Here is a 60948-nt window from a genome sequence, read left to right on the forward strand (position 1 = left end):
ATAGCTAAAATGTGGGGACAGAAATGTGTGACGGAGTATAAGAAGTTTCCTGGAAAGGGAATTCAAAAATAATTACAGCAACAATAGTAAAAAAAAAATGTAATCTGGTCATTTCTCTGGATCATTAATTTTCTTTTGAGTTCTAAGTTCCCATAGACAGGTTAGGCAGGAAGAGATTGTAGAAATTTATGATATGTGTGTCTACCAAGAGAAGCATTTTTTGTTATTAAACATCTTTAAAGTTTATTTATTTATTTTAGAGAGAGAGAGAGAGAGCACAAGTGGGAGAGGAGCGGGGGAGGGGGGAGACACAGAATCTGAAGCAGGCTCCGGGCTCTGAGCTGTCAGCACAGAGCCTGACATGGGCTCAAATTCATGAACTGCGAGATCATGACCTAAGCCGAAGTCGAATGCTCAACTGACTGAGCCACCCAGGTTCTCCTAAGACCAGCATTTTAACTAAATTCTGATTCATGAAATAAATCAGACTGGTCTTTCTCATGAAGTCACCTGCCTCTGAAGATACTGGGTATGATCATTCGAAATATATCAGGGGCAATTCTGTTTTTGTTCTGTCTCTCTTGACTGCCGTCTTTTATTATTCTATTTGTGCAAATTTCATATTTACCCTGTAATTGTGATATTAGCAAATTCTAACTTCATTTTTCTTTTGTTTTCTTTTTTTTTTTTTTTTAGTAAATTCTAACTTTAAAAATAAAGGTTGAAATCAAGTATTTTCTACAAGACTATTTATGGATAATCACTAAGTTTCTCCTTATTTCCTCATTTTAACCTTCCTTATCCGGATTTTGTTTCTGACTTTTCTGAGTCAATTTTCTTGTTTTGTCCACAGGAACCAAGAAAACCAGAGTGCTGAAGTCACTTTCATTCTCTTGGGCTTTTCAGAATATCCAGAACTACAGATGCCCCTGTTCCTGGTATTCCTGACCATCTACACAGTCACTGTTTTGGGAAATCTGGGCATGATCATGATTATCCAGATCAATCCCAAACTCCACACCCCCATGTACTTTTTTCTCAGCCATTTATCTTTGGTTGATTTCTGTTACTCTACAGTAGTCACACCCAAACTATTAGAAAACTTGATTGTGGAAGACAGAACCATCTCCTTCACAGGCTGCATCATGCAATTCTTCTTTGCGTGCATATTCGTGGTGACAGAAACCTTCATGTTGGCCGTGATGGCATATGACCGATTTGTGGCAGTTTGTAACCCTCTTCTGTACATAGTTGTCATGTCTCAGAAACTTTGTTCCTTGTTGGTGTATGCATCATATTCCTGGGGTATAGTGTGTTCCCTGACTCTTACTTACTTTCTACTGAAATTATCCTTCAAAGGAAATAATATCATAAATAACTTTGTCTGTGAGCATGCCGCCATCATCTCTGTGTCCTGCTCTGATCCCTACATGAGCCAGAAGATTATTTTAATCTCTGCCACATTCAATGAAATAAGCAGCCTGGTGATCATTCTGCTCTCCTATGTTTCCATTTTTATCACTGTCATGAAGATGCCTTCCACTGGGGGGCGCCACAAGGCCTTCTCCACGTGTGCTTCCCACCTGACCGCTATCACAATCTTCCATGGGACCATTCTCTTCCTGTACTGTGTTCCCAATTCCAGAAGTTCATGGCTCATGGTCAAGGTGGCTTCTGTCTTTTACACTGTGGTCATCCCCATGCTGAACCCACTGATCTATAGCCTCAGGAACAAAGATGTGAAGGAGACAATCAAGAAGTTAATCAATACCAAATTATTGTGACACATAATGTAAAGTGGCTTGTCACGTAAAGACTTTTGAGTTAGTACACATGACCATTTGACCACCTACGTAAATCTTCGATTCCTTTTTAAGTCATTGAAGATTGAGTTTATAGAGTTACCCTGAAAACAAATGGTTTATCGTGGGGAAGGATACATCAAATGTAGTCTAGTCAATTAAGAGCTGATCAACACTCACACACTAATTTTAAAAGTAATATTTCTTCAATTTTACACAAGGAACATTGATACATTACAAATACAAAGAAGGCGTATCTCCGCCCCACTAAAGTTCAGAACACTGCTTAGTAAAATTGTATTTAATATAAATTTTATTTTCTCTTTTTGTATACAAAATATGAAAATAAAAATTAATAACTGTATAGTTCAGAAACAGCTTTTGCTAAATCTAAATTTATCATTCCTGCTCATCTTGCATTGTGAGTTAGCTATTGATGCATAAACACAATGACATAAGATTTTAGTCATATGTCATGTTAGGTAATTATTTATTGGTTGATTGATTGGATAGCCCTGCTAATATCAGCAAAATCATCTTGGTTAACTTGATATCATCTTGTCTAACTGGACAACTTACTTCCAGTTCATAGATCTGCATGGTGATTGGGTAGCTGTGCTCTGTGGATCTATGGTCCCCTTTGAACCACGGGGCTAGTTAGAGGATTTTCTTGCAGTGTTCATGGCTGAATCACAAAAAAGAACGCGATATAACAAAAGATGCTTTAAGTTCCCTTGTGTATCATGCCTATCAACATTCTATTAGCCAGTGCAAATCACATAGCTGAGCACAAAGTCGATGGTTGCCAAGGTATATCTAAGCTGCAAGACTGAAAAGTTTCATGCCAAAGAGCATACATACAGGGAGTCATGAAGAACTGGGTCCAATATTTCAATATTCCTGAAGTTTATGGTAAATCTTACTTCGTGGAAAATATCCTTCTCCTGTATTCCAGATAAATATAACTGTCTTAATTTGACAGAACTTTTAAATACATTGGTGCACCATTTGATTGGCTTAACTACGTGACTGTGTTGGTTATTGCTTGCAGATTGTGATTGATGACTCCCAGGAGAGGTAACGTCTTGGTAAATTTCCAAGTAGCATAGTTTCAATCCAACTGCACACTATATTACTGGCTTCACCCAAATCATGAGGTTTTTATTTCCAAATAAAATATTCCAATTTCCTTTATATAAAGCTTTGCTCTTTATAAACCTATTCATCTGATTGTTTAGCAATACGTAACAATATATGAGCAAATCATGATATATAATTATGGTCTCTTGTGATTTATTTAACTTTTAATTCTCTATTAACCAAGTATCAAAAGCATTCAACCAATTCCAGTAGAATACCTTTATAGGCTGTGTGTGTATGTTAATACAAATATTTTAAGGATAGAAAAAATGTATTTAGGGAGTGTGCGAAAACAGTATAGAATTAACTATATGTGGCATATGATATAGAGCTTTGGATTTAAGATGTTAACATTTAAAAAAATATCATAAATGTGAGGTAAAATGTTATTTTGAAACTAATTGGATTTGTGCTGTGCAGGACAAAAGTAAACTCTACAGAAAGATCTCCGAATAACTGCAAAATCTTTTTAAATAGGTTACTGGTTTATTCTGGAAAATGCTTTTGAATGGACACTTATTCACACAAATGTAATACAGAAGTTCTCCAAGAATTTCAAAATTATAATTTTAATCTGAATGTGCACATTTTAAGTGATAAGTGTATGATTCCTAATGTATATTATTTCATTGGGGGTTCTATAAAGTCATAATAATGAGCTATTTATTTCCATGTATGTTATACTCTTCTTTAACTTTTTGTTAGTAGTTTGGATAGAGGCAAATTTTTTGTTTGGTTTCTGAAGGCCGTGGCAAGACTCTTGGTAAAGATATTCACAAGATCATCTTGTACAACAAAAAATGTACAGAAGTAATAGCCACTTAATGGAGGAACTGTTATAAGTTGAATGTTGACCACGTTATGTACATATTAATTTTCATATTGTGTTTAGTAATAAATAAGAGTTCAGGAAATTTACTAATGTTGGACAGTTGGCTTATGATATGAATATTTCAGTGGCGATAGGTGATATTTTTATTGTGTATCTGGTATTTCCTACTTCATCATCTTAGAAATAGATGGAACCTGAAAGAGAAAAAGGAAAGCTACATGGACAATTAGAGGAAGGGATTGTGGCTCTCCTACATCAGTGCTCTGTTTTCTGGATATTACTGCTTAGTTACTTAGTTCATTCAAGTTGAGGATAGTCTTGAAGAAAAAAGTTGCATTCAAAGCACAAGGGATGTGAAAGCAGTCCTGAGTTTGTGCCTCTGATAGAAGCAAAATCCTGGAGTGATTTTCTGGTTGCATTTGGTGTTTATTTCCGTACTGCTATAATTGAAATTCCAGGAAAGCCTTACAAAAATAAAAAAATAAAGCCTTATCTCCAATGTAAATAGCACATTAGAGAAGATATAATTCCAACTTTACATACATTTATCCCAGCAGGCAAAGAAGGGAACACTTTCCAGTTCATTGTAGGCCAGCATCCCCAGATAAGGAAATTATAGAACAACATATCATAAATATGCATGGACAAATATTTAAAAGAACAAATAAAATTTAGTGGTATATAAAAAAAGCTAATACATCACATACAAGAGGGAGTTAATCCGGGAATGCAGGAATGATGTATAATTTGAGTCCATTATTATAATTTGTCCCATGGACAAAATAATGTAGCGAAACATATAGTTACCTCAACAGATGTAGAGAATGCTTGATGGAATTAAGCAACTATTCATGATAAAAATACTCAGTAAAGTAGGAATAGAAAGGACAGATTGTTAGAAGGAAGAACTCATTTACTTCTTTCTGGACAATAAGGCATCAATAGTGTGTAAGACTGGAGCACTAGAATTTTAGTTAGGATGAAAAAAAACTATTTTCCTTAGACATATTTGAGCTAATTACTGCAGACACTTGAGGCAGAGAGAAAACATAGGGTCAAAGTTCATTTCCTTTCGATAGCTGGCTTCCTTTATATTGAAACAAAATTTTCATAAAATTAACCATATTAGAGTCAAAAATTCAGTGCCATTAAAACATTCACTGTATTATTCAACCAACACCTCTACCCAGTTCCAAAATATTTTCACCATTTCAAAAGCAAACGTCATACCCATTAATCAGTTTTTCTCCATTCTGCCTCTCCACCCAGAACCCGATAGTGACCATTCTGCTCTCTGTCATAATGTATTTATCCATTCTTATATTTCATATCATGCATTTATCCATTCTATATATTTCATATTTCATGAGTGCCTAGCTTCTTTCATTTGTCATGTTTTCAAGGTTCATCCACGTTGTAACATACACCAGTACTTTATTCCTCTATATGGTTGAACAGTCATCCATCATATGTGCATATTACAGTTCGTACATCTGTTGAAGTACATTTATTGATAGATATTTGGATTGCTTGACCTTTTGGCGATTGTGAATAGTGCTATTATAAACATCTATGCGCAAGTATCTGTTTGGGTGCCTGTTATCAACTGTATTCAGCTACACCTATTCAGTTTTTGCCTAGAAGTGGAATTGCTGGGTACTTGGAATTACCCAAACTGTAAGGTTAAAAGGCCCCATACCCAAGACTACACTCGCTTTTGACACAAATTACAAGTTAGAGGAATCCCCAAAACCACCTTTAGGTTTATTAATTTGCTAAAAGTTTTCAAACAACTCACTGAAACTCTGTTTATCCAGTGATAAACCAAATAAACCAAAATAAGATCAATCATCTGAAGGAAGAAACACACAGAACAGAATCTAGAAGAGATCCCAAAGAGGAGCTTCCAGTGTCCTTGGACATGTTACCATTCCAGCTTCCACGTGCGACAATACACATGGATCATTGGCAATTAGGGAAGATCACACAAGCCTCAGTGTTCAGCTTTTATTACGGTTCTATTACATAGGGTTGATTTATTGACTGTCCACATGGTTGATCTCAGCCTCCAGGTTGACTGTAGACAAAAGACCACTATCGGCCAAGATTGACAAACGTGGTCAGTCCCAACTTAAGATCAGGTGTGGCACTGATCATAAAGAGACCCTCCTATCAGGTAAGAAATAGATCACCTCCAAGAAACTGAGACTAAAAGCCGGACTTGCATTTGTGCGAGACCAATTTTTTTTTTTTTTTTTTTTTTTTTTTTTTTTACTACACATTGAGTCTAATAGTCTATTTATGTGAGGAATAACCAAACTGATTTCCACAGTGCCTGAACCATTTTGGGCTTCCAAGAACAATGTACAAAACTCCAGTTACTCTATATCATCACCAATGTTTGCTACTGTACATTTTTTTTCCTTTTTAAATTGTAGCTCTCCAGGGGCGCCTGGGTGGCTCAGTCGGTTAAGCGTCCAACTTCAGCTCACGTCACGATCTCGCGGTCTGTGAGTTCGAGCCCCGCGTCGGGCTCTGTGCTGACAGCTCAGAGCCTGGAGCCTGTTTCAGATTCTGTGTCTCCCTCTCTCTCTGACCCTCCCCCATTCATGCTCTGTCTCTCTCTGTCTAAAAAATAAAAATAAATAAATAAACAAAAATAAATTATAGCTCTCCTAGTGAAGAAGTGGCATGTCATTGTGGTATTGATTTGAATTTTCTTAATCACTAAAGACGTTGAGGATCTTTTCATGTGCTTGTGGGCATTTTTAGATCTTGGGAGAAATGCCTATTTAAATCATTTGCACATTTTCTAACTGGAAAGCTTGACTCTTGGGTGTTTGTTGTAAGAGTTCTACATATGTTGTGGATTCTACTCCATTATCAGATATATGATTTGGAAATCTTTTCTCCTATTCTCTGATTTCAATAATAATGTGTGGTTGTTTTTTTTTTTTTTTTGATGCACACAAATTTTAAATTTTTATTAAGTCCAATTTATCTATTTTTTTCTTTTGTCATTTGTGCTTTTGGTCCCGTATTTAAGGATTCATTGCCAAATCCAAGGCTATAAAAATTACAGCTAAGTTTTCTTCTAAGCGTTCTATAGGTTTTGCCATTACTTTAGGTCTTTGTTCAATTTTGAGTTAACCACTGTATATGGTATAAAGTAGATGTCCAGGGATGCTGGGTGGCTCAGTCAGTTAAGTGTCCAAATTTGGCTCAGGTCACGATCTCACCGCTCGTGGGTTCAAGCCCCACATTGGCCCTGTGCTGACAGCTCAGAGCCTGGAGCCTGCTTCAGATTCTGTCTCTGTCTCTCTGCTCGTGCTCTGCCTGTCTGTCTCTGTCTCTCAAATATAAAATAAAACATTAAAAATATAAAATAAAACAAAGTCGATGTCCAACCTCGTTATTTTACACGTGAATATCCAGTTCTCCTTGCCATCATTTATGGAAAAAATTCCTTTCTCCATTGAATGTTCTTGGGATACTGTTGAAAATCAATGGTTCATGGATATATGGGTTTATTTCCGGATTCTTAATTCTATTCCTTGTATCTGTGGAGTAAGTTGTGAAATCGGGAATCATGAATCTCCCCCCATATGTTCTTTTCCAAGATTGTCTTAGCTTTTGGACTCCTTTTAATTCCATATGGATTTAAAAATCAGTTTCCATTTCCACAAAATTACCTTTGGAATTTTGATAGAGATTGAGTGCCCTGAAACTGTATATGACCTGTGATGCTATGGCCAACTTAACAACATTAAGTGTTCCACGCTATTGCAGGAGGGACAAAACTTCTCTGCTCATCTTAAATTTTCAGCTAGGCTTTTTTAGCAAAAAAGGTTAACAAGAGGGAAACAAAGTTTATTAACGCATGCAGTGCACATCACATGAGAGAAGTTTAAACATAAAATAACGCAGAGACAGCTTAGAACTGCAGCTTTGATAACATCTTCAACAAAGAACAATGAATGTGTAGAGAGTCGACAGGACAAAGGAAAACAGTTGTAGGCTTCCAAGGGTAGCAAACTGTGGGAAGGTCATGGAGAATATGTGCAGGAAAGGGAAGCCTCTTCCACTGTTGGTGGGAATACAAACTGGTGTAGTCACTCTAGAAAACAGTAGGGAAACTTCTCAAAAAGTTAAAAATAGAACTACCCTGTGGCCCAGCGATTGCACTACTAGCTTTTTACCCAAAGGATACAAAAATACTGATTTGAAGGGGCACATGCACCCCGATGTTTATTGCAACATTATCACCAATAGCCAAATCATGGAAACAGCCCAAATGCCCATTGACTGATGAATGGATAAAGAAGAAGTGGTATATATACATACAATGGAATATTACTCAGCCATAAAAAATAATGAAATCTTGCCATTTGCAAAGATGTGGATAGAGATGGAGAGTATTATGCTCAGCAAAATAAGTCAGTCAGAGAAAGACAAATACCATATGATTTCACTCAAATATGGAACTTAAGAAACAAAACAGATGAACAAGAGAAGGGGAGAAAAGAGAGAGGGAGGCAATCCAGAAGAGACTCTTAAAAATAGAGAATAAATTGACAGCTGATAGAGGAGAAGTGGGCAGGAGGTTGGGTTAAATGGGTAATGGGCATTAAGGAGGGCACTTGTGATGGGCACTGGGTGTTGTATCACAAGTGATGAATCACTAAATTCTACTCTGGAAACCAATATTACCCTATATGCTAACTAACTAGAATTTAAATAAAAACTTGAAACAAAAAAAAAAGGAAAGTAATGGAGTAAGATTGTTTGCAGATTTCTTTGGGCTGATAAGTGTCTGTCTCTAGTAAAAAGAAAATTTATATTCTGCTTTTTTGGCAGAAAAGGGGACGGTACAAAGAGCTTTCCCTGCATTTGTTGCTCTGCTTGCCTTCAGCTCAAAAAATTTTTTTTTAATATCAAAATGCATATTTTAGCAGGGCATATTCTGGATTCCTTCCCTATGAATGCACCGTAGCTTTTCATTTATTTAGATATTCTTTAATTTGTTTCAGCAATGTTTTGTAGTTACAGTATACACGTCTTTCACCTCCTTTTAAATTTATGTCTAGGTATTTGATTCTTTTGAGTGTCATTTAAGTGGAATGTTTTTCTTAACTTCCATTGAGGATTGCTCATTTCTGCTATCTAGAAACATCGCTGATTTTTGCATGTTTACTGTGTGCTGTGAAACTTTGCTGAAATTGTGTCGACTGAGATGATCATGTGGTTTTACTGCTTTGTTCTTAATGTGGTACATACGTTAGTTGGTTTTCCTATGTGGAACTACACTTGTATTTCTGGAAAAATATCACTAAGTCATGTGATATGACCCCTTTAGGATGCTGTTGGATTCAATTTGCTACCCTTTTGTTGAGGAGTCTACCAAACATTTTAAAAAGCGTTAACACCAATCCTTTTAAAACTCTTCCAAAAAGTAGAAGAAAATCTTCCAAAGTAATTTAGTCCAGCACTATTACCCCAATACTGAGGCTAGACAAAGACACTGCAAGAAAATTACAGATCAAGATCCCTGATGAACATAGATCTATATCGTTTTTTATGTGTGGATCCTCAGATGTATTGTTTCAGAGACTGCTGACTATCTTTTATCCTTGATTTTCTTATGCATTATATAAATTGGACTCGATAAAAATTGAGCTTCTGAAGGATGTATTTACAGAGTTTTTAACTGCCTCTTCTATACTTAGAAAAGAGACTCATAACCTCAGAAGCACCATGTTGAAGGTGAGCCAGGGGTTATAAGAAACCTGAGCCCCGAAATTACTATATGGAGCATAACTGCCTAATATTCAGGAATGCAATTTGAGTCTTCCATTAGTGAGAAAGAAATATGCTCTTACTGCATCTGGCTACTGGTATTTTTGATTTGTGTCTTTCATGCATGTTGGATAGAATTACCAAATTAATGAATATATCATCCTTTCCATAAATTGGTATTTTAGGAAACCTACAATCCAAAATTATTTCAGAGTCAACAGTAAATATAAATATCCGAGGACACCGTACCTGTATTTGACAGGCCAAAGCAGATTGTCTTCTATTAATAAAACCCATAGTGTGACTAGAAAAGGAAGTTTTCAGTGTATTGCTAACTAACTAATTAAAAATAGACAATGTAATTTATTATTTAGAAAGCTCTATATTACCATACACAGGGACATAAGTATACTTTCATAGGAAAATAGAAAATATAAATTCAACATGAATTACAATGACTATCTCTAGACTATTACCTATTTTTTTTTAATTTAAGAGACAGAGAGAGAGAGAGAGAGAGAGAGAATGCAAGTGGGGGAGAAGTCTAGAGGGAGAGAGAGAATCTTAAGCAGGCTCCATGCTCAGCATGGACACCAATATGGGGCTCGATCCCAAGACCTTGGGATGACTACCAGGGTGGAAATCAAGAGTCGGTGCTCAACTGACCGAGCCACCCAGGTGTCCTGCTAGACTACTGTCTTACAGGTTATTTTTTTCTCATGCATTTATTTTTTTTTAATCTGTTTAGTGTTTATTTATTTTTGAGACAGAGAGACAGAGACAGAGCATGAGTGGGAGAGGGGCAGAGAGAGAGGGAGACACAGAATCTGAAACAGGCTCCAGGCTCTGAGCTGTCAGCACAGGGTCTGATGCGGGGCTCAAACCCATGAACCATGAGATCATGACCTGAGCTGACATCAGATGCTCAACCGACTGAGCCACCCAGGAGCTCCTTTTTCTCACACATTTCTGTATTTTACATCAATGTAAAGATATATAGAATCTTGTTTATTTTCCTTAAGCTTAATGTTGATAATGCAAACACCTCAGGGCTTCAGGAAAATAATACACAACCAAGATATCACATGGGACGTGTTACAACTAATTACTTGAATTACAGTCTGCAAGGCAGTACCTCAGTGACATTCTCTAGTCTCTGCATCCCTAAGGTCTTACTGGCATATATTTGTGACACAGTTTGGTGCCAGGATTTAGTTTTCAGGTGTGATCTTATCTCTGTTATTTCTGAGTTGTCTTAATAAATTGGAAAAAAAACAAGTAACTATCTGAAACATTTAATGAAACATACTGTGGACTATTCTCGCTTTCAGCTCTGTTTCTATTAATTAAATACTTTGCAGGAACATTCCTGGAGTTCATTCATCCAAGTGAAGAATTCTTCCCTAAATGACTCACGCAAGCCTTTCTGCATTTAAGTGAGTTGATTTTGTTTTACTTTAGAAGGAAAATATGGAGTTCCAGTAATCTTTGCAGAAGACGAGCACGTGTGTAGGACAAAGTGCCCACAGACCGCTTAGTTCTGTGCGCAAAGGGTTTGTGGTATTGTATTCTAATTCCTTCTTTCTTTCAAATGTTATTCATCCTGTTTTCCTTATTTTGTAGTCACTCTGCAGCCAGCAAGGCAACAAACATTTGGCAAATCCAGAATAACAATAATAAAAAAAAATAAAATCTCCAAAGAAGAAAGTAATAATAACAACCTTATTTTAAATGATAAGCTACAGCATATGGCACTCGTCAGTTATAAACAGTAGAGTTTATAAAAAGGCAAGAAACAATGAGCAATGTCTCTAATAGTAGGTGGTAAAATAAAATATGACAATAGTGGGAATAAATTGGGAAAATAAACTATGGGCAAATGATCACCTATCATGTAACAGGTCTTCATAAGTCCGCCATGACTGAAGAAAAATGTGTCAGGTGGCAATGAGATTGAATTTCTAGATCCAAGAAGTTTTGGAAAAGCCAGCTGAACATTGTAAATTGCCTGCATTCACTTTTAAAATGTATTTGGAGTCTTAGAAGTCACTGGTTGTCAGGTTAAAGTAATCGTGGAAAATTATTCTCACAGTGTTGCACGGAATATTTCAAAGTGAAGGAATGCTCCTGGGGTATATGTCCATAATCTAGCTTTGCAGGGCTAAGACTTTTTAAGGGAGTGTCACAGTGGCTTTGCTGTGGGATCGGTCTTTGAGATATATCTTTCCTATAGGAACGAACACATGGGAAGCAGAGAAAGCAATAGTGTGTTAAGAAAACCTATAGCAGAATGGGGAAAATATAATTATGCATCTTAGATTAAATGCCCCAATGAAATTCTATAGCGTTTCTATTGTATGGATTCAGGAGGAAAGAATTTCTATATTGTATGTGCCCACCCATTGATAGATGTCCATACTTGGGCCTGATTTTTGTAACAATGTAAGGTTTTTGGAATCCTACCCATTACTCAAAATTTCATTAAATAAGAAAGCTGAATATCAAGTATGCATTGCACCATGTCTTGTAGCCTTGAATTCATTACCAAAGTATCTACATCCATTGTAGTGATTTAAATTTTATATTACAAATATTCTCATTTTACTGTTGAGAAAATGCCTCGTGGCAGCAAGTAATTTTCAAGAAATATCGTGTGTTGTTTGAGATGGGTCTTTGTCCTGACACTTGTCCTTAGAAGAGCTTTAAACTTAGTTCAAAACGACAGAATGCATTTTTCACTGCAGCATGAGATTTATGCACACTGTTCAGTATTTTGAGAGTTTTCACTGTGTACCACCTACCTAGTTTCCACAATTGACCACACTGGAGAAAGAAGAGATTTTTGTTCAATATCGTTTTAACTGTCTTCCCTAGAAATGCAGCACATATTTTGCTGTGAACCTATCCCGATGAATAATATAATATGACATGAGGGATAATATTAAAAAAATTTCAAGATTAGTTCAACATAAGTGTGTAAGTTTAGGATACTTCTACAGCACAGCTGTAGCTGTGTTGAGAATATTGGATTACCAGGAGTAACAAGGGCGTTGAAAGGGAGATGAGACAACCAAGAAAATCTTAAATTGACCATTTTGCATGAATGCTAACATTTAAACTTTTAAAAACCAGTTAGAAGTTGATTTTCTCACAGTTTAAGGGGAGAGGCAGGTAAGAAAGTAAAGAAAGTCATGTAATTCTTTGCTTCTACCGTTGACCCTTGAACAAGATGGAAGTGAGAGGCGCCAACCTCCATGCAGTCAAAAACCTACATATACCTCTTGACTTCCCAAAATTTAACTATTAATAGCCTAGTGTTGACTGGAAGCCTTCCTGATAACATACACAGTCGATTAGCACGTATTTTGTATGTTGCCTGGTTTATGCTTGTATATATGTATGTGTGTTTTGCATTAAATATTGTATTCTTTCCATAAGGTAAGATAGAGAAAAGAATTATTAAGACAAGTTGTAAGAAAGATAAAGTACTTTTACAGTACTATACTATATTTATTGGAAAAAAATAGCACATAAGTGGGCTTGCACAGTTCAAACCCTTGTTCAAAGGTCAACTGTATTTTTACTAAGCTCAAATTCATGCAAAGAGAGTGGCTTATGAAGTCAGCTGCCTATGATAATACTGATTTTATTATCTGAAATAGAGCAAAGTCTAGTCTGTGTTTTATGTTCCTGTTTTAACCTTGGTTTTGATGACTCTAGTCACACAAAGTTTTTACTCACTGTGTAATTGTTACATAAGTCAATACTCACTTTTTAAATGTAACAGTGGAAGGAAGTCTACTATTTTCAGCAACACTCGTAAGAGACCCATTGAGCCTCTAAACTTGTCTTTTCTTCTCTTATGTATTTCAGATTCTGGAACTTACTTTCTGGATAAACTTTTATATTTTGTCCACAGGAATCAAGAAAACCAGAGTAGTAGAGTCACCTTCATTCTGTTGGGCTTCTCAGAATATCCAGAACTCCAGATGCCACTTTTCCTGGTATTCCTGACCATCTACACAGTCACTGTTCTTGGGAATCTGGGTATGATCATGATCATCAAGATCAATCCCAAACTCCACACCCCCATGTACTTTTTTCTCAGCCATTTATCTTTGGTTGATTTCTGTTACTCTACAGTAGTCACACCCAAACTATTAGAAAACTTGGTTGTGGAAGACAGAACCATCTCCTTCACAGGCTGCATCATGCAATTTTTCTTTGCGTGCATATTCGTGGTGACAGAAACCTTCATGTTGGCCGTGATGGCATATGACCGATTTGTGGCAGTTTGTAACCCTCTTCTGTACACAGTTGTCATGTCTCAGAAGCTTTGTTCCTTGTTGGTGGGAGCATCATATTCTTGGAGTATAGCCTGCACCTTAACATACACATACTTTTTGTTGACTTTATCCTTTTGTGGAACTAACTTCATAAACAACTTTGTCTGTGAGCATGCTGCCATTGTCTCTGTGTCCTGCTCTGATCCTTACATTAGCCAGAGGGTCATTTTAGTCTCTGCCACATTCAACGAAATAAGCAGCCTGGTGATCATTCTTCCCTCCTATGTTTCCATTTTTATCACTGTCATGAAGATGCCTTCCACTGGGGGGCGCCACAAGGCCTTCTCCACGTGTGCTTCTCACCTGACCGCCGTTACAATTTTCCATGGGACCATACTGTTTCTGTATTGTGTTCCCAACTCCAAAAGTTCATGGCTCATGGTCAAAGTAGCTTCTGTCTTTTACACTGTGGTCATTCCCATGCTGAACCCACTGATCTACAGCCTCAGGAACAAAGATGTGAAAGAGGCAGTCAAGACGTTAATTAATGTTAAATTATTCTTTGATAAAATGTAAAGCCAGAAATATGAATTAGTCCTTTTTTTAGAGTACTGGTAAGACTTGTCCAATAGAAAATCAGTCCATAAGGGTATGATACACTTGTAATTGACAGTCCATAATCTGTTCACTCTAAAGTTTAGTGAAATAACTTTAAAATTACATATGATGTTAGGGATAAAAGATTAAACCAAGTGTTTGATTCATAAATTGAAATACAAAAGTGTCTGTGTCAGTATACATCATCATGTAATTGCTCAGACAAATTTCAGTTCAGTTTAAGTCATGGAAGTGTGGGATTTTTGAGATGGTCTGAAGAGTTATGGCTTATTACAAGGTAGTTTACTTCTTAATATAAAAACAGTACCTTAAAAGCTCTTCAACATAGGAGCTCCCGGGTGGCTCAGTCAGTGAAGCATCTGACTCTTGATTTCAGTTCAGGTCATGTTCTCATGGTTCCTGGGATGGAGGCCCATGTCAGGCTCTACGCTGACATCATGGAACCTGCTTGGGATTCTCTCTCTCTCCCTCTCTCTCTGCCCCTCCCTTGCTCATGCTGTCTCTCTCTCTCTCTCTTAAGTTAAATAAACATTTAAAAAGCTTTTCAACATAAAACTCTAAGGTTCTAAAAACAAAAATTATATTTAATTCCACAAGAATCATCTTGGTACTGGAAGATTCCCTGAAAAATAAAAATAAATAAAAGTATATCTCCCTTAAAAGGTCCAGAAAACAATGTAAATTATAACTGGCAGTATGAACAAATATAAAATATTTTCTATGTATGTCGTAGCACAAGAAACCAATATACATTTTGGAGATACATGCCCATCACTGTAGTTTTTCTCTTTGTGTCAATATAGTTGTACTTTTTTCATTTATTCAAAATTTTATTGTAATAGTACTAGGTACATTTTAGGTTGTAAGAAATAATTTACAGAGATCCCAAGTAGTTTTTACCGATTTTCCCCTATGATCATATAATACAACAATCAGGATATTAATAATGGCACAATGTACAGATCTTACTCAGGCATCAATTATTTATTGATGAAAAACAATCATAAATTCCAGAAGGATGCAACAATAGCAATCCTTTAGAACCAGTGAGTTGACGAAGGTACCTCGGCTGATAGCAGCTGGGTCACTTGAGCATCAATACTGAGCTAACCAGATCAGCTAACCTCAATCTACAGGCCTGTAGGTAGGTCATCTTTATTGGACTATTTGGTTAATGGTCTATGTTGTAAGTTGAGTCACAATAAAGTATGCATAAAGCAAAGGTATGTTATAAGTGCCTGTTTGGGTCTCACCTGTTAACATGTTAGGAGTTAAAGCAAATCACATGACTAAGCCCAAGGCCAAGGGGTGAGAAAGGTATCTACATCTTGTGGAACTGTTAAGTTATAAGTCAACAGGGTATATATAGGGAGAAGCAAAGAATCTGGCTCAAAATCTACTGAAGATTGACCAAAGCATTTGCCTCATTGAACGTATTCTTTGATAATGCCAGATAACTTTATGGCAGATAACAGATAACCCACGACTGTGGTAGGTTTCAGCCAAGTTTTCTAATAATCAACTGGTTATTGTATTGCTTTAAGCAAATGCCTGGGATTAAATATAATAACTCACGTTTTCTTTGTTGTCTTCATCATGACTAAAGTTTATAAGCAAAGACTAGAGAGACATTCACGTGTGGTTGCTCTAATTCAACCACTTAAACATTACTTGTTTCTCTCCACTATTTAGAGTCTTATTTTCATATGGAAATTAAATGCTCTTTACCATAATGCTTTACGTGGAATCAGGTATCTTGTGTCAATTAGGGATATATAACAAAATTATAATCACTCATTGTTTATCATAGCAATAACAAAGGATTTACTTTAATTTTTAATTGTTTGTCAACCAAGGGCCCTAAGTAAATGTTCCATCAGGTTCTTTCACTATGTGCATGCCTCTGCGTGTGTGTGATCTTTTAGGAACACAAAAATAAGTTAGGAAGCTTGAGCGTGTTATCATGGAATATATGGTATATTCAGTAAGGTTCTAAGGTTAAAAACTAGAATATATAATTTTTAAATATTGATTTTGAAGTTATGTAACTTGGGGTTTGGTAATTTAATTAGTTTTGTGTTTCTCAGTGGAAAACAAAATAAAAACAAGAAAAAGTGAAGAGCTGAAAAATCCTTTTAGAACATGATATTCTTTTATGTTGGTAAATGCTCTTACATATGCAGCTTATTTACACAAATGTAATGTAAAGTGATTTTCAAAAAGCCTCACGTTGTACGTTCAACCTGAAAGTAGACGTTCTAATAGTGAAGCTAAACACGTTAGATAATATATTAATTCACTAGTGGTTGTGTTACGTGATGGCTATGGGCTATTTTTTTTTTCTACCCATGGATTTATATGCTACTCTTCCTTTAAAATTTTAGATGTAGTAGGCATAAATGTGACTTTCTTTTTGTCCAAGGCCTGTGACGTAACAGGTCCATATTGAACACAATTTTCTTTCTTTCCTAATATGTGGCCTAGAAAATATTCCTAGAGGTACAGGAATAACATAGGTGGACTTAAAATATTAACACTATGACCTTTCTGGCTGAACTAAAGAATACAGCTGGCTTTATAGCCAAGATGATGATTAACTAACATATCCTAGCCCCCAGCTGAAGGCAAGCATGTTCAGCATGTAAGAAACAATAAGCCTTAATAGTTGAATGTAAAATATATATACGTGTGTGTGTGTGTGTGTGTGTGTATATATATATATACATATATATACATGTATATATATACATGCATATACATATGTATATACATATATACATAGTATATATACATATATAGTATAATATTAAGTGTTATATATATTATATATATGTATTTGTATATACATATATACATAGTATAATATTAAGTGTGTTTCTATATAAATTCATGTAGGAACAGATAAGCAAAATTAAGAGACTAAAAAAGCATATCATAGCAGCTATAAGTATGCTGGAGTCAATGGGATAGATAGGACTATAATTTTTCATGATTTTAATAAGTATAACCTCTATACAGAGGCACATTATTTTTTAAGATGTAAAGATCAGCATGTCAATGATTTAAAAGAAATTATAGTCTAAGCTGAGGAAGGAAGTTCCCTCTAATTATTTTGTTTGTAGCTCATTATAGCACACACTGTCAGGGTTCCCTGAGGTCTGTGCCCCCAAGGTTAGGCACTTAGAATAAAACAAACACCATCATGGAGTATAGTTTCCAGGTCTATCTACTCCTGAAGGACATCTCTATGTTCCCTCCAAAATTTCTTGACAATTGCAAAAGTGGCATTTCTTGGGATCTTTATTGAATAAAATTTTGCAAGAAACATCAACTCTGATCAAAGAACTGAAACATTTAAACAAAACTTTCAGTTTTGAGACAGAAAGTACAGGCAGCTTATTAATAGTAGCAAGGAAGTCAATAAAAATGCATCAGGAAAATCTGGCTTTTGGTAAGTTGATTCAACCTAAGATTATCTTTTCATTCTGATGTGAGGGACATTGGAACCCAGCATGTTGTTGGCCGGAGCCACCTACGTGAGCTGAGTAACAGCAATTTCGACTTGGTTTATGTGTATATTCAACTGGCTGCATTCTACTTGCGTTATTCCCAGAACCGTTGTTCTGAGCTGGAAAGTTCGTCTCCAATTGCTAAGCTAAACACATTGTGTGGTTTGACAAGAAATGTTAAATGCAAGTCTTCTCCTAAAGAAGTGATACTCTTCACGGAAAAAGCTAAGGCGCACATGCAAACATGCACATACACACACATGCCCATAAATGTAGCAAACGTGCCAGGCACTACACATACATTGTGGTAATAGACGTGGAAAGAACATAGAAGAGAAAAGGCATTTCTATTAACCAGCAGTTTTTTTGGAGGGGCTATGTGGTACTTCAGGAAATGGTGGCACAACGTACAACAACAAGGGTAGAGGTGCCATTTCAGAGGGATGAATGGTGGAAGATTAAGAGTTACAAATGCTTGTTTTTGTACAATAAGGATTTAAGGCCCCACTGTGAATGAAGCACTATGGTCATGGCAGACGATGTGGTCATATAGTGCCTGGAGATATTAAAGACATCTGGGCAGAAGTTTCGATTTGATTCACTTAGTATAAAATGCTCTCAAAAATGCTTACACCATTGCATTCCAGGCTAAGTGTGAGTCAACAAAAGTTAATCTCACAGACTGGACTCCAGTTGGAAATCTTATATACAGGTGAGAGGATAGTTGGTAATAGGAAAAATGAAGAGGGAGGGTGCACTTAGACTATTTCTCTCTTTTCAGCTTTCCCTGATTGCCTTTCCCACAGTCACACATACGACACGGCAGAAGAGACAGAAAGAACCAGGCAGGGTTAGGAAAGCAAAGGAAAATGAAGATTCTGCGTTGCTGGATTAGAAATGGATACGACTGTGAATCCAAGACTCAGTGAAACATCTCAAATTAAAAAGAGTCCAGGAGATACAATTCTTTTTAAAATAGCTTTCCGAATATGCACCGCAAGAACGTTTAAAAACTTGGAACTCGTACTATTTTCATAGAGATTAATGGCAGTAGAAAATTAACATGGAAGGAAGCCGATATCTGTGGAGATCTTAACCAAGTGTAGGATTTGTTGGATATTTTAAGGTCATACGTCATTTAATATGTTCGTGCTCAACATTAAATGAGCTAGCGTGGTGTTACCATCCACATTTTGTAGATGAGAGTATTGAGGCTCATATGATTAAAGAATTTGTTAAAGTTGCTTATGTAATATACAACATAGGCTGAAACTGAACTAACATCTGTTTCCTAAATTCACGTTCTCTATAAAATAACATGATGTAAGGCTGTCTTTTCTCCACCCACTCAAATTAGCCCCTTCTCTGAATGGGGCTAATTTTCAAAAAAAGTTGATAGTAGAATTTTATAAGAAAAGTTTCTGATATGAAAAGGTAAGTGAGATATTTTATTTTCCTTTTTCTGCACTGTGAACAAAGATATAGCTTCTTTATTCAATCCCAATCATACTCCCAGTACCAAGCTGAGTTAGTTAAAAACAATACCCTACTTAGTTTGACAAGCTTATCACCACAACATTACCTTAACAATTATTGCCTTTATGCATTTTTTTTGTACCTGTAGAATTGGTGAACTAATAAATCTACAATGGGAGCATGTTCCTCACAAGGGGTGTGGAATGGGCAAGGAAGTCTCACATTCTTTATGAGTAACCTGGAACTCTTAACTCTTGAACTCCTTAAGACTTCCTGGCATTCTTTCCTGACCTTGAACTCCTCTAGGTCGTTAAGGCATCCTGGAATTCTCTCACTTAAAGTTTACGTGGGACACGTATTGAACACAACATGTGCACTCTTGAGAAGTGGCAGAGAAAGCATATTTACCAACAATTTAACAAATAGCTCAAGTAGTAATGAGAATGGAGTGGTCACTGGTGATTAGTGATATGAATGGAACCTGAAGACCTTCTGGGTGGACAGAGTGGCTCGAGTAAAGGCAAGAAGTAGTGAGATTAGCAGCAATTCAGTTAGACTAAAAGGCCACGCCAGGGGTGAAGAGAGAAGTAAGGAGTCAACAGTGCATGAAATTTAGTAATAAATGCACAATCCTCAAATTTGTACAAATGTTTCAAGTACACGTCTGAGATTTGTTGCTTACTGGTAAATCCTGGACAAAGCTTGGCAGGGCAGTAAATTGACCTAACACAGTTCAAATATTTGAGTACAAATACCCAGGCACTATCTATGTATCTATCTATCTATCATCTATCTATCTATATCTATATCTATCTATATCTATACCTATCTATCTATATATCTATATCTATATCTATTTATATCTATATCTATATCTATCTATATCTATATCTATATATTTAAAAACTTGGAACTCATACATATATATACATATATATACACATACACATATGTATACATATATAGCAAGTGCAGATTGCAGAGTCCATTGCCTTTTGGCACTCCATGATATCTCTGAAAAGGTTAGTTTAGTTCTTAGTGTCAATATCAGCTCAAAGGGGTCCATGCTATACCTAGAATATTGACTAGGTTGTCTGAAATATTTAGAAACCCATGTGAGGAAGAAAATGGAAAAACAAAGCACAAACAATAAACCAACACTAACATTGTTTACCTAGAGAAGAAAAGAGCAAGAGATCTACCTTAATGTCTTCAAACATTTGAAAGTCTCTTTATAGAGAGGATTAGCTTCAAATCCTGTGAACTCCAGAGAGAGAGAAAGATCCATTTGGACTCTGAAAGCACTAGAAAATACGATAGGAGAATACTACTTAGGATAAACATAGAATTGAGTATGATGGTTACTGCTTTGATAGTTTCGCTGACGAGTTTGAAGAGAGATCATTAGGTGTGAGGACAGGAGCTTTAATATAAGGAAAGGGCAGTGGAAGTGTTACTAAAAAGTCTGAACACAAGACATATGAAAATACTCAGAAATTCTTTGTCTTTTAACTGTACTAAGTCTTGTCTTATCTTGGTTTAGAGTCCTCACAAAGATCACTTATTCTTTAGTAGGTAGAATATGACTAACAATTTAGGGAGTCTTTCACTTGAACTAGACCAAGCTCTACAACTAAACCATGATGTATTGGGTTTATCTAGCCTTCTGGCAATAATAGCAGATTGTATCTCAGAATTCTTCACTTGCATGAATGTGACCCAATAAAAGCAATCTAAGTTCCTGAATTTAGAGAGGATTTTTGTTTAAATCAATACACGTAACTACATATATGAAGTTCACAACAGGTAGACCCAATCTTCTATGTGATGGAGAATGTGACTGCATAGCTAATGCTCTGTTCCTGGATTAGTGGTAGATTTAATGATATGCTGTTGTGTGTTATAGACAAAGCTAAAGTTGTGCAGGTTCACAGATGTGTCCAAGATGGCAGGATCATGTTCATTATCTCTCCACATCCACTTCTAGAATCCGTTCTTTAGGATTTGACCTTGTGGAATTGGTAATATTTAAACTCCTGCTGTTTTACAGAAACCAAATGTTTATATTTCTTAATCTAACACATTTTTTTTTATTCTTCATTGACCACTACAGATAGACTTGCCACATTAGAACAAAGTTTTTGGTTGTTGTTGTAAGTGATACTTCTTTCTCAGTACCGTATTTTGTGTGTGTGTGTGTGTGTGTGTGTGTGTGTGTGTGTGTGTGTGTGTGTTATAATCACTAATAAATAAGCATATTTTTTTCATTTTAATACAATAAGCACTACAAACTGTATAGCCAACAGAAGAGGGTTGATGTGAAATTTTCAAGACTATATGCAAAATACTCCCTTAGAAAACAGTTATAAATCATTGAGTAGTTTGGGCCTTCAAAATGACCACATGGTGGGTATGTAATTGACAGAATATAGTCATCCATGGAATTTTTGACCAGACCACTTAAAGAAACTCTTAAGTCCTTGATAATGGGCTATATCTAGAATAGGGAAATACTCAATATAGCAATACAAAAATTGTGAAGGTCTGATGATACATTTTCCCCCAAAGATATTTACAGTTATGTTTTTCTTTATGCATTAAAAGTGTTTAATTTTCCCAACGTGGCTTCTGACATGATCATATGAGTACTATGATGTGCTCAGAGGTTTTTTTGTTTGTTTTTTTTAATTTTGCTATATGTCTCCTTTGTGCTCATATAATTATATTTTATCCTGGGATATTCAACGTTGTAAGGATCATATACGTCTACAGGTTATTTATATAACTTAATACTACTGATTAGTCCCATTTTTTTTTCTTATTTTCCAGATGAGGAAACTAAAGTACTGAAGGATACAGCTAATTGCACATAATTAAAAAGTCAAGTAAGACTCCAAAGTGAAACAGAGCACTCATGTGTATGCACTGACCCCATTGCCTTCACTGGCTCGCATTGACCTGTCCTGACTTCCTTTTACTCTTCCTTCTCAAGTTCTGCTGCTCAATTCTCTTTTCTTCTCCTTTATTTTTTAAAATCAAGAACCATGGCACTGGATGAGGGAAATCAGAGCTCTGTGACTATATTTATCCTCCTGGGTTTCTCGGAGTACCCACACCTCCAGGCACCCCTCTTCCTCATGTTCTTGACCATCTACACAGTCACTCTGGTGGGAAACTTGGGCATCATTGCGGTTGTAAGGATCAACCCCAAACTCCACACACCCATGTACTTTTTCCTCAGTCATCTATCCTTTTTGGATATTTGTTATTCCAGTGTATTTACACCCAAACTGCTAGAGATCTTGGTCATGGAAGACAGAAGTATCTCCTTCAAAGCATGCATGGTGCAATTTTTTTTTGTTTGTGCGTTTGTGATTACAGAAATGTTCATGTTAGCGGTTATGGCCTATGACCGGTTTGTGGCTGTTTGCAACCCCTTGCTCTACACAGTGGCTATGTCTCGGAAACTCTGTGCCCTCTTGGTGGCTGGAACCTATGCATGGGGTGGAATATGTTCCCTGACACTCACATACTCTCTTTTGGAACTGTCCTTCTGTGGTCCCAACATTATACATCACTTTGGCTGTGAGTATTCTGCCATCCTTTCTTTATCCTGCTCTGACCCCTCCTTTAGTCAGAGGATGTGTTTAGTCATTTCCACATTCAATGAGGCGTGTAGCCTCCTGATTATCCTCGCCTCCTATATTTTTATAGTTGTCACCATAGTCAAGATGCCGTCTACTGGAGGACTCCAGAAAGCCTTCTCCACCTGTGCCTCCCACCTGACCACCATCACCATCTTCCATGGGATCATCCTTCTTCTCTACTGTGTGCCCAACTCCAAAAGCTCGTGGCTCCTGGTCAAAGTGGCCACTGTGTTTTTTACTGTCATGATCCCCATGTTGAACCCTCTTATTTACAGTCTTAGGAACAAAGATGTGAAAGACACAGCCAGAAAGTTAATTCATACCAAACTGCTTTCTCACTCAATGTAATTTGGATTCTTTTCTTTTCTTTTTTTTTTTTTTTTTTATTTTAGAGACAAAGAGAGTTGTGGAAAGGGGCAGAGGGAGACAAAGAGAGAATCTTAAGCAAGTTCCATGCTTAGCATGGAGTCTGAAGTGGGACTCGATCCCACAACCCTGGGATCATGACCTAAGCCAAAACCAAGAGTTGGACACTCAACCGAGTGAGCCACCCAAGTGCCCTTAATTTTGATTTTTATACACATACACATACACAATTACTTTTAAATACTTTTTATATGTTGCACAAGGGTTACTAATTTTTCTTCAAATAACTGGAGAAAATGTATTCAGATAATTAGTTCATTCATATACATCTGTGACATTAAATCTCACTGTGCTTTAAAAAAATTGCTTAGAGGTTAAAAGAAAAGAAAGAATGAAAATTCTTCTCAAGTTCCAATCCCAGAGGGTAGTGTGCTAAATAATGGTCCTCCAAAGAGGTTTTCATCCTAACTCTCAGAACCTGCAAAGATGCTGCCCTTCCCTGCTCCCTTTGTTCCTTCTCACCTTATTCTTCCCTTCTCATCCTTCCTCTTGAATCATGAAATATGACAAACACATAGAGAAGTAATTCTGAATAATTATCCCATGTGTTACTTTCTGTAAGAAAGTAAAGGCAGAGTATTATCAGCATTTTTCAAAATTTCCATAAGCACTTTCTCATCACTGCCTCTCCAGCACCTCTAGGAGCAAACTCCTTTGTGGAATTTGTGGTCTTCAAACCTTCTTCTTTTTAGTTTAGCTACAACTCCTAAGAATAAGTCTGAGAGTATAAGTGCTAGCTTTCCCTCCTTTTGAAATTCACATAAATGAAATCTTAGAGTATATATTCCATTATGTCTGGCTGCTTTGGCTCAACATTTGTTTTAAGTGAATGTTTCAATTTATTAGCTGTAACCGTAGTTCATTTTTTCTTGTTGAAGAATGTCCCATAAAATAAATATGCCATCATTGGTGTATCTATACTATTAATGGCCTTTAGTTATTTCCTCTTCTTGGCTTTTATGGAAACGCTGCCATGAATGTTCTTGCACAAGCATTTGCACATAAGCAAGCACTTACTCTGTGGGATGTGCCTATGTGTGAAAGTTCTGGATCACAGAGAGCTGGTTTCTTCTCTTTTACTAGATCCAATCAAACAATTTTCCAAAGTCAGTGTACTAATTTACATTCCTCCTATATCGCGTGTGATTCTAATTATTGCCCATTCTTGCCAACATTTAATATGGTCACACTAGACATGTTAATATCTTCAAAGTTCATAGGTGAGTATTGGTATGTCATTTTGGTTATAATTTAAATTCCTCATAGTTTCAATGTGGTTGAATTTCTTTTAATAGGGTTATTAGTAGCCCTTTGGTTCTTTTTTCTTTGTAAGATGCCTATTTCGTTTTTTTGTCCATTTTCCTATTGGGTTGTATTTTATTATAAATATGTAGTTCATTATGCATTTTAAATAAAAGTCCTTTTTTTTTGGTAAAATTGCCATGACTATTTTTTCCTAAACTGTGCTCTCTATCCACTCTCTTGACGATGTATTGAGGGACACAGATTTCCTTATGTTTAATCAAACAGGGTTTATCAAACTGTGCTTCCAAGGTCCTATTCAAGATATATTTATTTCCTCTAAAATAATGAAGATATTCCCGTATTTTATGGGTTAAGTTGTCCTAAATTTAGTAAATTATTATGTCTTTTATATTATATTCTATTTACTCTTGGATTGTAGACTTTAATTTTCCTTTTACACTGACTTTTCAATGTATTTCTAAGATAAAACTGGAATTAAATTTTGGTGTGATATGAGAATCAGCTGATTTTGTATTTTTACTTGTGGATGCATATTTTCCCAGCAATATTTATTGAAAACCACTCCATTAGCACTGATCTATAGTGCCAGGTTTTTCATAATGTAAATGTCCCTATATGTACAGTATATAAATTTTCTACATGCTTCTCTGTTTTATAGTTACAACCATCCATAACTAATAAGATATGGTATCCAGTAAAGCCATTCCTGAAAATTTAATTTTTTTTTCTTACAGGTTAAATGAGATTTATTTATTTATTTATTATTTATTTATTTATTTAAGAGAGAGTCTCAGGGGAGAGAGGGAGAGGGAGAGAAGGAGAGAACCTTAAGCAGGCTCTACACTCACCACAGAGCCCAATGCAGAACTAGATCCTGGGATCATGACCTGAGCTGAAATCAAGAGGCAAACACTCAAGCAACTGAGACACCCAGGCTTCCCTAAAATCTCGCTTTCTATAGGTTTTTTGTATATTCCTCCTGCTTCCAGATTAACAAAGTTATCTGCTTCATTTGTCTGTGTTTTTGTGTGTATTTTGGGTTTTTGTGAGTAGATGTGGAATTTCATTAAGCTATTTTTTCTTCATCTGAGTTTCTTTAATATTTTCATATGGTAACTTACATTTTTTGAATTTTCTAATATCAACTCAAGTGATCTTTTCCTGAGAACATGAATTTAAAAGTTATAGAATAGAATATTTTTTTTCTATTAGCGGATCAGTTTGTGTCAATATTTTGTCTGTAATTTAAAATTCTGTGTTCATAATTGCTCTGCAATTTTCTTTTATTGCATTGTCCTTGTCAGTTTTGTACATCAAAGTTGTATTGGCCTCTCTAGATGAAATGGTAAGAATTTCTCCTTATTCAATTCAGTGAAAAATGTTCCTTAATAGAATTCACTGAAAAATAAGAGAATTTTTAACTGCATAGTAAAGTTTTAATTACTAATGCACTTTTTAAAATAGTGGTAAGAAAATTATAATCTCAATTTCTTCTTGAGTCAGTTTCATTGTTTTCTTTTTCCTTTTTCTAAGTTTTTAACTTAAATTCAAGCTGGTTAACATACAGTGTAGAATTGACTTCAGGAGAAGAATGTAGTGATTCATCACTTATATATAACACCCAGTGCTCATCCCGACAGGTGCCCATAAGATACCTAGGAATAAACCTAACCAAATAGGTAGAATATCTGTACCCTTAAAACTCTAGAAAGTTTATCAAAGAAATTGAAGAAGACACAAAGAAATGGAAAGACATTCCACGCTCATGGATAGGAGGAACAAATATTGTTAAGATGTTGATACTACTACCCAAAATAATCTACACATTCAATGCAATCCCTATCTAAATAACACCAGCATTCTTCACAGGGCTAGAACAAATAATCCTAAAATTTGTATGAAACCAGAAAATATCCCAAATAGCAAAGTAATGTTGAGAAAGAAAACCAAAGCTGGAGGCCTCTCAATTTCAGACTTTAGGAGGTATTGCAAAGCTGTAATCATCAAGACAGTATGGTACTGGCACAAAATCAGACACATAGATCAATGGAACAGAATAGAAGACCCAGAAATGGACCCACAAATGTATGGCCAACTAATCTTTGACAAAGCAGGAAAGAATATCCACTGGAAAAAAGACAGTCTCTTCAGCAAGTGGTACTGGGAAAACTGGACAGCGACATGCGGAGGAATAAACCTGGACCACTTTCTTAAACCATATATTGTTTTCTTTTTCTTGGAGCTCACCCACTCATCATTGCCAAGTTTTCAAAGTTGGTGGCACAACTTTTTTCATAAAAGTTTTTTATAAAGTTGAAATGGTCTATAGTTATGATCAGTTTTCATTACTGACATTAGTTATTAGTGCCTTCTCTCCCTGTCTCTCTCTTTTGCTTGTTTAGATGTATGAGAGTTTAATATTATCAGGTTTCTCCAATTTTGGATTTGTTGATTGCTTCTATTTTATATTTGCTATTTATTAAATTCTTCTGTCTTTGCCTTTTAATTCTTTTTTCTTTCTTCAGATGCTTTCCTGCTGAAAATACCTGTGACTCTATCTGAAGGCTCTTTTTCTCCTGTTTCTGGGAGTGCCCTCAATCCATACATAGGCCAGTGTGAAAGTGCCAAACAGTGAACATCTACAGGAATAGCTTTCAACCAGTGGTAGTATATGGTAGTGAGAACATAAAGATCCCATCTTCTTCATTCCTTGAGGGGGAACAAGTCTAAATTAGGTTTTACACAGTCTTCTAGGGGCCCTCAGTGGAACTGACACCCAATTATCCACACAAATAACCTGTTCATTTTTGGGTTGTCTCTCTTCCTTACTTAGTTACTGGTGCTTCCTAAGATCATCTTCCAAACAAACTACTTGCATCCAAATCTTGTTTCAAGGTCTGCTACTGAGGAAATCAACCTTGGATAGAATGGAAAAAATCTTCGGAACATCTGTAAGAGATATATGTAATAACTGTATAGAAAGAGCTCCTACTTACAGTAAAGTACAAAAACCCCAATAAACATTTGCAAACAATATCATAAACACACATTAAAAATAAATTAAAACAAATAGCAAGAATATGGATTAAATAAAACTTTCATAAATGCTGAGTCTGATTGCAAAATTGAACAAAGATTTTTTGAAAACTCTTTGGAAGTATGAACCCATAATTCCAGTCCTTGGTATTAACCAACAGAAATGCATATATATTTGCACCAAAGACAGGGACAAGAATGTTCACAACCACACTATTTCCAATTGCCCCAAAGTGAAAATGATTTATATATCCCTAAAAAAGATAAATAATTTTTGGTTGCGTTTATTCAATTGGATACTGTATAGAAATGAAAAAAAAAAAACCTACCGATACTCAGGACAACATTATGGATTTCACAGTCATGATGTTAAGTAAGAAGAATGCAAACATCAGAGTGTATAAATCATATTATTTTATTAACAAAATTCATGAATAGTCAAATTAGTTTACAGTAATGTGTCAGTATAGTTGCTGCTCTTTTGGGCTACTCACTGGGAAGGCATAGCAGATGCTTCTAAGTGATATTTTGATAATAACTGATATCATGATCTTGTTGGTAGGTATGCAAGGTTTTTTTAATTAAACAATTCATTGAGTTGAACTCTTAATTTTTCACGTCATTGGATTTAAGTTCTGAGTAGGGAAAGGGTTAACAGTGGGCAGGGATAGATAAGGGATCCTTGGGGAGGCTGTCTGCAGCTGCAGCTGGGTTTGGTGAAAAAAAAAAAAAAAGGATATCTTGCCATTTGCAACAACGTGGTTGGAACTAGAGTGTATTATGCTAAGGGAAATAAGTCAGGCAGAGAAAGACAAATATTATATGATTTCACTCATATAATTTAAGAAACACAACAGGTGAACATAGGGGAAAGGAGGTAAAAATAAGATAAAAACAGAGAGGGAGGCAATACATAAGAGACTCTTAAATACAGAGAACAAAGTGGGGGCTGCTGGTGGAGAGGTGGGTGGGAGGATGGGCTAAATGGGTAACAGGCATTAAGGAGGACACTTGTTGGGATGAGCACTGGGTGTTCTGTGTAAGTGATGAATCACTAGGTTCTACTCCTGAAACCAATACTACACTGTATGTTAGCTAACTTGAATTTAAATAAATAAATTTATTGAAAATAAATAAATAAATAAATAAATAAAGGATAAATGCATTCTAGACCTGCCAGGTGCTAAGCACCATGAATGGAGTCTCACAAACTGTTCCTGATAAGGTCCCAATAAAAAGTCAGAGAAGATTCCTTGGCGACAATCCAGTAGGGACCCTCTCCCTCTTGAGAGCTTTGTACTTTCACTCCATAAACTCTATCATTTTGCTCACTATCCATTTCCACGAGATTCATTCCTAGACTCCATGAGACAAAGACCAGTGTCTCTCCCACCCACCTGTAACAGTTCTACTTCAATAAGAATGTTCTCAAAGAATTTGGGGAAAAAAATGTAGAGTTGGCAATGTTGTAGCTGAATTCTCCGGACATAGATGTCGCGACGGAATTTGGCATGCAATTTTCATGGGATACATAGCAATAGAAGGAAAGGGAAGGAGGCAGAATGGAATTCGGGGACAATTTAGATTGTGATAACAGCCACCAAAGTCCTGCCTACCCTATGGGGAGTTTTGGCACACATATCATATATCAGAGTCGATCCACTGGGTCAGGTCCCCTACCCATGCATAATCTGTCATATGGGCATGATGGCTCTGTAGAGCTGAAGTCAATCTTGGAATTCACAGCTGGGAGAACATATCTTTCCTTGAAGAGGGATCTATCTGTACTGTGCATCTTTGTCCCACCACAGCAAGGTGTGGGGAGTCAAGGACTCTCACATTGCTGGTGAGCATGAAAACTGGTAGAGAGCAATTTGGTAATAGCTATCCTAAGAAAATATACACAGCAGTACTGCTTCTGAGAATTTATACTAGAGATACTTTGAAAAACAAAGTAGAGGTATACATTCGGATATTTTTAAAGTATTATTTAGAACAGCAAAAGACTAGAAAACCTGAAATGCCCATTAATATGTGTTTGGCTTATAAGTGATAGTATTTTTTTTAATGTTTATTTTCCAGAGAAAGAGTGCAAATGGAGGAGGGGCAGACAGAAAGGGGGACAGAAGATCTGAAGCGGGCTCTGAGCTGACAGAAGCAAGCCCCTTGCTGGGCTCAAACTCACGAACCATGAGATTATGACCTCAGCTAAAGTCAGAAGCTCAACTGACTGAGCCACCCAGGCACCCCACTAAAATGATAAGTTTTTTTTCTCTATTTAAACTCATTACCTCAAATAATTTTTTTTGCATTTCTTTTTTTATTCTTTTTTTAATTAATTAAATTTTTTAAAATTTACATCCAAGTTAGTTAGCATAATGCAACAGTGATTTCAGGAGTAGATTCCTTAATGCCCCTTACCCATTTATCCCATCTCCCCTCCCACAAGCCTTCCAGTAAACCTCTGTTTGTTCTCTATATTTAAAAATCTCTTATGCTTTGTCTGCCTCCCTGTTTTTATATTATTTTTGCTTCCCTTCCCTTATGTTCATCTGTTTTGTATCTTAAATTTCTCATATGAGTGAAGTCATATGATATTTTTCTTTCTCTGACTGACTAATTTCATTTTGCATCATACCCTCTAGTTCCATCCACATAGTTACAAATGGCAAGATTTGATTATTTTTGATTGCCACGTAATACTCCATTGTATATACATACCACATCTTCTTTATCCATCGATAGTGTTTTTTTTTTAAAAAGAACATACCATGTAGCCATTCAAAATGTTAGCTCATTTTTATATATACCTACATCACCAAAATAAAATGTTCCAGAAAAACTGAGCAAGAACCACACAGTAGTCTTAATTCAGCATCATTTATGTTAGGAGTGCATATACATTTCTCTGTACATATGAACATATTAAATGCACTGCAGTTTCTTGATGATTCAAAACAAACAAATAAACAAACAGAAACAGGTAGCACTGTTTACCTCATGTAGAAAAACTAATGGGTTGACAGGCAGAAGCATGTGGGAGATTTTTTTTAAACTTATCTTTTGAATCACATTAGGAAAATGCATTATCTAAAGGAAGACCATTTCATGTAATTCATCATAAATATCTTTAATGCAGAAATTGATGATTAAAAAAAGGTTGGCATGGTCTCTCAATGTTATAATCACCAAGGTATCTGCTTCTATCTTTCTCTTTTTGTAGATTAATTGATAGATGCCTATATACAGAGATATGAATACCCATATATACAGATAACATACAGATACAAATATATATTAGTATATTTGTATTTAGTTCATTTCAATATTTACATATTTGATCTATGTATTTCAGGTTGTAAATATATTATATTACAAATATCAGTATGCCGCATTGAGAGACAGATTATACAGATTATACTGAATCTATAAAAAATGAACTAAAATTTCATTGAGATTCATCCCACTCTTTTATTCCATAATTTTAGAGGACTTGCTATTGCCTTCTTTGAATTGTAATATGATACATCACTTCTGCTTCAATAATTACTTCAACCATTTCTGACAATGTTCATATTTTATACCCTTAGCTTGTTTCATGAAATTATAAACTTTCAATCTATTTTCAGATTTTGATTATTCTGTTACTTATAATTAGCTTAGACTTCCAGAAATTTTCCATTGCGATGTATTGTGTACAGGGAGTTTCAAATACTACAGAGAGTTAATGATCTGGGGAATGGTCCAATTTCTATTTCTAATTAGCAACACATGCTTGGAGTACTTACAATAACTCCCAGATCATTAATATCCAGAATGCAATTATCTTTATGAAAGTACATTCTCTGACAAGGTAGACATTAGAATCTCACGACAATCCCATTTTTATTCAAGAAACAACTGAGATGATATGCAAAGATGCTTTGTAAATTATAGTTGTAATTTGCAAATATAAATGGCTAAATCTATATTATAAAGTCTTGAGTTTCTTCTTTTCATAAATATTGAAAATAAGTATTAAAAATAGCCAATAGGTATATGAAAAAAAAATTATCGATGTCACTTAGTCATCAGGGAAATACAAATTAAAATGATAAGACTCAACTCACATCTCTGTGTGTGTGTGTGTGTGTGTGTGTGTGTGTGTATACAAGTGTTGGTGAAGATAATGAAGAAATTGGAACCCATATGCACTGTTGATGGGGATGCAGTATGGTGCAGTTGCTATGGATATAGTTACGGAGATTCTTCATGAAATTAAAAATTTAACTACCGTGTGATCCAGTAATCCTATTTATCCTAAAGAATTGAAATCAAGATTTCAAAGAGTTACTACCATTTCTGTGTTCTATTGCAGAACCATTAGCAATAGTCAAGATGCAGAAACAACCTAAATGTCCATGGACAGATAAATGGTTAAAGACAATGTGGTATGAATATACAGCGGAAGACAATTCAGCCCTAAAAATAAAGGGAATTCCACAAGGATAAACCTTGAGGACATTATGTAAGTGAAATAAGCTACTCAGAAAAAATAAATTCTGCTTATATGAGGTTATCTAAAATAATCAAACTCATAGAATAAAAGAGTGGAATGATAGCTGCTGGGGACTGGGGGAAGGGAAAAAGAGGAGTTACCAATCAGTGGTTATAAAGTTTCAGTTAAGAAAGATGAGTACGTTCTAGAGATTTGCGGTACAAAATTGTATTTGTAGTCAATGATACTGTGTTGCACACTTAAAAACCTCTTAAGAAGGTAGATCTCACATTAAGTGTTCTTACCACAATAAAATGAACATTTTAAAAAGAAGTATTAGTATGTTATGATCACTAAAATCTAAACTTTATATAGGTTCCTTATTTTTTCCCGTTAATGCCTTCTTCGTTTTCTGAGGTCCAATCCAGGATACCACACTGCATGCAGCTGCTGTGTGTCCCCAGTCTACTTTGGTCTGTGACAGTTTTTTTACTCTTTTATTTTTTTTTCTTGACTTTGACAGCCCTAAGGAATACTGGTTAGGTATCCCATAGAATGCTTCCAAATAAGAGTTTGCATAATGGTTCTTTTCATATTAAGCTGGAATTATGGAAGTAAGAGTGTCAGAAAGGTGAACCCTTTCTCATCACATCATATCAAGGGGTAAATGATACCCGCATTGTTTCACTGATAATGGTTGCCTTCTTTTTCCTTAAGGTAGCGTTGGGGCAGTATTCCACTCCAAACTTACTGTGGAATTTAAAATGCAGTTGAGTTCCTAACAGCTGTTTCTCAATTGTTCTTTTTTCCCCTTACTTATTTCAAACTCAACAGTTAACGTTTTCTTCAGTTAATACATATTACTTCAATAATTCAGAATTTAAAAGCAATTAGTGGAATAGATGTGGTGATGTAATTATCCTCAATGATTTAAGAGAAAATGCATATACCACGATGACCCAAGGGACGGTGTTTCAACTAACTGTAAGATTTGTGGTGCACTGAGGAACACTCCAATTGTAATTCTCTGTAATCTATATCTTCAGAGTTATGGAGGCAGATATAAGACCCAGAGTTTGGCAGAGTTTAGATTGTGGATTCAGCTTTTGGTTTTTTCTTTGAATTCCCAAAGATTTCTTTGGTCCTGGAAATAAAATGCCTTTTGACTGGTTATTCTTATTGAAATATACTACCATTGTTTTTCAAACCTCAAGCCTGTTGCTACTGTAAAGAATGTTTTATTACTAAGAAGAAAAATGCCTGAGATTCACTAATCATAAAAAAAAAAAATTCTCAGTAAAATAATCAAGAGCTTCTTGTGTCAGGTCAGTTCATTTCTTTTTCAGTAGCTTTCAATTTAGGAAGAAAACATGGAGCTCCAGCTCATATAGATTATTCCAAAAATTATACGTGGACCCCTTTCTCTGGTCAGAGACCTTTTAATTTTCATTCACGAGGCATGAATGCTTTTGAGAATTAAATTTCGTATGACAGAAACTAGCAACAGTGAGCAATGGGAAAGACACAGAAAATCATGGGGTATTTGTTGATTTTGTATTTCCATAGGCCTGGTCTCTGTTTGGATACAAACCTAATCCGGTCCCATTGGTTTTCACCAAAACCTTTGAAATTGCTAGGGTTGGGATACCAAGTCTTTTTCTGAATAACTTTTTGGTATTGACCTAAGAAGCGTGCCAAAAGGCCAGAACAGTAGTAGCAACAATGTCCCTAATAAGCCAGGGTTTTGCAAATAGTTTCACATGTTGAAGGGAACTCATTTATTAAAAAAGCCTGAACAACAATGGATGTTTCCAGTGTATCTGCCTGGTCCTTCTTAATGTTGGAAAAAAAAAATGTTGCTGCTGATGGATGCTCTATGTGTGGGGTTGCTTGTGGCACATGGAAAGATAGGCAGCCATGTTGCTGAGTCTGGAGCTTGACACTTCAGAAGATGGAACAGATCACCCTTCTAATTCTGTCATAGTCTCATGTCTAAATCTTGGGACCATTCATTTTATGGACTTACTGTTCTAACTTCCTTACCTTCCCCAAGTTTGCCTCACCATAGAAGAGGGCTTACTTCTATTGGTTAAGAAAATGTGTACTTTCCATTGTAACACAGGACATATTTTGTATGGAACTATTGTTGGTGAAAATAAGATACTTCTTCTGTTTCTCAAAAAATATACAATTTAATTATATATTTATGATTTTATAATATATAACAAATTTAGTTAATCTAAATTAATAATGAATTAAAATAATACATGGTAAGCAAAATGTCAGTGAAAGGCCTACACAATTACCCCTGTAGGCCATGCACCTTAGTGGAGGCTTTGATGGAAGCCAGATGATTATTTCATGAGTAAGAGTTTGTAATGGATTCTCAAGCATTAGGCAGATGGCACAGACTAGATACATTTTAAGGTTTATTCTGACTCATAAATTCCATGCATATTTAATTCTGTACAATGCCTGGAAAATGTTAAATATATAAAAACAATGAATACTAAGTGTTATGGGGCACCATTTGCAATGCCAAGTGATCTTGATCCTTAGTATGGTTCTTAGGACCATAACAAAGTACTCCGTGCTTCTTGTCTGCCTGTCTCGCTCTTACAATTTCTTTTTGTGCCCTAAGTTTATATTTCAGTCTAATAGTAATAATACTAAGAGGGCTGAATTTTAAACAATAGAATTATATATATAATATTATATATAAAATATTGTTTGATAATTATATATATTATATTTTATAATTATATTATAATAAAATATAATAATAAATATATATATATAAATAATAAATACATATACTTTTTAATGTGCCTAGTAGTTCTCATAATTTAGCAGGCAGCAGAATCACCTGGAGACCCAGTCAAATCAAGAATTGTGAGCCCGGGGTACCTGGGTGGCTCAGTTGGTTGAATGTCCAACTTTGGCTCAAGTCATGATCTCGCGGTTTGTGAGTTTGAGCCCCACCTTGGACTCTGTGCTCACAGCTCAAAGCCTGAAACCTGCTTTGGATTCTGTGTCTCCCTCTCTTTCTGCTCTCTCTGTCTCCCCTCCCCTGCTCATGTTCTGTCTCTCTCTCTCAAATTTAAATAAACATTTAAATTAAAAAAAAAAAAAAGGAATTGTAGGCCCCATCCCAGTTTTTGATTCAGAAAGCTGGTGTTGGGGTTGGAGACTTTGCATTCCTAACAACTTCTCAGGTGCTCCGGCTGCTATTGGTTTGGGGACCACACGTTGAGAGTCACTGTTCTGTGTCAACTTCACAGAGGCATATGAAGCCTCTTTCTTCTTTCTGTTTCTCCTTTCCATTCAGGTCTACTTTTAGAAATAACTTTTCAATCAACAGGAATCGTGATGTTATCTGAAGGAAATCAAAGTATCATACCCTTTTATTCTTTTGGGTTTTTCGGAATACCCAGCCCTCCAGGTTCCACTCTACCTGGTTTTCTTGTCTACCTATATGGCCACTGCGGTGGGCAACATGGGCATGATTATAATCATCAAGATCAATCTGAAATTCCACACGATCATGCACTTTTTCCTTAGTCACTTGTCCTTTGTAGATTTCTGTTATTCCACCATAGTGACACCTAAATTGTTGGAGAACTTGATTGTGGAAGACAGAACCGTATCTTTCTCCGGTTGCATTATGCAGTTCTGCTTTGCTTGCATATTTGGAGTAACAGAAGCTTTTATGTTAGCAGCAATGGCCTATGACCGTTGTGTGGCGGTCTGTAACCCCTTGCTCTATCTTGCTATTATGTCTCCAAAGCTCTGTGCTCCGCTGGTGGCTGGGTCATACTCATGGGGTATAGTGTGTTCCCTGACACTCACATATTTTCTCCTTGCATTATCCTATTGTGAGTCTAACATCATAAATAATTTTATCTGTGACCACTCTGTAATTGTTTCTGTCTCCTGTTTGGACCCTTATATCAGCCAGATGCACTGTTTTATTACTGCCATATTCGATGAGGTGAGCAGCTTGATGGTTATTCTGATGTCCTATACCCTCATTTTTGTCACTGTTATGAGGATGTCTTCTGCAAATGGGTGCCGGAAAACCTTCTCCACCTGTGCCTCCCACCTGACAGCCATCACCATGTTCCATGGGATCATCCTTTTCCTCTACTGTATCCCTAATCCTAAAACTTCTTGGCTCAGAGTTAAAGTGGCATCTGTGTTTTACACAGTAGTGATTCCCATGCGGAACCCCTTAATCTACAGCCTTAGAAACAAAGATGTGAAGGACACATTGAGATTAGTTGTTGCAAAATCGCTTTGTCCCTCAATATAATCTTGTTAGATTCATGATTTTATTCCTGAAAAAACAAACTGTTTTACTATGCTAGAGATTGTTCAACCTTTGTCATGCGGTTGATGATTCAAATCATTTTGCAATTAATATGTTTCAGCGAATATATTTATGGCAGGGCATTTTATGATGATTGATTTTGTACACATTCATTTTTAGGGAAATATCTCCAGACATGTAAACCAAAACTTAAACAAATAAATAAATAAAACTCTTGGATCGTAATATTTTTGCAATGTTTGTAAGTTATTTTAAACTATTTTATCATGTAGTATGATTTCATATGTATGTTTCCAAAATAAAACTAATCACCAGTTCATCAAATATGTGCAGGTAGAGAATGATTCCCTCGAATCACAATCAGGTGGCTCATGTTCCAGGACGGCTTTGGCAGGGTGTGTCAGCTCACTGTACCTTTTACAGAAGCCAACCTTTTGCTATTTGTTGTATTGAACGGCAGATGCTGACTTTTACTCATGAAACTTTAAAGGGACCCAAGCATATCTGGTCACTTAAAGATAAGACACAAATAGGATGGATCCTCAAAAAACTGATGAAAAGAACTTCACCAACATTAAAATCTGTTGCAAACGTTCCTTGGTGGTAAAAGACACTGTTAAGAAGTAAGCCACAGGCTATGAATAAATATTTGCTATATATACATCTTTGCCACATGTATGCACGTGCACATGTTTGACAAAGGATTTGTTTGTAGAACATATGAAAGAAAGCTCTTTATACTCAAGACAAGAAGACAAAGGATCTAGTAAAAGGTGAAATATTTAAGCAGACACTTGACATAAATGAATAATCGTTACGCACATGAAAAGATACTAAGTATTATTAATCAGTGAAATTCTTATTAACACTGAGATACTGCTGCACATCAGAATGGCTAAAATAAATAAAACTGAAATACCATGTACTGGTGAAAATGTGGAGCAAGCAGATTGCTCACACATTTCTGATGGGGGTAAAACATAAAATGACTTTGGGAACAGTTTAGCTGTGTCTTCTGAAGTTATGTGAACACTTCCCATGGGCCTCAACAATTCTCTTTTTCAGTATTCATCCATAAGATACGAAATCCGACTTATTTATTTTAACTGAAGAAAAAATTGTTCTCTCTAGTACATGCAATAATATAGGAAATGGAAAAGAATAGGAAAAATAGTGTGTGAGGGATATTTTTGCCTTTTATAAACTTTTTTTGACTTCTTTCCTTTAAAAAGTGATTTTTCTAGAAGGAGTAGTTTGTCTTTCATGAAGAGCTCTTTCTATAAACCTATCAAGGATAAACAAGAGTTGGCAGGAAAGATATTTCAAGTTTTTGTCAGTTTAACATAGAGAAACTTAAATTTACGTAAATAAATAAAATATGCTACTATATAAACTTGTTAATATACTTAAATCTTTTGCATTGTGCCTTTGGTAATCTTATAGCATCTATGTTACCCAGACTTTGAAAACTGTACCGATGAGGTATAATTGTCCTGTCATGTAATTGTCCTTTTGAGATTTGAGGTAAGGGTGACACTTGTTTATGGAAGAATGGTTTTCAAATTGTTATGAATTCTGAGAAAAGACAGATGCTGTATCCATGAGTAAATGTTTGGTGAGGACAAGAAATGAAGTACTCTTGGCTCTAAACAGAGGCAGATTAGAAGAATGATTTGTCATAAAAGTCATAGAAGTCATAGAAGTCTTGCTGATATAAGAGGGGGAAGAGAGGTTCTCCGAGAATAGGAAAGAAACCATTAAAATCATCCCATGATCCATCCCTGTTCCTTCAGCGTAGCTGGCTTTTGAGAGAGACCTAGCTCCTATGTAGCTCCCTCAGATCTTAAAATGTGTAGTGTTTGTGTTCTGTCCTTCTCGTGTTGGAGTTTAACTTTCTCTTCTGCAGCTTAATAGCCAGACAAATACTGTGAGAGGGGAGAGATGGTCAAGCCTTTGAGCAAGGTCTCAATTCTCTTGTGAGATATTTTTTTCTTAAACACCATGACATTTCCGTAGGACATTTCAGTCTGTCTCTCTGGTTCACATACCCAGCCTCCCACAGCAACCTAGAACATAACAAAGGCTCTGTAGGGAAAGATTACAGAGTTTAGGATTTCTTTACTTTTCAATTTACCAGTAAATTCTTTTTTTAAACATTTAAAAATGTTTATTTACTTTGAGAGAGAGATGGGGAGAAGGGCAGAGACGGAGAGAGAGAGAAAATCCCAAGCAGGATCCATATTGTTCATGGCAGAGCCAGCCAGACACGGGGCTCCATCTAACGAACCATGATATCGTGACTTGAGCCAAAATCAAGAGTTGGACGTGTAACCAACTGAGCCACCCAGGCACTCCCATCACTAAATTTTTAGACAACTTTATCAAATAAATTTCCTGTGTCTCCACAAAGCACTGCTAGATTATTTTCTCAGTATTGACCCTCTGCAAGGGCCAAATCTCCTCAGCTTGTTCCCCGAACCAGCAAAAAATGTGAATGTGAAGGAACAGCTGGTGACTGCCAGTAAAAGAAGTCATATGAAGAGTTCTTCAAGCAAGAGGCAACCAGATGGATCTTGGAGAATAACCATAGACCATGGAAAACTCAACCAAATAGTAGCCTCAGTCAGATGAATATGGCTTAAGGCACACAACACGCAAACATTGATTTGGCAAATGTATTATTTACCTTTCTAATTGTGAAAGGAAATCAGAAAGAATTCACATTTCCAGTGTGCAGAGGTGTAGTGGTGGGGAGCAGAGGCAGAGCGGAACTGATGCCTACCCCAGTGTGAGAATGACAATGCAGACCTCTGGGATTCATGTCACTTACCACAAATGTTTCTATTCCTTGTGATAAATAGCCTCTGTTGTGTTAGGGTCCCTGCAAGAGTAGGGTAAGAGATAGGTTTTCAGGGGCCCAGGGAGAGTGTTGAATGGATCTAATTGGGTGGTATTCAGGTAAAGTAGAACCAATGGATTGGTTGGAACCCATTGTTTTTAGAGAGTTAAACATGCTTCCAAAATACATTTGTCAGGTGAGTAGGTGGCTCAGTTGGTTAAGCATCCAACGTGATTTTGGCTCAGGTCATGATCTCGCAGTGATGAGATCAAGCCCTGCCTCAGGCTCTGCACTGACTGTGTGCAGACTGCTTGAATTCCCTCTCTGCCTCTCTCTCTGTGCCTCTCCCTGACTCCTGCTCCAGCTCTTTCTCTCTCTCTCAAAATAAATAAATAAATAAATAAATAAATAAATAAACTTAAAAAAATTAAAAAAACCAAAATACTTAGTCATTTTTAAAAACGTATGGACACAAAAAGATTATAATATTCAACTGTATTAGTACAAACTTGGAAGAATAGATTGCCCATATTTGAAACACACACACACACACACACACACACACACATTTATCTCAATGAAGCAAATCAATATTTCCAAGGACAAAAATGATTATTTTATGTTAAATGAAAAATCCAGAATCCAAGTTCTGTTGTTTATACATCTCACAACAAATATATTTTGCATAGAAAAAGAGAAAAATCATACAGTGAATGTTAATAACGGTTATCTCTGAATGGTTGCATATTGGCTGATTTATCCTTACCTTTGTTTACTGTAGTTACCATATTTTCCAAGTCAGTTTGTATATTTTCTATAATTACATTTTTAAAAGAAATTCATGCTGTAGACTTGGTGACATTGTCTCCAGTGATTTAGAAGAAATTGCATTCTTGTAAAACGCCACACAAGCTAGCACGCAATCTCATTTCTGAGTTTGTGATGTAAAAATAAAAGTTGAGTACTAATTCTCTAGGGTCTAAATCTCTGAGGTCATGGAAGCATACATAAACCCTACATTTCGGTCCTAGGAGTCAGATTCTCTCTCTCTTTCTCTCTCCCCTTTCTCTGAGTTTCTCTGGATACTAAGAAATATAATCCTGTCACACTAATTAAAATTTATTCTCTACTCCTGCAATATTTACCAACGACTTAATATGTTTAATAATGTTTGAATTCTGAGTTGGAACTTCCTTGGAGACTGTTAATAATAGCACAGGATCTTCAGGTGAGTTGGTATCAGGCTGGCTGATCTATTTTGTGTAATCTTTCATTTATATGGGGGACCTGCAGCCTTTGAGACAGGGAATACTCTTTGCTGGTCTAAATGACATAATGTCTCTGAAGTCGGTCTTTCTAACAGCTCCCGCTGATGAGCTGTGATTTCTTCCCCCTTCGCTAGGGTATCATCCCAATTTTTACTTCGAGAAGAGCTACCATGCTCCTAGCATAGTAGAATCACACTGAACATTTCAAAAGAATATTGTAAAAACTGAGACTGTCCTCGACATCTCAAAGTCCTATAGATAGGAGATAAGAATAACATGTATAAAGTCGTAGTGAACGCAACAGATCATGACATTTTGATCTCCTGAGAATAATGTCCGTAAGTACAGCAAGAATGTAGAAAATACTGCTGGAGTGAAAAGGGAAGGTTTCTTTGTGATAGTAGTTTTCATGTAATGCAAGTGCTGCATCAACACACAGGAGAAAAAGAGAGTATTTCAGGTCAAAGGAAAGAAAAATCACATAAACCATAGAACAAATGAGCACGTGTTGATGATCAGCCATGGATATTGGCATTAAAGGAGGTAAGATGTTGGGAAATGGCTCGGGTCAGGCCTTAGGTGGAATTGAGCATAGAAATTTTGATTTGATAAATTAGTCAATAGGAAGAAATCCAAGTTGTCAGAGCTAAAGGCTGTCCTAATAGCCACAGTAATCAAGGGAAGAAGAATTTGATGTTCTTCCAGTGCAAGCTAGAAGCACTCCAGGGAAGCTAGCTGTGTTTAAGCTACTATAATCCAGCTGGGTAATGATTGCACTTTGCCAAGTCTCCATGGGTGCCAACCTGATATTATAAAGAGAGGACAAGAAAGAATCAGATAATAATGAGAAAGCAAAGGGGAAAACACAGGGAATTTATTGAAAGACAGTAACTGGAAAATTCAGATGATCAGGGTCAAGTGGAGATTCAGGAAAGAGACCTGGGCTTCCCTGTGGCATCCCAGATGTACCCACCTATCTGCGGCTGCCCACTTTGGCCCTTGACCTATTTCTTAGATTTAAAAAAAAATAATACAAGGGCTTTAAAATAATATTAATTAGTGATAGCACTAAGAATTTTTTTTTAAACAGTGAGGGTGTGGAAGCCCATACCTACTGGATTCCACAATTTTCAGACTCAGTGCTAAGTACGTTAACATCATTCGCTAAAATAATGTTGATACACGTATGCAACATGTATCATCATGTCATTATTGCTGACAAAACTGAGGTTCAGAAAATTTAATTCATCAAAGATCACAGAGTAAGTGACAAAGCCTGAAATTGAATTCAAATCTAGGTTCCCAAGCACGGGCTTCTTTCATTATGCTGGACTGTCATTAGCTTTTGTCCCTTTCCCACCCATTCCTTCTCTGCACATAGAAAGCACATGTTGTTGAATATCAAAAACCAGCATTTAGCTATGAGGGAAATAATAGTTTCTTTCTACCTTGACCTGGTCAGACAAAACTAAAATGATGTCTTTGTTTATGAGATTCATGCTAATATATTTTAATTAACCTGAATATTTTAGACATGTGCCTGTTACTGGCTAACTTATTGTTTCAAAAAAAACAAAAAAATACTGTTAAATGGTTAAAGATACTTCTGTGGCTAAGGACTGCTTGTGAACAAAAATGCTTCTGCTTTCTCAAAATAACAGGTACAAGTAAACAAAGATGGCATAACTCAGAACAAGATAATCACATATATAACGTTAATCAAAACAAATGGCCCCACCAGAAATTTTCCGGGTCATAATGTAACCATTGCTGCTTATTGCTGTAATGTCTAGCTTGAGAAGCTTGAGCAAAACATGTCGTTTTTAATTTAATTTAGATATTCTATGAGTATTTAATATCATACATGCCTAGTAAAGTTATCAGATTAAAAATAATAGAAAGTTAAAAAGATAATAATTAAGGGATCTAGATGAGTATTGTTGAAAGCAGCAAGGGACACCTGGGTGGCTCAGTCAGTTAAGCGTCCAGCTCTTGACTTCAGCTCAGGTCATGATCTCACTATTGGTGAGACCTAGTCCCATGTTGGGCTCTACGCTGACAGTGCAAAACCTGCTTGGGATTCTCTCTCTCCCTTTTCCTCTGCCCCTCCCCTCATGCTCTCTCTCAAAGTAAAAAAAAATAAATAAATAATAAACTTAAAAAAAAAGGAAAGCATTAGTGACACTAAGTGAGAAAATAGTTAAGTAGGAAAGAAAACACAGAAGTGGGGGGAAAACATGTCACAAGTGCGACTTTATTATTTTACCAGGTTCCTGCATTGTTTTTGGAACACTGAAGTAATTATTGTAGCATTTGGATAGAATCAGTGGAAAGCTTGAAGATATGTGGGGCTATGTTCTGTCCACATCCACATATTTTTTTCAAAACATGGAAATTCTTGCGGTGCCTTATAAATGCTGCCTTCCCTGAGCCTGGGGTTGAACATCATAACTATTGAAGTATTATCGCCTCTAATGTTTTACATCTGATCCTTGCTTTATAAATTTGAGTGCTACATTTAGCTGCATTGTTATATTAACCCCCTGAAAAAGGGCAGATCTTCAGAATGATGGAACTGTGAAAAATACATGTGGTCTACAACAATGTGGTGTAGTTTTCTGTCTGTTCCCTAAATTTAATTGGAGTTCTTCCACTCAGGATCAATTTCAAAACCGAGCTCATCACTGGTAAGCTGTGCGATCTCAAACGAGTTCCTTAACTTATATATGCCTCCCCATCCTTAAGTAAAATATGAAGCTCCTTGTTTTACGATTCACAGTGCTATTTGAAGATTTCAATCAATGCATTTTAAGGTTTTAGCACAATGCCTGCCACGTGATAAGTGCAATAGAAATGCGTGATCACGATGATCATTGCTACTGTTTTTAGTATTATTTCAGATTCTTCTCCAACCACAAGCATGTTGCTCCTGGAAGGAAACCACAGTACTGGAGCCACATTCACCCTCTTGGGCTTCTCAGAATATCCGGATCTGCAGATTCCCTTGTTCCTGCTATTCCTGACCGTCTACACCGTCACTGTGGTGGGGAACCTGGGCATGATCATGATCATCAGGGTCAGTCCCCAACTCCACACCCCCATGTACTTTTTCCTGAGCCACTTGTCCTTTGTCGACTTCTGTTACTCCACTACAGTTACCCCCAAACTGTTGGAAAACTTGGTTGTGGAAGACAGAACCATCTCTTTCATAGGCTGCATAGTGCAATTCCTCTTGGCTTGTATATTTGCAGTGTCAGAAACATTCATGTTGGCAGTGATGGCCTATGACCGCTTTGTGGCAGTTTGTAACCCTCTACTCTACAAAGCTGTCATGTCCCAAAAGCTGTGTGCATCGTTAGTGGCAGGGCCCTACTCATGGGGTATAGTCTCTTCCCTGACACTCACCTATTTTCTCCTGACATTGTCCTTCTGTGGCTCTAACATCATAAATAATTTTGTCTGCGAGCACTCTGTCATTGTCTCTGTGTCCTGCTCTGACACCTACATCAGCCAAGTGCTTTGTTTTGCCATCGCCATGTTCAATGAGGTGAGCAGCCTGGTAATCATCCTCACTACTTATATTTTTATTTTTGTCACTGTCATAAAAATGCCTTCTGCTGGTGGGCGCCAAAAAGCCTTCTCCACTTGTGCCTCCCACCTGACTGCCATCACCATCTTCCACGGGACTGTCCTGTTCCTTTACTGTGTACCCAACTCCAAAAACTCATGGCTCATAATCAAAGTAGGTTCTTTATTTTATACCGTGGTGATCCCCATGCTGAACCCTCTAATCTATAGCCTCAGAAACAAAGATGTGAAGGAGAGTGTCAGGAAATTAATTAATCACTCAATGCAATTTTGTCAAAGGTGTGCATTTTCAAAAGAGATTTGATTTATTATACGGAGAATTACTCAATGCTTCTAGTAGAGGTGACAGTTCAAAGTATTTAGTCAATTCACCACATTTTGAAATCTACTGTTGTAATAAACCAGTTATTTGATCATTGATTTCTGGTCACTTCAATGTTTTGTAAAAGAACTATGAGCAACAGGTGAAGAAACATAGTGTTGTGGGTTGAATAGTGTCCCCCCAAATATCCAAGTCCATCCAGAAGCTCAGAATATGACCTTATTTGAAAACAGGATCTTTACAGATGTAATAAAGGTGAAGATTGAGATGAGATCGCCCTGGATGAGGGTGGGCCCTAAATCCAATGAGTGTGTCCTTATAAGAGACAGAAAAAGAACACACGGAGAGGTCTTTGTGAAGACTAGTGCTCTGCTGATACTGAGTAGGGGGCTCTAGGAGGATGCAAGGAAGGCTTCTCCCCTAGCATCTTCAGAGAGAGCATGACCCTGCCAGCACCTTGATTTCAGGCTACTGGTCTTGAGAACTATGTGGAAATGCATGGCCCTGGTTTAAGCCACCACATTTGTGGTAACTTACTGCAGCAACTCTGAGAAACTTATCTAACAGTAAAGAGCAGACCATAAAATTCAAATCTCTTGGATTACCATGCTGGCATGGTAAATCATTTTTCAATTCCATTTAAACATTGGGAATGTTAGGTGATGAGATGTTTGTTTATTTGTTGGTTGGTTGGTTGGTTGGTGGTTGGTTTTTTTGGTGGTGATGGGGGCGGGGTTTCCCAGGATCCTAAGCTGATGGCCAAGAAAGAATTCTTGAAGACGTCTTTGGTGCAAAAAGGTGATTTTATTAAAGCACGGGACAGAACCCGTGGGCAGGAAGAGCTACCCCAGGACCACAAGGAGAGACTAGTAATATACTATGGAGTTGGGAAGAGGTAAAGTCCAAGGGAAGTTTCCAGTGAGATTTTCAGATGCCAAAGAAGAGGCCTGGCTATTGTCACGCTAAGGTTGTTTTCCCCTCTAGCAAAGCATTAGCATTAAGACAGTAGGCAGTTCCCTGAGGAACATTTTGCTCTGGCTGCCTCAAGTATTTGTCAATGGGCTGCAGGTTATAAAGAAATTTAGTTCCTTTGCCAGTTCCTTCTGCCTTTGTTTCATGCATCATTAGGGTCATGGAGGAATTCTACAAAGTGGTGGCTGATTAGGAATGTAAATATGGAAGAATTAGTAATAAGCAGAGAGGCACTATTTCTAAGACCCGGCAAATTCTTTGTTCCTTCTTCCAAGGGCTTTTTGTACTTTTATTATAGTATTGGAAGTGATGTGAAACATGATGATGGAGTATCAAGTTAAAAGTATTTTATATGAGGGGCACCTGGGTGGCTCAATCGGTTAAGCGTCCGACTTCAGCTCAGGTCACGATCTCGCGGTCCGTGAGTTCAAGCCCCGCATCGGGCTCTGGGCTGAAGGCTCAGAGCCTGGAGCCTGCTTCAGATTCTGTGTCTTTCTCTCTCCCTGCCCCTCCCCCCACTCTTGCTCTCTCTCTCTCTCTCTCTCTCTCTCTCTCTGTCTTTTTCTGTCTCTCTCTCTCAAAAATAAACACTAAAAAAGATTTTTTTTCAAAAAGACATCAGATATGTTTAAGTTTAAAATTTTTAATTTAGATACTAAAAAAGAAAAAAAGATAATAAATCATTGGCTACTACTGAAGGTTGCTGGGGTGTCAAGGCATTGCTCTGAAAACTGATAAATAAGGGAAATAAATATTTATTTTGTCTTTCTATTATGAGTTGCATTTCAGGGTTACCTAACAGTTTGTGAGGGGAAATTCAGGGAGAGTAAAAGCAGAAAAGAGGATGGAATTAGAAAATCGCGATTTCAGAACTCCTAATGTTAAAACATGCACCAAGGCAATGGTTTCAAGAAATATTAAAACCATTATGCAAAATGTTGGTGGGGAATGCTAAAATGAGGTGATCTAGCTGATAGGACCTGCATCCACAGATGGGACCGAGGATCCCTAGAAGACGATCAGTTAACAGGTGCTTTTGTGATCCAATGCCACGGGAGGAGTCAGAACCACGTCTGAACAATGCTTGCCGAAGGGAAGCTAAAAGAATGAATCGGAACTAATAAAGCTTCTTGAGGTGTCAGTTTATAAAACCCAGGGCAGGAACATGTCAAATGACACCAATTAAAGCAGTAAGCCCAATGCAGAGAATGCAGCCTTCTGCAAAGGGTCCAAGTCTTCCGCAAAATTACCTGAACGCACATACCGGTCCGCATGTGTGTGCATGCCCAAGCGCCCCGCCCCCAGGGAACTGTTACATGATACATTGAACATTTACATAATAAAGGAAACTGAGTTATAACAACAGAATATGTGTAGAATTTTGTAAGGATATATTTTTTGTTAGATGAAATTTTGACGACGGTATTTACTCAAATGTTCATTTTACCAACTGTCACACTTCATAAGTTCCTATTAATGACTCACTTGTCTTAGCAGGTGGATTGATAGAGAAATATAATATTCTATAAATATTATTATATTGTAGAGGACTCAAATTAATAAGACTGGAAGTCAGGGACTCACTGTCCATTAAATGTTCTGGCCCTTCAGGACAAAGAGCAAGCCACATTAGTCTCGTTTTCCAGGCTGCACACAGGACTTGTGGCCAAGAAATACATTAGGAACGGAAAAAAAGCAATCAGCATGGCCAGCAGTTCTTGTGGATCTTGTTTTGAGGCTTGTAACATTGGCTCAAGGGCTTTTTGTTTCCTTGAATATTTTCAAAAGAAAAAAAATTAACTTTTAAAATAAGTTTTTCTAATTTTATTTTGAGAGAGACAGAAACAGTGCAAGTGGTCAACGGCAGAGAGAGAGGAGAGAGAGAAAATCCCAGGCAGGCTCTGTGCTGCCAGCACGGAGCCTTATGTGGGGCTCGAAGCCATGAGATCATTATCTGAGCAGAAACCAAAGTCTGACGCTTAACTGACTGAGCCACCCAGGCGCCCCGCCGTTAAACTTTTAAAAATTACATCGATAAACCTTTTTTATTCTTAAGCTATATCATCTCAGATTATTTCTGCAGAGCGGAAATTATTCAATGATAATTTCTTAATGAAAATGTACTATAAAAGTATTCCACTAATGGCATCCCATATTTTGTTATTGTTCCAATACCCACTTAGTAGCATAAATAGAGCTTTAAAGAACACCCATTGATATACCCAAGTAGGCTTCCTTCTTTTCCTTTCTGCCATGAATAATGTCACTTGGAAATCTCCAAGTTATAATTTTGCAAGCAGATTTAGAAAGCACAAAACATCACGACGAACTGATTAATTATTGGGATGCGTAAAAACACAGTGTGTATTTTTTTTTAAAGTTTTTACTTAAATTCCAATTAGTTAACATACAATGTAATATTAGTTTCAGGAGTAGAATTCAGTGATTCATCACTTACATACAACACCTAGTGCTCATCACAAGTGCCCTCCTTAGTACCCATCACCCATTTCACCCATCCCCCCACCCACCCCCGCTCCAGCAGCCCTCAGTTCCTTTCTATAGTTAAGAGTTTGTTTTCCTGGTTTGCCTCTCTTCCCCCCCCCCCCCCACATTCATCTGTTTTGTTTCTGAACAGAAACAAAATAAATAAAATAAATGAAATCATATAGTATTTGTCTTTCTCTAACTGACTTATTTTGGTTAGCATAATACTCTCTATCTCCATCAACTGCAGGTGTTGCTGAGGATGTAGAAAAAGGGGAACCCTCTTACACTGTTGGTGGGAATGCAAACTGGTGCAGTCACTCTGGAAACAGTATGGACGTTCCTCAATAAGTTAAAACCAGAACTACCCAACGACCCAGCAATTGCACTATTAGATATCTATCCAAAGGACACAAAAATGCTGATTTGAAGGAATACACATACTCTGATGTTTATAATAGCATTATCCAAAAGAGCCAAACTATGGAAATCACCCAAATGTTCATGGATTGATGACTGGATAAAGAGAAGTATATATATGTCTAGACATGTATCATAGACACAGACACTCACACAATGGAATCTTGCTCTGCCATAAAAAAAAACACAATCTTGCCATTTGCTGAGTATGCATTTGAAAATAAGTAGTATTTGCTGTTTCCTTTGCCCCAAACTCCACACTCTTCCCCCCAATCTTTGTACGTCTTCCTCTCTCACTTCATCATGGTACAGGCTCAAATAGTACCTCACTGTGGTCTTGTCTGGCCTCCTTATTTAAAATGGGGCACCTGGGTGGCTCAGTTAAGCTTCTGACTTTGGCTCAAGTCATAATCTCATGGTTCATGAGTTTGAGCCCCGCATCGGGCCGGCTCTGTGCTGACAGCTCAGAACCTGGAGCCTGCTTCGGATTCTGTGTCTCCCTCTCTTTCTGCCCCTCCCTTCCTCACACCATGTGTCTCACTCTCTCAAAAATAAGTAAACATTAAATAATTTTTAAAAAATGGTATCTTCAGTTATATACTTATAGCATTTATAATTACTAAAAAATGATCACATATTTATTTATTTGTACTCCCCATTAAATAGAAATTTGTTGACAAAGGGACATTCTTTCTCTTTTTCCCCAATATCTAAGATAGTACCTAGCTCATTATAAACTTATAATAAATAATTACTTACCCTCATCAGGTACCCAACTACTTTTCCCTGGTTCCTGTAGCAAAACACAAAATTCACAGAACAGTCCCTGCTTTAATTCTGAGCATGTACAACCTTCAGTCTTTATTCAATTGTATTGCTTGTTACTACAGAGAAATTATACATCTTTTGAAAGAAAAGTTTTAATGTGATCCACTTCCTTATTATTCTTATATCAACACTGTAGCCTTGCATTTAATGGATACGTAAAAAACGTTTGCCAAATGGATCAACGCGATAAAACTTTAGCAAAACTACCTGTAAATTTTTCTAAAGGAGAATACTTGAGATATTTTCCATTTGCCGGTAATTTCACCATGCTGCTCCTGATGTTGAAAAAGTCAAGATTTCTGATATAATAAACCTGATAAAGACAGGAAGTTGAGAGGAGTGCAAATTTCTTTTGGTTTGTTTGTATTCTGTTTTGTTGTGACTGCAGTTTCAAGAACCACTTCTAAAACATCCTTATCATTCTTTGTGAACTATCCCCTCACCGCACTGAAATTCCTCCTAGTTCTGGTAGTTTGGCTCTATTCCCAGTTCCTTTGGAAGGCCATATTTATTGTTCAATGAAGACTCATGGTGCACTGACTTTATGCTACTCATTCATCTAGGAGCTTGGGATATATTAGTGAACAAAGCAATGAACGATCTCTGCTTTCCTGGAACTTTTATCTTAGTAGAAGAAAACAAGCAATGTACAAATAAAGAAATAAGTAAGGATTAAAATATATATTTGAGGGGCTCCTGGAAGCCTCAGTTGGTAAGCATCCAACTCTTGACTTTGGCTCAGCTCATGATCTCAAGATTCGTGAGCTCAAGACCTGCCTGGGACTCTGGGCTGATGGTGTAGAGTCTGCTTGGGTTTCTCTCTCTCTCTCTCTCTCTCTCTCTCTCTCTCTGTCTGCCCCTCCCCCCAATCACACTCACGCACACACTCTCTCTCTCAAAATAAATAAATAAAGTAAATATATTTGAAACATGTGAAGTACTTTAAACACAATATTGGGTAGTAGAAGAGCCCAGTGGTAAAACAGTATGTTCTGGAGGGTATCACTGAAAAGCTGCATTTGAACAAAAACTTAAGGGAAAGCATTTCAGTGTGCAGGAAACATGAGGAGAAAAGACCATAAAGAAAAGAGTCGGTAATATTTTTTGGAAAACAAAAAGCAATACACAAAATCAAAGAGGTCAGACTAGATCAAAGAAGCAGAGGTGGTTAAGAGTAATAGAATAGGACAAGGTTTCAAAGGGACTATTTTCCCAACTCGATATTTAACTTTTTAAATATTTATGCTTTAACTCTCAGTGAATCATGATGACCTAAAGGAGGGATCTTCACCCTTCTCCAACAGGGTCAGAGTGGATGGCAGGGAGGAAGACAGTTACGCCTGCTATATGGTAGCCACTCAATATTTGATAAGGATGGTTGTTATAATTCCATAACTTTTATAATGGTTGTAGGTATGTATGCGAGTAATCAGGGGTTGGAGAAGTGATTTTAAAATATAACACTTGGGGGCACCTGGATGGCTCAGTCGGCTAGGTGTCTGACTCTTGGTTTTGGCTCAGGTCATGATCTCATAGTTCATGAGTTCAAGCCCCACACTGGGCTCTGTGCTGACAGTGTGGAGCCTGCTTGGTATTCTCTCTCTCTCTCTCTCTCTGTCTTTCTGCCCCTCCCACACTCTCTCTCTCCTTTTCTTCCAGACTAAATTAATAAAATCTAAAATACATTTATATAAATTTTTGTATAAAATTTTCCTAATGCTGCTCCAGGTTTTCAAGCATTACATCAGAGAAAAATGATTAATTTTAATTGTTTATTTCATGACCTCAAGAGAATGGGGCAAGACATAATCTCTAGGGCTCATGTCCCAAAGGTTGTACTATAGATATAAGAATGTATCCTTCAGTCCCAACCAAGAGTGGCCTTACCTTTGCCATCAGCAGGTTTGTTTTCAGATTCTAGAGACCGATTGATATTAATTTCAATGTAGGGTATCTGGGAAGCAGCACGGTGGGGGAAACTTACCCTTAGATCCAGACAGTTCTTGAGAATTATTTAGTCACTGCAGAAGTAACATATCTGGAACATGCAAGGAAGAGAAAGTGCATTTATGCTACACGGTTTTGTCTTAGAGGGCCTGGCTCAGATGCACAAGGGCTACCCTGGGTGGGAGGATAGAAGAGGTCTGAGAACTTTGGGAATGTGCATTGTTCTGTTTCTGTAAGTTATGGGAGAAATAGTCAAGGTAAGATAGAGAAGATTTAAGTAAAATGAAACTAGCAGAGATTGAATAGACTCTCTAGTGAAAAAAATTAAAAGGGGCCAGCTTTAATTAAGATGATAAAGCAGAGAAAAATTAGAGAAAAATTAGAACAAAATAGGGAAAACAAAGGTCAGATTTCAGCTGTTATATTTCTTGGACTCAATGGTAGAGAAAGATTTTACCAACAATTTAATAATAGTATTTGGGATGCAAGAATCATCATGTTGAATATCACATTCATTTAAAATGAAACCTGAAAAGCCTTAGTCAGTTAAATATTATATTAAGCAAGAAGTGTGATAATGAGAACGTCTAGCTTCAGGATAGATGTCTTTTGAGGTTGTCTTTAATACTCAGATGTATGACTGACTATAGGGACAGAGGTCCATTAAGCTCTCAGTCTTGAATATGATCTGATATCTTTATTGATGGGCCATCTGAAACTATCTCTTGGGTTGTGGGACCAAAGATAACCTTACCATTGAGATGATTAAGAGTTTTCTGCTATGGTAAGATCTTAGAGGTGTTGGGCACCAACTGGAGAAGTACAATGATACTTTTGTATTACTATTTTCTTCTAAAATGCCTTCATAGTGTATTACTACCTCGAGTGTTTAAAAAATCCTTCTCCTTCACGGGTACTGTATGGACAGAATGAATATCCTGCATGTCTTGAAGGGAGAGGAGAGGTGAGAAAAGAGAGAGAAAGCGAGAGATTCCTAGGCAAGGAAAGTGTCTAAGTCGCTTATTACTACTTTAGTTATTTCTGGGAGAGAAAATTTCCCTAGTTCCTGTTCTTATTTCATCATGATGCTGATTTCTAGTGCAGCTCTTTGGTCTGTACATTGTCAGTAGACTATTTCCCATAGGCCCAGAGACGCTGGCTTGTCACAAATTACAAGTATGATCATCAATAAAAGAAATATCTTGGTATCTAGACCTAGAACAGGGGTCAGAGTCTGGTGTGGAGGAATGGACATATGGTTGGGATTCTGATCAAGGCTCTAGTCGCAGGTATGTAGATTGGTCATTATTGGCATGTCATTGGGAAAGTCAAGGTGTCTCCAGAAGTTTTGTCACCTCTAGAACAAGGAAGTAGAAATGATTATCTTTAGCATCTAATCTAATTATTTATCAAGTAATGAGGTCAGATTGACAATTTGGAGCCCATTAGTTGAGGAGAATACTCTGAAAAAATGAATTAAGGTTTATTTTGATATCAGATTCACTGAGTCAGAAAGAAAAAGATTAATGTGTTGTATGAAATGAATAATAAAGCCAAAATATAAAATGTTAAAGGTGTTTATGCTTAATGTCACAGTGTAAACCTGTGATGTAAAAATTAATTTATTTGGAAATTTCTCATGTTTGTACTGCTTATAGGGCTGACATAATCAGTCATTATATTGTATTAGGTGTATCTTTTATGCACTTATAATGTGCAAGGAGGGCTGAAAGGGTTATGCTAATATTTGATTTAAAATAACCATAAATCCCTTTATCTCATACTTTTATATGTAAATATTAAAAATTACAGTTAAGAATTTAAACAACTTTTAAAGATTTTATTTTTATGTAATCTCTACACCCAACATGGGGTTCGAACTTACAATGCCAAGACCAAGAGTCACATGCTCTACTGGCTGAGTCAGTCAGGCATCCCGAGAACTTAAAAAAATTTTAATTCAGTAATTGTATTGCTTTTAAACTTAACGAACATTTCAAAAATGATTTTGTGTTTTCAAATATTAGACATTTAGCATATCTTACATAAAATACATAGAGAAATTATGAAAAATTTTTTGCTTCATCTTCCAGTCTTGGTAAGGGGTAGTTAGGAAGCTTCTTAGATGCTCACTCCCTTACTATTTTTATTTTCAGGACCGATTCAGATTCTGACAAACAGAAACCATCATGTTACTGTCAGAGAGAAATAAAACTGGGGCTGTGTTCACTCTCTTGGTCTTCTCAGATTACCCAGAACTGCAAGTCCCTCTCTTCTTGATTTTTTTGGCCATCTACAGTGTCACTGTTGTAGGAAATATTGGGATGATAGTTATAATCAAGATTAACTCCAAACTGCACACCCCCATGTACTTTTTCCTCAGCCACCTCTCATTTGTGGATTTCTCCTATTCCTCCATCATTGTTCCCAAGACCCTGGCAAACCTAGTTGTAGAAGACAGGACCATTTCACTTTCAGGATGTGTAGTACAATTCTTTTTCTTTTGTACCTTTGTGGTAGCTGAATCCTTTTTATTGGCTGTGATGGCCTATGACCGCTTTGTGGCCATCTGCAACCCTCTGCTCTACACAGCGGCCATGTCCCAGAAACTCTGTGCCATGCTGGTGGTCGGATCATACGCATGGGGAGTAGCATGTTCGCTGATACTCACATGTTCTGCTATCAGATTATCTTTCCAGGGTTTCAACACAATCAATCACTTCTTCTGTGAGTTCTCTGCATTGCTGTCCCTGTCTTGCTCTGATATTTACATCAATCAGTTGCTGCTTTTCATTTTTGCCACCTTCAGCGTGGTCAGCACACTGCTTATCATTCTCATGTCTTATGTATTTATCATTGTCACCATCCTCAAGATGCGTTCAGCCAGTGGTCGTCGCAAAGCCTTCTCCACCTGTGCCTCCCACCTGACAGCCATCACCATCTTCTATGGGACCATTGTCTTCCTCTACTGTGTTCCTAACTCCAAAAACTCGAGGAACACAGTGAAAGTGGCGTCTGTGTTTTACACAGTGGTGATTCCTATGCTGAATCCTTTGATCTACAGTCTGAGAAATAAGGACGTCAAGGATACAGTCAGCAAGATAACTAAAGTCTTTTCTTTTTGAGCATATTATTGCAGTATATTGTCCTTGAAATGTAAATCAAGTGGGCCCATAATTGTTGATTGTAAGATACATTTAAATATAATGAAGAGTTGATGTACAATGGATTGGATGTGGATTTGGATCCAAGAGACTTATCTTGATGTTATCTTTTGCTCACTGGAAAAAAAAAATCCGAAGCCCCTCTGACCTTTGGTTTTTAATCCAAAAAATTGAGGTAATATAAACTAGCTCCTAATCTGATTGTGAAGACTAAACCTTAATTTAGATATCATGTCGAATACCTTGTATAATCTCAGTAAACATTAATTTTATTCTCCTTTCTTAAAACATACCTCAAGTAGACTAGGTCTCAATAAACACATAAATATACCTCCAAAAGTACAACTAGCAGTTAAAATAAAACATAGTCTTCATCTCCAAGGAATGCACAGTCCAGTGTTGACAGTAGGACAGTGAAGAAAGTGGCCATTGTATAAGGTGAGAAATAAAAAGTATCATAGAATTTTTGAAAGAAAGAAAAGTTCAAGTCCATTTAGGGACTTTAGAGTAATGACTGTAAAAAATAGGTATCACCTGCACTTGGCTTTGGATAACAAATTGCACAGTTTCAGGAGACAACACGTATGAGTTTCATTCAGAAGAGCAAAGCATCACAAAATCATGAGGTCAGAATGTAATACTGAATCAGTAATCTAAAAAATATTTTATTGAGTGATTACTATATAACATATGTGTGTGTGTGTGTGTGTGTGTGTGTGTTGTGTGTGTTGTATTGTGTGTCTAGGTTACTTGGCCTGAGTGGAAATTTAATAAGACATTGTCTATATCCTGAATGTGTTTCAAAGGAGCTCCATTGTGGCAGTGTGATAAGTTATGATGAGATCCATCAAAGGCTTTTAAAGATGTTAGACTGGATTTCAGGAAATCTCTTTTTTTAATTTTTAAAAATTTTTTGAGACAGAGAGATAAAGAGAGGAAATGAGTGGGAGAGAGGGGCAGAGAGAGACAGAGACAGAGAATCTTAAGCAATCTCCATGCTCATCACGGAGCCTGATGTGGGGTCAAACCTACAACCCAGGGATCATGACCTGAGCGGAAATCAAGATCAGCATGGCTCACCCAGCTGAGCTACCCAAGTGCCCCTGGATTTCAGAAAATCTTATGCAAAGAATAAGCATAATGAGTGCCTGCCCAACCTGTGTTTCATAGTAACATTCTGCCTATGAAGACATCACAAACATTATCAATCCTTTATCATTTTTTTTTTCCTGAACACGAACATCATCTCTGACTCCTTCTCAACTGAACTCCTGCCTTAAGAAAAAGTGCTCAGTGTCTCCTGGTGGCTCAGTCGGTTAAGCCCCTGACTTTGTCTCAGGTCCTGATCTCTGGGTTCATGAGTTGGAGCCCTTACATCAGGCTCTCTGGTCTCAGTGTGGAGCCCACTTTGAATCCTCTGTCCCCCTCTCTCTCTTCCCCTCCCTGGCATGCTTTCTCTCTCGGTCTCTCAAAAATAAAATAAACATTAAAAAACTGCTCAAAACCAATTGCTTCCATAACTATTCAAAAATAAAATAAAGTCAGATAGTGATTAGCACCAAGGCCTATTTATTTTATCTGGCAAATTCAACATACTAAGCCTCTGTCATATTAATAAGTCATGTTGCTTGAATGCCTTATACCTGCTTCTCTTTCTCTTTACTCAATATGGACAGTTAAAATTGCAAACAAGTTATTAATATAATGAAAAGTAATACATTTCTGCTGTTCTAGTAAGGGAGAACTATTTTATATGGGCTCAGGAAAGTTACTTAAAATGTGCATATTGTTTTGAACTAATGATCATTATTAAAATGTTCTATTTATATACGTCATAAAATAAGGAATCACTTAACCATTTTACATGGAAAGATACAATCTAAGAAACAGCGTTTTAGAAATGGATGTCTGAGGAGGGAATGCATTTCTCTTCTATTGACTTCGGTTTCTCTGCATATCCACAAATTTATCTTTCACTTTCCTTTGGTCCTTTTTTTTTTTTTTTCAAGACACTCAATACATTTTAGTGAGCCTTTTAGTTTACAACATGAGGTGAAAGGATAGTCAGTCCTCTTTAACCAATATTTTACACAGCTGTAGGAAAATATTTCAAACTTTAGGGAATTATAACGGATTACATATATTACAGGTTGGGAAGCAGGTAAACAATATCTTCATTCTTCAATTTTCCAGTTGAGTCTTCCTTTCCAATAGTATCCAGCTCTAATTAGTTACATAAATTTCTTCAAGGCCATGTTTTGTTGTTGCTGATGTCTTCAGACCTGAAACTTTGCCATTTCAGTCAATATCCGCGAATTCTTCCGCTTCAAAAATGCGTTTTGCATTGGGTGGAATTTTGGCACCTTTCTTTCCATAAGCCCATTCTGGATCAATCTCTAGTTACGCCTTCTCTCCTTTACTCACTTATACACTTATTCAATAAATTAACTCGTTATTCATAAGTTAATACAATTTACGTGCACTTATACAATCCTAATTTTCCTCAAAATTTAGGAAATTTTTTACATTGAATTATTTTTGAAATATTTATATTGAATTAGGAATTCTTTACTTTGAGTCAAAAAAGGGTAATCCCTCTTTAGAGAGACTCTTATTTTACTTCTGTTCTGCTTGGACAAAGGATGATCATTTTGGGGTAAAAGTAACACCAACCATCTAGCTTTTACTCTGAGGAAACCAAAGCCCATAACACGTAAGAGACCCGGCCAAAGTTGTAAAAGCAATTGCTGACAGAAACGAAAGCAATCGGTTGAGACTCCAGACATATCTTCTACTAAAGTCTAGCGGACAATCTTGTGTTTTCCTTCATTTCAAGCTGCCACATTTCAGACTCTTTATGATAGATTCTGTTGCTTCTATATAGAACATGACATATTAGCCTCTGAAATTTTTGGTTGTGTGCCTCTCAATTTTGAAAATAATTTAATATTGAATATAAAATATTGCATCATAATTTTAAATAGCAGCAAAAAGTGTGATTTCTCTTACATAATATAATTCACTTAAAATACATAAATAAAGGGGCACCTGGGTGGCTCAGTGAGTTAAGCATCCGACCTTGGCTCAGGTCATGATCTCACCGTTCATGAGTTCAAGCCCCGTGTCGGGCTCTGTGCTGACAGCTCTGAGCCTGGAGCCTGCTTCACGTTCTGTGTCTCCCTCTCTCTCTGCCCCTCCCCCACTCACATTCCATCTCTCTCTCTGTCTCAAAGAATAAATACACATTAATTTTTTTTTAAATCTTAAAAAAGGATAAAATGTGTCAATAGTTGTATTCAGAACAGTAACTGGGTCATAGAAAGTGGTCACTGTGAGCATTGGTTACTCTTCTTAGCAAAGGTGGTTTGTTATTCGCACCTATTTCTGGTATTTGACAGAAGTCCGGTTTGACTGTTCAGCAAAATCCCTGGTCTCTACCCACTAGATGTCACTAGCACCCCTTCCTATTGGGAGAACCCAAAACGTCTTGGGACAGAGCCACAGGTCCCAGAGGCATCAAAATATCTCCTGCTCCAGAACCACCTCTCTATAAATAGTCAACAGCCTGATTTTTCACCTTCAGACTTGAAAACAGGCAAGGTTTTCAACATTGGGTACTATGTTGGACTCAGAAAAAGACACCTCACTTTTACTGACCATTGAAGAGAGAGAACCATATTATCAGAATAACTATTTGTTTTCAGACTGGGATTTCTCAACGCGCATATCTTTTACCTTTTTGAAATCATTTGACCAAAGGGGGACATACCTAGTGGATTGAATCTTAGTGAAGACCGTGTTTCCTCCAGGAATAATCCACTGGGGACTCCACCTCATAAAGCAGGCTCTAATTTCTTTTCAAATGGTTAGAAGAAAATATTTATTGTCATGGGTCTTATAAGGGTTAAAGAGGTAAAGCAAATTATGTATGCATATACAATATTTTACATGTACACTCTGGCTTAGTGTTATTTAACTTACCGTTTTATCATAATGATTTTTCAGGCCATTAAAGGGCCTTCAAAAACATCCTGTAAATAGTTGCATAGATTTCCATAATATATATGTACCCTAGCTTTCACCGTTTCCCTCTTGTTTTTCAAATCTTTTTAATATTTATCTATTTTTGAGACAGCATGTGCGAGCAGGGAAGGGGTAGAGAGAGGGAGACAGAGGATGCAAAAGAGACCCTGCACTGAAGACAGACAAGCAGATACAGGGCTACAACTCACAAACTGTGAGATCATAACCTGAGCCGAAGTCAAACACTAAACCGACTGAGCCACCCACGTGCCCCTGACCATTTCCCTCTTATTGACATATTATTGCTGAAATTTACTCTCATAAATAATGCTACAATGCAGCAGGAAGACTTTTGGTAATACTTCCTTATGTACATCTTTGATTCGTTCTTCAAATAGATTTAAAACTGAATTTATTTGTCTAATAGGTTAAGGCTTCAGAGTCAGAGTTATAGGAAGTTTGAGACCAACTACAAACTCCCTGAACAAAAAAAGACAAGAAAGACCATGATTAGGAGAATCACTATGTTACTTTATAGAAAAAAAAAAAAAAAAGCTAGTGTGGAGGATAAAAGCTACTTCCCCATCTAAAACATATGGATAAAAAATGAACACTTGTGGGTTAACAGTCTTCAACTGACATGCTTCTCATCATTTCAGTGGAAAACAAGCAAGGATGTGGTGTATTTCAAAACATTATTTTCTGAGATCTCACTAGATTCAGTGCTCATTAAACAGTCTGCCAGGAAGAAGGGATTTGAGTTTCATAACACATTGTGGCTAATTATGTCTGAGGTCTTTCTAGTGATTCAGGGTCAAGCTGTAAATTGTGTAGGAGTCGCTTAAAGAATCATATACACCGTGATGGATGTGGATGTTTCTGTGTGATCTGTGAATCAACGTGTGACCTTACGCATCTTTCCACAATGCCTGCACTTTTCCTAAACTTCACAAAAGCCATGTCCTAATTCTTTGCGGAAAAACTTAGCTATCTTACACGTTTTCACGTCTTTTTTTTAAGAGACTGCCAAAAAATGAATCTGAGATCATACAGTGGAGGATAACTATGAAGATTTTTCTCCAACCTCAATCAAATGGGAACATGGGCAAGGGAAACTGCTCCGGTGTGACCGAGTTCATTCTCCTCGGATTCGCAGAAGCCCCTGAGTTGAGAGTCGCCCTCTTCTCTGTGTTCCTTCTCATCTATGGAGTCACGGTGCTGGGCAACCTGGGCATGATGGCCGTGATTCAGGTCAGCTGTCACCTTCACACTCCCATGTACTTTTTCCTCAGCCACTTGTACTTTGTGGACTTTTGCTACTCCACCGTCATCGTGCCAAAGATGCTAACTAATACCTTAAATGAGGACAAAGCCATTTCGTTCCTGGGGTGCACCGTGCAATTCTACTTGTTTTGTACATGTGTGGTAAGTGAGGTCTTCCTTTTGGCTGTGATGGCCTATGACCGCTTCGTGGCCATCTGCAACCCACTGTTGTACACGGTCACCATGTCCCGGAATCTCTGTGTGGAGCTGGTGTCTTGTTGCTACCTGTGTGGGATGGTGTGTTCTCTGATCCACTTGTGTTTAGCTCTGGAGATCCCATCCTACAGATCAAATGTGATTGACCACTTCTTTTGCGATCTGCCCCCTCTCTTATCCCTTGCTTGCTCTGATGTCACTATGAATGAACTCATGGTGTACATCGTGGCCACCTTCAATGAAATCACCACCATCATGATCATCCTCACCTCCTACTTGCTAATTCTCATCACCATCCTGAGGCTGCACTCTGCCGAGGGAAGGCGCAAAGCCTTTTCCACCTGTGCCTCCCACCTCACAGCCATCTTTGTCTTCCACGGAACAATCCTTTTCACTTACTGCCGGCCCAGTTCTGGCAACAGTATGGATACTGACAAGGTGGCCACAGTGTTCTACACTGTAGTGATTCCCATGCTCAACCCCCTCATCTATAGCCTGCGGAACAAGGATGTGAAAGAAGCGCTCAGAAAAATGGTGAGCTCCAAAATATTTTCCTAGAAAATATTTTCTTTGTGAGACTCAAGTTCCCACAGGGCAGGCTGGTTGAGCAGTGAATGGGTGGTTGTAGTGTTTGAGTGGAGGGTAGAGCCAGGGGGTAGGTAGTTAAGAGTGATTCTTTTTGATTCACTTACCTTTATGAATCTTCCATTTGCCTCAAAGTTAGGACTGAGTATATTTCAAATTTTAAGCCTACTTCTTTTCTTTTCTTCAATCTATAATCTTTGAAATGGATAGGAGTAATGGATTTTTAAGACATGTTTGGTTTGATCTATAACCTTCATAAGCTTAATGAAGAACTCTTGAGAATCATGCTTTCTTTCAGTATCTATGATGGAAAATTCATTCCTTTTCAAAATTGAATTCCTGCTATTTTAAATGAAGAACACATCTTTGTCCAACAGTTGATACA

At 36.9% G+C, this 60948-nt stretch overlaps 7 protein-coding genes across 7 annotated transcripts; all 7 read left to right on the top strand.

The window, feature by feature from the left end:
• Positions 1 to 851: 851 nt before the first annotated feature.
• On the top strand, positions 852 to 1784 carry LOC122200448 (olfactory receptor 5D13-like). Its single transcript, XM_042906045.1, has one exon. The coding sequence runs from the start codon at positions 924 to 926 to the stop codon at positions 1782 to 1784; it is 861 nt and encodes a 286-aa protein (XP_042761979.1). The 5' UTR covers positions 852 to 923.
• An 11703-nt stretch (positions 1785 to 13487) lies between these two features.
• Positions 13488 to 14432, top strand: LOC122200489 (olfactory receptor 5D13-like). Its single transcript, XM_042906138.1, has one exon. It carries the CDS (start codon positions 13560 to 13562, stop codon positions 14430 to 14432), a length of 873 nt encoding a protein of 290 aa, XP_042762072.1. The 5' UTR covers positions 13488 to 13559.
• Positions 14433 to 22503: 8071 nt separating this feature from the next.
• On the top strand, positions 22504 to 23454 carry LOC122200490 (olfactory receptor 5D18-like). The gene has a single exon (XM_042906139.1). The coding sequence runs from the start codon at positions 22504 to 22506 to the stop codon at positions 23452 to 23454; it is 951 nt and encodes a 316-aa protein (XP_042762073.1).
• Positions 23455 to 35680: 12226 nt separating this feature from the next.
• On the top strand, positions 35681 to 36623 carry LOC122201306 (olfactory receptor 5D13-like). Its single transcript, XM_042907190.1, is given in 2 exon segments — positions 35681 to 35712; positions 35714 to 36623. Coding segments are annotated over 2 exon segments (942 nt in total).
• Positions 36624 to 43668: 7045 nt separating this feature from the next.
• LOC122201307 (olfactory receptor 5D13-like) lies at positions 43669 to 44640 on the top strand. The gene has a single exon (XM_042907191.1). It carries the CDS (start codon positions 43669 to 43671, stop codon positions 44638 to 44640), a length of 972 nt encoding a protein of 323 aa, XP_042763125.1.
• Positions 44641 to 53501: 8861 nt separating this feature from the next.
• Positions 53502 to 54437, top strand: LOC122200017 (olfactory receptor 5D18-like). Its single transcript, XM_042905426.1, has one exon. It carries the CDS (start codon positions 53502 to 53504, stop codon positions 54435 to 54437), a length of 936 nt encoding a protein of 311 aa, XP_042761360.1.
• Positions 54438 to 59600: 5163 nt separating this feature from the next.
• Positions 59601 to 60536, top strand: LOC122200258 (olfactory receptor 5L1-like). Its single transcript, XM_042905736.1, has one exon. It carries the CDS (start codon positions 59601 to 59603, stop codon positions 60534 to 60536), a length of 936 nt encoding a protein of 311 aa, XP_042761670.1.
• The last annotated feature ends 412 nt before the right edge of the window (positions 60537 to 60948 follow it).

This window comes from Panthera leo, chromosome D1 (genome assembly GCF_018350215.1).
Source record: "Panthera leo isolate Ple1 chromosome D1, P.leo_Ple1_pat1.1, whole genome shotgun sequence".
Lineage (NCBI taxonomy): Eukaryota > Metazoa > Chordata > Mammalia > Carnivora > Felidae > Panthera > Panthera leo.

What these genes read in the sequence shown, in the direction of transcription:
- LOC122200448 (XM_042906045.1), top strand. Translation starts at nt 924, where the DNA reads ATGCCCCTGTTCCTGGTATTCCTGACCATCTACACAGTCACTGTTTTG.
- LOC122200489 (XM_042906138.1), top strand. Translation starts at nt 13,560, where the DNA reads ATGCCACTTTTCCTGGTATTCCTGACCATCTACACAGTCACTGTTCTT.
- LOC122200490 (XM_042906139.1), top strand. Translation starts at nt 22,504, where the DNA reads ATGGCACTGGATGAGGGAAATCAGAGCTCTGTGACTATATTTATCCTC.
- LOC122201307 (XM_042907191.1), top strand. Translation starts at nt 43,669, where the DNA reads ATGTTGCTCCTGGAAGGAAACCACAGTACTGGAGCCACATTCACCCTC.
- LOC122200017 (XM_042905426.1), top strand. Translation starts at nt 53,502, where the DNA reads ATGTTACTGTCAGAGAGAAATAAAACTGGGGCTGTGTTCACTCTCTTG.
- LOC122200258 (XM_042905736.1), top strand. Translation starts at nt 59,601, where the DNA reads ATGGGCAAGGGAAACTGCTCCGGTGTGACCGAGTTCATTCTCCTCGGA.